At 45.8% G+C, this 72,089-nt stretch overlaps 2 protein-coding genes across 2 annotated transcripts; one reads left to right on the top strand and one right to left on the bottom strand.

The window, feature by feature from the left end:
* Positions 1-33,636: 33,636 nt before the first annotated feature.
* Positions 33,637-34,752, bottom strand: LOC123441724 (deoxyuridine 5'-triphosphate nucleotidohydrolase-like). Its single transcript, XM_045117997.1, has 5 exons — positions 34,643-34,752; positions 34,468-34,559; positions 34,140-34,379; positions 33,898-33,989; positions 33,637-33,762 (listed from the first exon to the last, which is right to left on the bottom strand). Exons 1-5 carry the CDS (start codon positions 34,750-34,752, stop codon positions 33,637-33,639), a joined length of 660 nt encoding a protein of 219 aa, XP_044973932.1.
* Positions 34,753-36,203: 1,451 nt separating this feature from the next.
* LOC123443714 (vesicle transport v-SNARE 11-like) lies at positions 36,204-43,217 on the top strand. Its single transcript, XM_045120212.1, has 5 exons — positions 36,204-36,453; positions 36,554-36,612; positions 36,810-36,998; positions 39,687-39,857; positions 42,827-43,217. Exons 1-5 carry the CDS (start codon positions 36,360-36,362, stop codon positions 42,977-42,979), a joined length of 666 nt encoding a protein of 221 aa, XP_044976147.1. The 5' UTR covers positions 36,204-36,359; the 3' UTR covers positions 42,980-43,217.
* Positions 43,218-72,089: the final 28,872 nt, after the last annotated feature.

The raw sequence follows: 72,089 nt of genomic DNA, 5'->3' as shown, positions 1-72,089 counted from the left end.
TCCTCATACTATGGTCATCTCCGGGAGTGGTTCCGGCTATTGTCACTCCGGGGTTCCTAGGTCATAACACATAGTAGGTGACTACAACTTGCAAGATAGGATCTAAAACACACATATATTGGCGACAACATAATAGGTTCAGATCTGAAATCATGGCACTCGGGCCCTAGTGACAAGCATTAAGCATGGCAAAGTAGTAGCAACATCAATCTCAGAACATAGTGGATACTAGGGATCAATCCCCGTCAAAACTAACTCGATTACATGATAGATCTCATCCAACTCATCATCGTCCAGCAAGCCTACGATGAGATTACTCACGAACGGTGAAGAGCATCATGGAATTGGCGATGAAGGAAGGTTGATGATGACGATGGCGAGGATCTCCCCTCTCCGGAGCCCAAAAGGGACTCCAGATCTGCCCTCCAGAGGAAGAACAGGAGGTAGCGGCGCCTCCGTATCGTAAAACGCGATGAACTCTTCTCCTTGATTTTTTTCCGGACGAAAGAGGTTATATAGAGCTGGAATTGGGGGCGGCGGAGCTCCGAGGGGCTCACAAGCCTGCCAGCCCCGGCCAGGGGGGCCTGGTGGGCTTGTGAGCTCCTGGCTCCGTCCCTCCAGTTGATTCTTGCGCCAGTATTTTTTATATATTCCATAAAAAATCCTCGTAGATTTCCAGGTCATTCCGAGAACTTTTATTTCTGCGCAAAAACAACACCATGGCAATTCTGCTGAAAACAGCGTCAGTCCGGGTTAGTTCCATTCAAATCATGCAAATTAGAGACCAAAACAAGGGCAAAAGAGTTCGGAAAAGTAGATATGACGCAGACGTATCAACTCCCCCAAGCTTAAATCCTTGCTTGTCCTCAAGCAATTCAGTTGACAAACTGAAAGAGACAAAAGAAAAACTTTGACGAACTCTGTTTGATCTTGTTGTTACAACTATGTCTAACTCATATCCAGAATTTCAGCAAGATCACAAGTAAACCACATAAGCAAATGACATCTAGGTCTCACGGTAAACTCATATCAATGGCATAATCAACTAGCGAGCAAATAATAATAAGTCTCAAACGTCAACACTTCAATCAAAACAATCATGAAGCAGTACGAAGAGATGGTATCTCACTAGCTCTTTCTGAGACCGCAAAACATAAATGCAGAGCACCTTCAAAGACCAAGGGCTGACTAAACATTGTAATTCATGGCAAAGAAGATCCAGTCACAGTCATACTCAACACAGTTAAAAGCAAAGCATAAAAATGACAGAGGTGCTCTCTAATTGGTGCTTTTTCAAGAGGAGGATGACTCAACAGGAAAATAAATAGACACGCCCTTCGCAGAGGGAAGCATTGATTTGCAGAGGTGCCACAGCTCAAGCTTTGAAAACAGAGATAATAATTTTGGGTGGCATGCTTTCATTGTCAACGCAATGACTAAGAGTTCTCACCATCTTCCATCCTACACATGCTATAGGCGGTTCCCAAACAGAAAAGTGAAGTTTTGACTCCCCCACCACCAATCGATCACACTCCACGACTAGCCGAATACTCGGGTGCCGTCCATACCAACATCAATCCAGGGGGGTTTTGTTTGCAATTATCTTTTCGATTTGAGCATGGAACTGGGCATTACAATTACCGGCCCCTTTCTCGTGAATGGTAGTGAATAAACACATATCGAGGATAAAATGCCTAGCATGGAAGATACTGATAGCCCCTTGTCACCACATGAGCGGTTTGGGCATGCAAAACAGATTATTTCTTGAAGATTTAGAGAGTGGCACATGCAAATTTACTTGGAACGGCAGGTAGATACCGCATATAGGTAGGTATGGTGGACTCATATGGAACAACTTTTGGTTTAGGGAAGTGGATGCACAAGCAGTATTCCCGTTTAGTACAAGTGAAGGCTAGCAAAAGACTGGGAAGCGACCAACTAGAGAGCGACAACAGTCATCAAAATGCATTGAGATTAACCAACATTGAGTGCAAGCATGAGTAGGACATAAATCACCATGAACATGAATATCATAGAGGCTATGTTGATTTTGTTTTAACTACATGCGTGAACATGCGCCAAGTCAAGCCACTTGAATCATTCCAAGGAGTATACCATCCTATCATACTACATCATAGTCATCTCAACATTCATGTGGGCATCCAAGACAAACCATTATAAGCTCCTAGCTAAGTAAGCATGGCATGAGCAACTATCATCTCTAAGTTGTCATTGCAAACATGTTTCTCTCACAACAAAGCTGAATCAGGCACAATGAGCTAGTCATATTTACAAAAACAAAATAGATCGAGTTCGTACCAACTTTTCCAGGCTTAGTCACTTCATCATATATCGTCATTATTGCCTTTCACTTGCACGACCAAATGATGTGAACAATAATAAGGGTGCTCGTGCATTGGACTAAAGCTGGAATCTACAGGCAAACACAAACGAGAAGACAAAGTAATATGGCTCTTTAACAGATAAGCACATATGCATGCGTGAGCCACTAAACATTGTAACCATGATCTTCTACCCTGACCCAAAGAAAAAGGAAACTATTTACACGGGAAAGCTCCCAACAAGCAAAAGAAGGACTGAAAGTGCATGCTATGCCCCTAATCGACTTTTGGTGTTAATGACAACACATACATAGGAAACTAATCCTATTTGTTGAGTGTATCTCAGGATGGCAAGCACTTTAGTAGATTGAGAATTATGTGTCAAAGGTGGTATGAGAAGATCGGTATTTATATTTCAAGAAGGCTCGGGATTAAGAAAAGATGATGTAGACTATCCTTTTGAGTTTACTATTATTGAGTATAGGGATCCCGCACTATTAAGAGGGGATCACAGGTTTTGCGACAAACTTGCTCATACCACCTCTTCACTATCCTACCCAATACCACATATTCTCCACTCTGTTCCTATCTCAAAACAGGTCTATTGCCTCGAACTTCCCGGTCCCTCCGGACGTCCGAGGGCCGGACGACCAGCAGGCTTCGGAAATCCGGAGCCCTCCACGAGAAGTATTTGAGTCATATAACTCGGATTTCCGGCTCCCTCCGGACATCCGAGGGCCGGACGTCCGACCAGCTTCGAAAATCCGGAGCCCGGCACCAGAAGAACATGAGTTCTATAACTCGGATTTCCGGCTCCCTCCGGACGTCCGAGGGCCGGACGTCAGTCCCCTTTCGGAAATCCGGAACCTCCCACCAGAAGAAGTTGAGTCGAATAACTCGGATTTCCGGTCTTCTCCGGACGTCCTGTCGCTTTTCAATTCACAGTGTTTCCTGTCATATCTACAGCCCTCGGACGACCGACCCCTGTCGGACGTCCGACCCCTTGTGGACGCCCGGACATCCGGAAACTGTCGGACGTCCGGACCTTGTGTGACTTAAAGTGTCCCCAACGGCTGTTTTACACTCCCCACTATATATACCCTTCTCCCACCTCGTGAGAGGGTGTTCAACATAGCTAGAATACATCCAAGAACACCTTTCTTCTCACTCACTCTTGTCTACACCAAATCTTAGATCCCAAGAGCATTTGTGAGTCCCTTTGAGTGTTGTTCCAATCAAAAGATAGATCGTCTCCTTCTCCTCCTTCCCACCAAAGTGATTTGTGATTTGAGAAAGTTTTGAGCAATCCCCGTGATCTTGTTACTCTTGGAGGTTGGAGACTCCTAGGTGGTAGGAGTCTTCGGAGAGGAATCAAACCATTGTGATTTCCCCCGGAAAGTTTGTGAAGGTTTGGAAGCCACCTCAAGGCTTACCACTAGTGGTTGAGAAACGCCTTCGTGGAGTTATCTCAAAGGGAGAATAGGGTGAGCCTTCGTGGCATTGGTGTGCCTTCGTGGTAACATCCGCCCCTCTAACGGTGACGTAGCTTCCCTCCAAGGAAGTGAACATCGGGATACATCCTTGTCTCTCTTGGAGTTTCGGTTATTCCTAACCCTAACTCTCTACTTGTGTTAATCCTTATTACGTACTTGTATTTGATTATTGTTTACCGCTTGTCTTACTTCACTCTAAATAGCTTACTCCTTGTCGTAGCAATTATTAGGCCTACACTCATATTCCGCACTTTTGCCTAAAATTGCTAAGTAATTATTAAAATTTGGAATTGTACCTATTCACCCCCCCCCCTCTAGGTCCATCTCGATCCTTTTCAATTGGTATCAAAGCCTCGTGCTCTATTCTTGTGGCTTAACCGCCCTAGAGCGAGATGGACGAGGTTCCAGCTACGGTAGCTCCAGTGCAGAGGGACGGGACTTCCACGGAAGTCAAGTCTTTCACCTCTGCGGACCTGGAACGGGCCCTTTCCAAGCAAAAAGAGGAGCATGATGCTTCTCTTGAGGCCATGGTCCAAATGAGACTCGAATCACTAACCACGGGGACAACCACGTCCCCGAGGGCCTCAGGGCCACATGTGCACGGTACTTCATTTGGCCAACAACCTCTGGAAAGGAACCAAACCAGTGTTCCATGGCTTTATGCTAGATCTCAAATTGAGAAACCTAAGTACAATCCTGGAGGAAAACCTGCCTTGCTTGATGACAATTCTGATTTTGCCTTGTGGAGAGATGGTATGCAGAATCATCTTAGGTACGCCGATGATGAGATGTTGGACATCCTTGAGCATGGGTACAATCCTGTAGATCCAAGGTGCCTCACTCCTAGAGAAACTTATGACAAGCATCTCAATGACACTGCGATCATGTGCATAAGAAAAGGAATGAATGACAAGCAACGGAGACCTTACATTCACATCACAAGTGCCAAGGAACTGTGGGATAGCATTATAAGGACCAAGACCGGCACCTCCACTCTTCGGCTTGCTCAATATGAAATTGCCAAGGGGCAATTACAGAATTTCTGTATGGAAAAGGGTGAATCTCCTGAGCAACTACTAGAACGGCTCATGACTCTCACCGCAGACATTGAGTCTTGTGACTGTGACAAGACGCAAGATGGTTTCAATCTGACCAAGAGATTTCTCGTGGACAAGTTACTTCATGCTCTTGCTCCATATCACCATCAAATGGTATGGGACATGAGGCAGCACCATGGGTTCAAAGAAATGACTCCAGATGACATCATATCCACTTTCCAATTATTTGAAGAGTCAAAGGAAAATGCAACAAAGCACCTTGCCATGCATGGCACTTCAACATCAAAGATCAATCTTGCTTTGAAAGCCAAGCATGAATGTGACAAAGAAGAAAGTGAAGAAGAAGAGGGTGATGATGACTGCGAAGATGGTGATGATGTTGACTCTGATGAAAGCCTATCTTATGAGGACATTGCTCTCTTTGTAAAGATGTTCAGTGCAGGAAAATTCAAGGGAAGATTCCCAAAGAAGAAGGTAAGGAAATGCTACAACTGTGAGGAAACCAACCACTTCTCCAATGACTGCCCTTATGAGAAGAGAGAAGACAAACCAAGGTTTCCAAAGACCTTTGTAAAGAAGAAGTTGCCAAACCCTATGAACTCCAAGTTCAAGAGGACAGATGGAAGAGCAATGGTTGCACAAGAAGAATCAGATCCAGAAGATGTTGGTGGAGTTGCCGGAGTAGCTCAGGATACACAAAACACCTTGAGGCTAGTCAACAAAAGTGGTGATGTTGTTCACTACAACTATATGAAGGACTACAAGGGCAACGCTCACAAGTGTTTGATGGCAAAGACTGCCATGGGAGATGAGGAAGACCAAAGTTCCCATGATAAGGTTAAGGTAACTCCACGGTTAAACTCTTTCAGTCTAGCTTCTACTCCATCTGATGAGTATCTTGATGCGGAAGATCACTATGAGGATACTGACTTAGATCATCCCATGTTTGCTAAAATAAACAAATTTATGTGCTCTCTTAAAGGAAAGAAGCTCACTATGTTTCGCATACTTATGGAAATGGTGAGTAAGCACACCAATACAATCAAGGAACTCGAAACCCTCGTCATTGAGGAGAAGGAAAGAAATGAAATCCTTGAGCAAAAAGTCATGTATGAGGAAGCACAAAATGATGCATTATGCTCAAAAGTAGGTGAAAACCTTAATAAACATGCTAATGATCTTGCCTCCTTGAAAAAGGCTGACTCTGTGTGCAAAGAATTACTAAATGATAAAAACCGACTAGTGAACTCTCATGCTTCCCTTTCTAAGGACTGTGAGCGTCTATCCTTGTCTCTCAAAGACAAGGAAGAGAAACTCACTGTTCTTACAAAGAGCTTTGAGGCACTTAAGGTTACTTATCTTGACACTTTAGCTAAGGCCTACTCCTCACCTATCATTAATGTTGATACCTGCACTACTAACTCTAGTAGTGAACTGACATCTATCCTTGAGGAAAACTGTTCGCTAAAGGCACAGCTAGACAGAGGTCTCATGACATGTGCACAAGGACAAAAGACTCTCAATGAGATCTTAAGTCTACACAATGGAGGCTTCGCCAAGGAAGGGCTTGGGTTCAACCCAAGCACCGCCAAGAAAAGTGCATCTCCTCTCAAGTGTACCACTCCGCTTAAAGAAATATTTGTACGAGAGGGACACAAGGAGAAAGGTAAGGTTGTGAGTGGGTCGGCCACTAGGGGTTCGCCTACTCACAACAAGACAACCGAATTCATGCCTCCATCCTATGTGCTACGCAAATCAAAGGAAGGAGAGGTTTATGCTAAATTCGTTGGTCCCCGTAATGCATTCTGATTCTATGCTATTTGGGTCCCTAAGACTCTTGTAACTAATGTGAAAGGCCCCATGACGAAATGGGTACCTCAAACCAAGTCTTAATTCGTTACAGGTTGTTTTCTCCGGAGGAGCCAAATTGGTGATCGACAGTGGATGCACTAATCATATGACCGGAGATAGTAACTTGCTCTATGACTTCATGCAAGCCATTCGACCATACATGAGCATTGTATTTGGTGGAGGGTCGAAAGGGCAGGTAATTGGGTTGGGCAAGGTGGCAATCACTAATGACATGTCTATTGCAAATGTCATGCTTGTCCAATCTCTTCAATATCATTTACTTTTAGTTCGCCAATTGGCTTCCGTCGGTTATGACACATTATTTGGACTAACGGATGTGAAAGTCTTTAAGAGAGACACTCTCGAAGTGGCCTTTGTTGGAGAGTTGGATGGCAACCTTTACACGGTTGATTTCTCGAAAGAGAGCACCTTCCATACAACTTGTCTAACGGCCAAGGCCGACATGGGATGGCTGTGGCATCGTCGGCTCACCCATGTTGGCATGAAAAATCTTCAAAATCTCTTAAACGGCAATCACATCCTTGGACTAACAAATGTATCTTTTAAGAAAGATCGTGTGTGCAGTGCATGCATAGCTGGGAAACAACATCAATCAAAACATCCACCCAAGAACATTGTATCCACTTCGAGGTCGTTAGAGCTCCTTCATGTGGATCTGTTTGGGCCTCCTTCATGGGCAAGTCTTGGAGGGAAAAAGTATGGCCTAGTCATTGTTGATGATTACTCAAGATATACATGGGTGTTCTGTCTCAAGTCCAAGGACGAGACGAAGATCACCTTCATTGATTTTGCCAAACAAGCCCAGCGGAAGTTTGACAAGGACATCAAGGCAGTAAGAAGTGATAATGGCTCTGAGTTCAAGAACTACACCCTAGAAGAATTTCTTAGTGATGAGGGAATTGAACATCAGTACTCCGCACCTTACACCCCTCAGCAAAATGGTGTGGCAGAGAGGAAGAACCGGACACTTGTGGAAATGGCAAGGTCCATGTTAGACGAATACAAGTCACCACATAGTTTTTGGGCTGAGGCCATCAACACAGCATGTCATGCATCAAACCGGCTCTTCCTTCGATCAATATTGGAGAAGACTCCATATGAGCTCCTAACTGGGAACAAGCCCAATGTTAAGTACTTTCGTGTGTTTGGATGCAAGTGTTTCATCCTCAACAAACGGGAACGGTTAGGAAAATTTCAATCCAAAACAACTGAAGGGATTTTTGTTGGCTATGGGTCAAACTCTCACGCCTACAGAGTCTACAACAAATCCACTCGATGTGTTATAGAAACCTGTGACGTGACGTTTGATGAATTTAACCGCTCCCATGGGGAGCAAGTTGATCTAAGTGATGCAGGTGAAGAAGACTCCCCACAAGATATCTTAAACATGGGTGTAGGTGCACTTCTTCCCATGGAACAAAGACCCCATGATGATGATGAAGATGATGAGAGTATTTCTCATCCTCAAGACAGTTCACTGCCCGTACCTCCACAAGATACTAGCACACACATCATGCCAGTTGTTGAGGATCAAGTGGGAGAACATGTCTCTCACTCTGATCACACTCAAGAACAAGTTGATCTTCAAGAGCTAGAGCAAAGTATGGGTATGTTTGATGATGAACCTTAACAGGTGCAACGCGAAGAGGAATATCTTCCTCCGCACATAAATGATCCATATGTTGAGGACGTTGATGATGGAAACGAAGTCGAACCTCGTGAAACCCTGACCTCCATCATGCCACGTGTGGCCAGTCGTGTTGATATTGATCAAATCCTCACCGACGTGTCGGAAGGTAGAGTGACTCGTAAACAATTAACAAACTTTTGTGCTCACTTTTCGTTTGTCTCTAGTACCGTGCCACACAGGGTTCAGGATGCATTGTGTGATAATGTCTGGCTCCTTGCTATGCAAGAGGAGTTAAACAGTTTTACACGCAACGAAGTATGGTCATTGGTAGAATGACCAACTGAGGAACATAATGTCATTGGAACTAAATGGATTTTCAAGAACAAGGAAGATGAGAATGGGACTGTCCTACGCAACAAGGCAAGGTTAGTAGCACAGGGGTACTCCCAAGTTGAAGGTTTGGACTTTCGTGAAACTTTCGCCCCTGTTGCTCGTCTTGAGTCCATTCGCATTTTATTGGCCTATGCTGCTTTCAATAGTTTTACTTTGCATCAAATGGATGTGAAAAGTGCTTTTCTTAACGGTCCTCTACAAGAAGAAGTATATGTATCACAACCACCTGGGTTTGTTGATCCTCACCACAAAGACCATGTATACAAACTTCACAAGGCTCTGTATGGCGTCAAATAAGCACCCCGTGCTTGGTACGATCATCTTAAGAAGTTCCTACTCGATGATGGCTTTGTGGTGGGGGTGATCGATCCCACTTTTTTTACTAAGAGGGGAAATGGTGATTTGATCTTATGCCAAATCTATGTAGATGACATCATTTTTGGTTCTCCTAACATCCATTTATGCAAGAAGTTTGCGGCTTCCATGACCAAGACCTTTGAGATGTCACTCAACACGGACTTGAAGTTCTTTCTTGGTTTTCAAATACAACAATTTCAAGAAGGGATTTTCTTGTCTCAAACTAAGTACCTCAAGGACATTATTGAAAAATTTCATATGACAAATGCTAAACCAATGAAGACACCCATGGCCACAGATGTAGTTCTAAATGAAGACACAAACGGTATTCCTTTTGATCCATCTACTTACCGCTCCATGATTGGTTCGCTACTTTATCTCTGCGCATCTAGACCGGACATCCTGTTAAGTGTAGGCATATGTGCTAGATTTCAAGCTTCCCTTAGGGAAAGCCATCATACGGCGGTTAAGCATATTCTTGGATACCTTGTTCACACCCCAAAGTTAGGCTTATGGTACCCTAAGGATGCAAAGTTCGATCTTATTGGGTACTCCGATCCGGATTGGGCCAGTGACAAAGTGGGACGGAAATCCACTTCCGGTGCATGTCAGTTTCTTGGACGCTCCTTGGTAAGTTGGTCCTCAAAAAAGCAGAACTGTGTTTCTCTCTCCACGGCCGAGGCCGGATATATTGCAGCCGCAAGCTGTGCAACCCAACTGCTATGGATGAGGCAAACACTAAAGGATTATGGTATCACGTATCGACACGTTCCTCTTCTCTGTGATAATGAAAGTGCCATAAAGATCTTCGAGAACCCCATTGATCACCCTCGCACAAAACATATTGATATTAGGTATCATTTCTTGAGAGACCATGTGCAAAAGGGTGACATTGATATTACCCATGTGGGTACCGACATGCAGCTAGCCGACATTTTCACCAAGCCACTTAGCGTAGCTAGGTTCTGTCAACTTAGGCGTGAACTTGGTATCTTGGAGCTTGACAACATAACTTGAAACCTTGCACACATACACACACTAAAATTATGTTTGTGTCTTGATGTGAGCATGCATTTAGGGGGAGTGTGTCTTAATTTTTCTGTTTTTGAGCTTACAAAGTACGCATAAATCAATTTATGTCCACAAGTAGTATATGTAACGCTTGTAGGCAACTATGTTCGTACTTTTTGTGAGAAACCATGAAAATCATCATCTCATCATCAAAAATTCCAGTATCAGCCTCTGCCTCCTCCTCTTTCTCGGTCGTCCGACGTGTCTCGGACGTCCGGTGGCAAATCTCCTTCCGGTCGTCCGACCAGTGTCGGTCGTCCGACGGCACAATCCTCTCCGGACGTCCGACGCCTGTCGGACGTCCCACGCATCGGGGCCTATAAATAGCTAGGCGCAGGGCTGGGCTTTGCCCTAGCCCTCACGCGCCCCTTTTCCCCCTGCCGCCGCCGCCAGCCCGAGGAGCACTTGCCAGCGCTGCCTCTCCCGAGATCTGCCCGATCTCCTCCGAGGATCCTTCTCTTCTTCCTCTTCTTCCTCCGCGGGAACCGTCTACAGGTACTCCTCCGTTCCCCTCGCGTTTGGTCCCCTCTCTCCCAAGTCTACATGTTGGTTCATGTGGTTTGACCATGTTCGTTCCTTATTTGGGATTTCCATCCGTGTAGGATATTGTGCACCATGCCCAGACCAAGCACGCCGCACGGAAGAACGTTGCTGGCTCATCCTCTCGCGCCCCTACTAGCACGGGGTCGGACTCGGATGGGCCACGTCGTCCCTTCAAACGGACTGCCCGGCGTTCTCCGGCCCAGCGTTCTCCGTCTCCGCAGCTCCCCTCGTCGTTTGATGGTGATGACCCTGACTTCGAGGATGAGATCGTCGCCGAGGACCTTGCTGACCAGCCCGCCGATCGGAGGTCCAAGCCAAAGCCCGGGACTCGCAGGGCGTCCTACATGCCACCACCTCCTCCTGCTCAGCCCGCAGGTGAAGAACGTCGCATCTCACTAGAACCCCCTGCTACTTTAGGTCGTGCAATCACGAACTTCACCACACTTGGCGCGGCTTCATACCTCACTTTCTGCCGCAACATTGATCAATACATTGTCGTACGTGACTCTACGGACTCACGTTTCCGCACACACGTCCAGGCGGACATTTTTACTACACTCATAGTTCCTAAGGGTTTATTTGTTCATCTCTATATAGATCTTGAGCATATTCGCATGCACCCGGCGAAATACCCGGGTGCCATTGAGCTTATTGAGGCATCGGGGCTTGCCGCCCCGTTTGCCTTTCATCGCGACTTTAATGCTGCTGCCATTCACTAGTTCTATGCCACATGCTTCTTTGCTTCAAACCACACTGTTAGCTGGATCACCTCTGACGTTCGCTTCAGAGCTTCTTATGATACATTTGTTACCGCACTTGGTTTCCCCAACTCCGGCTTCAAAATACATAGGGATGATCCTAACCATGCGCCTAAGTCCATTGAGGCGTGTGGGTATCTTCTCAAACCACTAAGTGAGCTTGATGCAGATGAACGCAGGAAGGATCTTAACCAGGTATCCATCTGGCGCTCACCTTACTTCATCATCTTTCAGTGTCTTATCCGCACCCTCTATCCCAAGATGGGTGATAAGGGCTCGTGCAGTGGCTACTGTCTTGACATCATGTCTCACTTATACGAGCACCCTAGGAGTAAAATTAATGTGCCTCACTTTCTATGGCATGAGATTCGGCTTGCTAGCTTTCAATACAAGCGAGCCTTTCCTCATGCCCCCTTCATCCAGGCTCTTATTAATCATGTTGCTGATTTCTCTGTTGCTGTCACTCACACACATCGCAAGTGGGTCATTCCCGCTCACATGGCAGATAACTATGCTCCCAAGAAAGCCCCATCCACCACATCCACTCGCCGCACTACTGCCCGGTCAGCCACCCCCTCATCTAGCTCCGCTCCTCTCGGTCGCATTGCCAAGTTCCTTGGCAAGGCACATTCTGCTATGATGAAGGCCATCTCTTTCCAGTGTGGTCAAACCCATGATGTGGTTTCTCGCTTAGTCTCCTCCAAGAATGCCCTCAAGTCTCGTCTCAGAGCCACGGGCACTCTTGATGTGAGTGATGATGAGGCCCCTCCTGCTGCTCCTCCTTCTGACTTTGGCTTCCCATCTGGTCCTGAGTGGGCTGATTTCCTTGACGAGGTTGGTGGCAGTGGTTTGCCTAACGATGAGGATGATGTTGATGGTGATGCTGATGAGCTCTGAGCATGGTTGATGCTGTTGGTGCCTCCCTTTTTGGTACTTGGTGCCAAAGTGGGAGTAATGTATCGTAGTTTTTTTTGTCTTTGGAGATTTAATGTAATGGATAAACTCATGTATGGGTACTTATGAATGATTGTGATTGCTATGGATTGCTATGATATCATCATAGACTATTATGTTTTGCTCCACTACTTCTATGATGATCTATTGTCTTTCTATGATGATCTACTATCTTTACATGATGATCCATTATATGTTCGATAAACACATTAAAAGGGAGCTCCGATATTTTATCATGCACATACTAAGGGGGAGCTCCGTACTAAAATATCTCCTAGGATATAATGTATGTTAAATCTTTTGAGACCCATGTATATGTTGTCATCAACTACCAAAAAGGGGGAGATTGAAAGTGCATGTTATGCCCCTAATCGACTTTTGGTGTTAATGACAACACATACATAGACACTAATCCTATTTGTTGAGTGTATCTCAGGATGGCAAGCACTTTAGTAGATTGAGAATTATGTGTCAAAGGTGGTCTCAGAAGATCGGTATTTATATTTCAAGAAGGCTCAGGATTAAGAAAAGATGATGTAGACTATCCTTTTGAGTTTACTGTTATTGAGTATAGGGATCCCGCACTATTAAGAGAGGATCACAGGTTTTGCGACGAACTTGCTCATACCACATCTTCACTATCCTACCCAATACCACATATTCTCCACTCTGTTCCTATCTCAAAACAGGTCTATTGCCTCGGACTTCCGGGTCCCTCCGGATGTCCGTGGGCCGGACGACCGGCAGGCTTCGGAAATCCGGAGCCCTCCACCAGAAGTATTTGAGTCATATAACTCGGATTTCCGGCTCCCTCCGGACATCCGAGGGCCGGACGTCCGACCAGCTCCGGAAATCCGGAGCCCTGCACCAGAAGAACATGAGTTCTATAACTCGGATTTTCGGCTCCCTCCAGACGTCCGAGGGCCGGACGTCCGTCCCCTTTCAAAAATCCGGAACCTCCCACCAGAAGAAGTTGAGTCGAATAACTCGGATTTCCGGTCTTCTCCGGACGTCCGGTCGCTGTTCAATTCACAGTGTTTCCTGTCATATCTACATCCCTCGGACAACCGACCCTTGTCGGACGTCCGACCCCTTGCGGACGCCCGGACATCCGGAAACTGTGGGACGTCCGGACCTTGTGTGACTTAAAGTGTCCCCAACGGCTGTTTTACACTCCCCACTATATATACCCTTCTCCCACCTCGTGAGAGGGTGTTCAACACAGCTAGAATACATCCAAGAACACCTTTCTTCTCACTCACTCTTGTCCACACCAAATCTTAGATCCCAAGAGCATTTGTCAGTCCCTTTGAGTGTTGTTCCAATCAAAAGATAGATCGTCTCCTTCTCCTCCTTCCCACCAAAGTGATTTGTGATTTGAGCAAGTTTTGAGCAATCCCCGTGATCTTGTTACTCTTGGAGGTTGGAGACTCCTAGGTGGTAGGAGTCTTCGGAGAGGAATCAAACCATTATGATTTCCCCCGGAAAGTTTGTGAAGGTTTGGAAGCCACCTCAAGGCTTACCACTAGTGGTTGAGAAACGCCTTCGTGGAGTTATCTCAAAGGGAGAATAGGGTGAGCCTTCGTGGCGTTGGTGTGCCTTCGTGGTAACATCCGCCCCTCTAATGGTGACGTAGCTTCCCTCCAAGGAAGTGAATATCGGGATACATCCTTGTCTCTCTTGGAGTTTCGGTTATTCCTAACCCTAACTCTCTACTTGTGTTAATCCTTATTACGTACTTGTATTTGATTATTGTTTACCGCTTGTCTTACTTCACTCTAAATAGCTTACTCCTTGTCGTAGCAATTATTAGGCCTACACTCATATTCCGCACTTTTGCCTAAAATTGCTAAGTAATTATTAAAATTTGGAATTGTACCTATTCACCCCCCCTCTAGGTCCATCTCGATCCTTTTCAAGGACAAGAAAATCTTTTTGGGTTTTCTCAAACTAGACAGACACACGAAAAGAAAACGAGAAAAAGAAAATAAACTAGCATGGATGATACAGTGGCAAAGTGTGAACACCGACGAACAAAGTGAAAGCATAAGCAAGAATGTAAAGTCGGTGAGAAACACGTACTCCCCCAAGCTTAGGCTTTTGGCCTAAGTTGGTCTACTCCCATGGATGGTCCGGGCAATATACGAAATCATAATGGGGGTTCTACGGGAGCACTGCAGCCACTGCCTGATTAGCTGCCTCTCAGAGACGAGCAACCTTTGCCTCCCTCTCATACTCCTCCGCCTCTCCTCTGGTTATGTAATATCTCTATTTTACCTGAAAGTCAAAGAAGGCAGTAGCAGGAAGGGTAATATGGAAAACACGCTCCCAGTTAAATATTAAACGGTATAGGAGGTATTCATCATCCCTCTCAAGGAACTGGTAGCGTGTCAAAGCGACGCGATCAAGGAAAGTTTTATGGAGCAGGGGATCTCCTTCGCGGATGCGTACTCCAAGGAAATTCGCTATGCGAGTGGCATAGATCCCACCAAAGAAATCCCCTTCATTAGCGTTATTATTCAGCCTCCTTGCTATTATAGCTCCCATGTTGAAACTTCTATCACCCATTACTTCGCTCTTAAGAATACTAAGGTCTGGTGCGCAGAGATGACAATGATCAATCTTGCCATTAATGCATCTGCCTATGAAGAGGGCAAAGTAATGCAAGGCAGGAAAATGAATGCTCCCCATGGTAGCCTGCGAAATATCTCTAGTTTCTCCCACGGTTATACTAGAGAAAAAAATCTCTAACCGAAGATTTAGGAGGATCATTGAGACTACCCCAAATAGGTATCTTGCAAATTCTATTGAAATCCTCTAAATCCATGATGTACGAATTGTCATAGAGATCAAACAGTACAGATGTATCACGGCCAACTGAAAATTTGAATCTACGAACAAAAGAGGCAGTGAGCGTAACATACTGTTCACATTTATCGGAGATGAATTCTTCGAGTCCGACATTGTGAACAAGTGTATCAAACTCGTCTTTGAAACCTGCCTCAATCATGAATTCATCAGAAGGCCATTCACATGGTTGTACCAGTGCGTTCCTCGGTTGGTAAGGATCGGGCTCCCGAATCGCAAGACGGGGACCTCTCTTGCTTGGGGAACCACCATGATAGTTTCTCCTGAACATCTTCCTTTTCTGAAATTTTCAGCGACCCAAAGGAAAAGTGAACAAGGCTCAACTAAACTCGTAGCAACTACTCCCACGAGTGCCTAGAGGCCATATTACGCATCAAAACTACCTGGGACCAGCTAAAATTAGCATGCAAAGCTCAAGAACATGGTCACCAAGGCAGCAAAAATACGCAAAGTATAAGGCACTAGAGCAAAAACTAATTGGACCAATGGAGGAGTCACTTACCAAGGAGTAATTTCCCCAAAACAGTTCGGAGAATGGTGCTTTGAGCAAAGAGATCGAAAATCCCAGCAAGAGGAGCAAGAACACGGGTTTGAGTTGCGAAATGAATTTTTCTGGAGGTGGGAGAAGTGGATAAGAGCTGGAATGAGTGGAGGGGGTGCATGTGGGCCCCACAAGCCTGCCAGCCCCGGCCAAGGGGGGTGGTCGGGCCTCCTGGGCTTGTGACCCACTCGCGCATCCCCCAGACTAGCTCTTCGTCTCAGTATTTTTCAAAAATTCCAGAAAAAATCATACTTGATTTTCAGTACGTACGGAGAACTTTTATTTTCAGGGTACTTTTCTACGGGACGCTAAAACAGAAAACAGGGAAAACTAAACTAAATCTATCATTTTTCTTCTAAGCAACCGAAGGTGAAAGCTTGGGACAGAGGTTTGTGACTTCTCGATTCATCCATCTCATGGTCATCGAAAGAAATCCGTCAATGAGGTTGATCAAGTCTCCTCGACAAATCTTTTCGAATCGCAAAAGAGAACGGAGAATTTTCGAATAGTCTGGGTCACCTCAATGGGGATGTGTATTTCCCCAACAAGCAAATCATACTTCATCTTAACAGGAGGTATAGGGCATTCAAAGCTCCCAATAAGAATCAATGAAGTTTTTTCGATAGCATTGATGCAATGTACTCGATATTGTTTCTTCTGAAAGTGCACCGTATGCTCATTACCGTTGACATGGAAAGTGACATTGCCTTTGTTGCAATCTATAACAGCCCCCTGCAGTGTTTAAAAAGGGTCTTCGGAGGATGACCGCCATGGCATCGTCCTCGGGAATATCCAAAATAACATAGTCCATTAAGATAGTAACGTTAGCAACCACAACAGGCACATCCTCGCAAATGCCGATAGGGAAAGCAGTTGATTTGTCGGCCATTTGGAGAGAGATTTCAGTGGGTGTCAACTTATCCAGTTCAAGTCTACGATAAAGAGAGAGAGGCATAACACTAACACCGGCTTCAAGGTCGCATAAAGCAGTTCTAACATAGTTGCCTTTAATGGAGCAAGGTATAGTGGGCACACCGGGATCACCTAGTTTCTTGGGAGTTCCACCCTTGAAGGTATAGTTAGCAAGCATGGTGGAAATCTCAACCCCTCTTATTAGCCACAATATCCTTCATGTACTTAGCATACGGAGACATTTTGAGCATATCTGTCAAACGCATTTGCAGAAAGACAGGTCTGATCATTTCAACAAATCGCTCAAAATCCTCATCATCCTTTTTCTTGGATGGTTTGGGAGGAAAGGGCATAGGTTTCTGAACCCATGGTTCCCTTTATTTACCATGCTTCCTAGAAGCAAAGTCATTCTTATCGTATCTTCTATTCTTAGGTTGTGGGTTATCAAGATCAACAGGTTCAATCTCCACATCCTTATCGTTGCTAGGTTGAGCATCAACATGAACATCACTATTGATATTATCATTAGGCTCATGTTCATCGCCAGATTGTGTTTCGGCATCAGAAACAGAGACATCGTTTGGACTCTCAGGTGTAGCAGCAAACAGGGTTGCTAGCGTGCAGGTTCCTATCATCTTTCTTCTTCTTTCTAGGATGACTAGGTGCATCGATGCTAACTCCTTGAGAATCTTGTTCAATTCTCTTCGGATGACCCGCAGGATACAAAGGTTCCTGAGTCATTCTACTGTCTCTAGTAACGACTCTGACAGAATTGTCATTCAACTCATTGAGCAAGTCATTCTGAGCTTTAAGTACTTGTTCTACTTGAGTAGTAACCATAGAGGCATGTTTACTCAGAAGCTTAAGATCATTGACGTTTTTGTCCACACAAGCACTTAAATAACTAAGCATACGAGCATTATGTTCCAATTGTGTGCTAACATAATCGTTGAAACTCTGTTGTTTGGCAACAAAGTTATCAAATTCATCCAGGCATAGGCTAGCAGGTTTATCAAAAGTAATATCACTCTCATCAAACCTACGTAGATAATTTACTTCTACTACCTGTATCGGGTTATCGAGACCATGGATCTCTTCGATAGGTGGTAGATTTTTGACATCTTCAGATTTAATGCCTTTCTCTTTCATAGATTTCTTAGCTTCTTTCATATCTTCGGGACTGGGGAATAGAATACCTCTTTTCTTCGGAGTTGGCTTAGGAGGTGGTTCAGGAATAGTCCAAGCGTACTCATTGCACAAGATGTTATTCAATAGGATCTCAGCTTGTTCTATGGTTCGTTCCCTAAAAACACAACCGGCGCAACTATCTAGGTGGTCTTTAGAAGCATCGGTAAGTCCATTATAGAAGATATCAAGTATTTTATTCTTCTCAAGAGGGTGATCAGGCAAAGCATTCAGTAGCTGGATGAGCCTCCCCCAAGCTTGTGGGAGACTCTCTTCTTCAGCTTGAGCAAAGTTGTATATTGCCTGCAAGGTAGCTTGCTTCTTATGGGCAGGAAAATATTTTTCAGAGAAGTAGTAGACCATATCCTGGGGGCTACGCACACAACCAGGAGCAAGAGAAGTGAACCAAGTCTTAGCATCATCCTTTAGTGAGAAAGGAAACAGCTTGAGGATATAGTAGTGGCGGATCTTTTCCTCACTAGTGAATAGGGTGGCTATATCGTGCAGTTTGGTAAGATGGGCTACAACTGTTTCAGACTCATAACCGTGAAAAGTATCTAATTCGACCAGAGTGATTAACTTAGGGTCGACAGAGAATTCATAATCCTTATCGGTCACAAAGATAGGCGAAGTAGCAAACTTCGGGTCATATTTCATCCTAGCGTTCAGACATTTTTCTTTCCACTTGAGCAGTAATTTCTCAACATCATAGCTATCCTTACACGCAAGAAAATCCTCACCTATCTCTCCCTCCATAACATAACACTCAGGCATATCAGGAAATTCATTTCTAGGAGAGCTAGTTCTAGTAGGAAAAATAGCAAGTTCTACTTCAATAGTATCAGCAGTTTCAGAAGTATCATCACATATAGCAGCAACTCTAGCAATTTGTGCATCAAGGAATGCACCTACTGGCAAAGCAGTATCAAGCATAGCATCATCATAAGCATCATGGGTAACAGAAGTAGCATCATCAAGCACAGGCGACATATCAAGATTTCTAGCAGGAGGTGGTGTCGCAAACTTACTCATAACTGAAGGTGAATCAAGTGCAGAGCTAGATGGCAGTTCCTTATCTGTCCTCGTAGTGGAGGGCAAGACTTTAGTTCCTGGATCTATCGGATTCCTCATAGTGACCAGCGGACGTAAATCCCAAGTGACTCAGAGAATATAGCTGTGCTTCCCCGGCAACGGCCCCAGAAAAAGGTCTTGATAACCCACAAGTATAGGGGATCGCAACAGTTTTCGAGGGTAGAGTATTCAACCCAAATTTATTGATTCGACTCAAGGGGAAGTGAAAGAATATTCTCAAGTATTAGCAGTTGAGTTGTCAATTCAACCACACCTGAAAGATTTAGTGTCTGCAGCAAAGTATTAGTAGCAAGGTAGTATGATAGCAGCAGTAGCAACAATAACCAGTAACAGCAAAGTAACAGCAGTAGCAACAGAGTAACAGTAGCAGCAGTGACAGCAATAGTGGAAAAGTAACGTAGCACGGACCAGTAGGAAAAACTCCTAGGCATTGGATCAGTGCTGGATGATTATGCCGGATGTGATTCATCATGTAACAGCTATAACACAGAGAGATAAGTAACTAGCTCTCGTTTGTCAATCTAATGTAGGCATGTATTCCGTATGTAGTCATACATGCTTAGGGAAAAGAACTTGCATGCCATCTATTGTCCATCCCTTCCGTGGCAGCGGGGTCCTAATGGAAACTACGGGATATTAAGGTTCTCCTCTTAATAAAGAACCGGACCAACGCATTAACACGTGGTGAATACATGAACTCCTCATACTATGGTTATCTCCGGGAGTGGTTCCGGCTATTGTCACTCCGGGGTTGTCGGGTCATAACGCATAGTAGGTGACTACAACTTGCAAGATAGGATCTAAAACACACATATATTGGCGACAACATAATAGGTTCAGATCTGAAATCATGGCACTCGGGCCCTAGTGACAAGCATTAAGCATGGCAAAGTAGTAGCAACATCAATCTCAGAACATAGTGGATACTAGGGATCAATCCCCGTCAAAACTAACTCGATTACATGATAGATCTCATCCAACTCATCATCGTCCAGCAAGCCTACGATGAGATTACTCACGAACGGTGAAGAGCATCATGGAATTGGCGATGAAGGAAGGTTGATGATGATGATGGCGAGGATCTCCCCTCTCCGGAGCCCAAAACGGACTCCAGATCTGCCCTCCAGAGGAAGAACAGGAGGTAGCGGCGCCTCCGTATCGTAAAACGCGATGAACTCTTCTCCTTGATTTTTTTCCGGACGAAAGAGGTTATATAGAGCTGGAATTGGGGGCGGCGGAGCTCCGAGGGGCTCACAAGCCTGCCAGCCCCGGCCAGGGGGGGGGGCTGGTGGGCTTGTGAGCTCTTGGCTCCGTCCCTCCAGTTGATTCTTGCGCCAGTATTTTTTATATATTCCATAAAAATTACTCATAGATTTCCAGGTCATTCCGAGAACTTTTATTTCTGCGCAAAAACAACACCATGGCAATTCTGCTGAAAACAGCGTCAGTCCGGGTTAGTTCCATTCAAATCATGCAAATTAGAGACCAAAACAAGCACAAAAGAGTTCGGAAAAGTAGATACGACGGAGATGTATCATCGTCCGTTCGGCGCTAGATCGGAATGTATCGTGGAACGACGGTGATTTGAATTACGAAGCTGTACCACTACATCAACCGCGTTTCTTAATGCTTCCCTCTTAGAGATCTACAAGGGTATGTGGATCCAATCTCCCTCTCGTAGATGAACATCACCATGATAGGTCTTCGTGTGCGTAGGAATTTTTTTGTTTCCCATGCAACGTTCCCCAACAGTGGCATCATGAGCTAGGTTCATGTGTAGATGTAATCTCGAGTAGAACACAAAAGTTTTTGTGGGTGTTGATGTTCGATTTGCTGCCCTCCTTAGTCTTTTCTCGATTCGGCCGTATTGTTGGATTGAAGCAGTCGTGACAGACATTACTCGTACACTTACGAGAGACTGGTTTCATCGACCAACATGCAACTCGTTGCATAAAGATGACTGGCGGGTGCCTGTTTCTTCAACTTTAGTTGAATTGGATTTGACCGAGGCGGTCCTTGGAGAGAGGTTAAATAGCAATTTGCACATCTCTGTTGTCATTTTTGCATAAGTAAGATGTGATCATACTAGATACCCATAGCAGCCACGTAAAACATGCAACAACAAATTAGAGGACGTCTAACTTGTTTTTGGAGGGTATGCTTGTGATGTGATATGGCCAAAGACATGATGTGATATATTGGATGTATGAGATGATCATGTTGTAATATTTAATATCGACTTGCACGTCGATGCTACGGCAACGGGCAGGAGCCATAGGGTTGTCTTTAAACTAACGTTTGTGTTTGCAGATGCGTTTACTATATTGCTAGGTTGTAGCTTTAGTAGTAATAGCATAGCTAGCACGACAACATTGATGGCGGCACAATGATGGAGATCATGATGATGGAGATCATGATGTGGTGCCGGTGACAAGAAGATCATGTCGGTGCTTTGGTGATGGAGATCAAGAAGCACAAGATCATGGCCATATCATGTCACTTATGAATTGCATGTCTTGTTAATCCTTTTATGCACCTTATCTTGCTTAGAACGGCGGTAGCATTATAAGGTGATCCCTCACTAAAATTTCAAGATAAAATTGTGTTCTCCCCGACTGTGCAACGTTGCGACAGTTCGTCGTTTCGAGACACCACATGATGATCGGGTGTGATAGACTCAGTGTTCACATACAACGGGTGCAAAACTGTTGCACACGCAGAACACTCGGGTTAAACTTGACGAGCCTAGCATGTGCAGACATGGCCTTGGAACACAAGAGACCGAAAGGTCGAGCATGAATCGTATACTTGATATGATTAGCATAGAGATGTTTACCACTGAAACTATACTCAACTCACGTGATGATCGGACTTGAGTTAGTGGATTTGGATGATGCGCCACTCAAATGACTAAGAGGGATGTATATTTTGAGTGGGAGTTCTTAAGTAATATGATTAATTGAACTAATTATCATGAACATAGTCAAAAGGTCTTTGTGAATTATGTTGTAGCTTGCGCTGTAGCTCTACTGTTTTTATATGTTCCTAGAGAAATTTAGTTGAAAGATGATAGTAGCAACTTTGCAGACTCAGTCCATAAACTAAGGATTGTCCTCATTTCTGCGTAGAAGGCTTATGTCCTTAATGCACCACTCGGTGTGCTGCACGTCGAGCGTCGTGTGTGGATGTTGCGAACATCTGACATACACGTTTTTGATGACTACGTGATAGTTCAGTGCGTAATACTTAACGACTTAGAAGCAAGGCGCCGAAGACGTTTTGAACGTCATGGAACATAACAGATGTTCCAAGAGGTTGAACCCAAGAAAAGGAGAAAAGCTCAATCATTGAGCATGTGCTCATATTAGCTGAGTGCAACAGTCGCTTGAATCAAGTGGGAGTTAATCTTCCAGATGAGATAGTGATGGTTCTCCAAAGTCACTGCCACAAAGCTACTGGAGCTTTGTGATGAACTATAACGTATCAAGGATAGATATGATAATCCTTGAAAGATTCGCAATGTTTGACACTGCGAAAGTAGAAATCAAGTAGGAGAATCAATTGTTGATGGTTAGTAAAACCACTAGTTTCAAGAAGGGCAAGGGCTAGAAGGGATACTTCATGAAACGACAAACCAATTGCTGCTCTAATGAAGAAACCCAAGGTTGAACCCAAACACGAGACTAAGTGCTTCTGTTATGAGGGGAACGGTCACTAAGGCGGAACTACCCTAGAGACTTGGTAGATAAGAAGGCTGGCGAAGTCGACAGAAGTATATTTGATATACATGATATTGATGTGTACTTTACTAGTACTACTAGTAGCATGAGGGTATTAGATACCGGTTCGGTTGCTAAGTGATTAGTAACTCCAAATAAAAGATATGGAATAAATGGAGACTGGCTAAAGGCGAGGTGACGATATGTGTTGGAAGTGTTTCCAAGGTTGATGTGATCAAACATCGCACACTCCCTCTACCATCGGGATTGGTGTTAGACCGAAATAATTGTTATTTGGTGTTTGCGTTGAGCATAAACATGATTAGATCGTGTATATTGCAATACGATTATTCATTTAAAGAGAATAATGGTTATTCTATTTGCTTGAATAAATACCTTCAATGGTTTATCGAATCTCGATTGTAGTGATACACATGTTCATAATATTGATGCCAAAATATACAAAGTAGTAATGATAGTACCACTTACTTGTGGCACTGCCACTTGAGTCATGTTGGTGTAAAATGCATAAAGAAGCTCCATGTTGATGGATCCTTGTACTCACTCATTTTTGAAATGTTTGAGGCGTGCAAACCATACCTATTGGTATAAACGCATGAAGAAACTCCATGCAGATGGATTGTTTGGACTCACTTGATTTTGAATCACTTGAGACATGCAAATCTAACCAAATGGGCAAGATCACTGAAGGCCTTGTTTTCCAGTGAGATGGAACAAGAAAGTAACTTGTTGGAAGTAATACATTTTTTGATGTGTACAGTCCAATGAGTGCTGAGGCACGCAGTGGATATCGTTATGTTCTTACTTCACTGACGATTTGAATAGATACAGGAGTATTTACTTGATGAATCACAAGTCTGAAACGTTGAAAAGTTCAAAGCTGTTTCAGAGTGAAGATCGCCGTGACAAGAGGATAAACTGTCTACGATATGATCATAGAGATGAATATCCGAGTTGCGAGTTTTGGTACACAGTTAAGACAATGTGGGAATTGTTTCGCAATTCATGCCACCTAGAACACCATAGCGTGATGGTGTGTCCAAACGTTGTAGCCGTGCCCTATTGGATATAGCACATACTATGATGTCTCTTATCAAAATACCACCATCGTTTTGGTTTAGGCATTAGAGAAAACCGCATTCACTTTGAATAGGGCACCGTGTATTTCCGTTGAGATGACATGGTATGAACTATGGTTTGGAGAAACCTGAGCTGTCGTCTCTTGAAAGTTTGGGGCTACGACGCTTATGTGAAAAAGTTTCAGTCTGATAAGCTCGAACCCAAAGCGGATAAATGCATCCTCATAGGATATCCAAAACAGTTGGGTACATCTCCTATCTCAGATTCGGAAGCAAAGTGTTTGTTTCTAGAAACGGGTCCTTTCTCGAGGAAAGGTTTCTCTCGAAAGAATTGAGTGGGACGGTGGTGGAACTTGATGAGGTTAATTGAACCGTCACTTCAACCAGTGTGTAGCAGGGCGTAGGAAGTTGTTCATGTGGCGCCTACACCAATTGAAGTAGAAACTGATGATGGTGATCATTAAGCTTTGGATCAAGTTACTACAAACCTCGTAGGTCGACAAGGTTGCGTACTACTATAGAGTGGTACGGTAACCCTGTCTTGGAGGTCATGTTGTTCAACAACATTGAACCTACGAGCTATGGAGAAGCGATGGTGGGCTCGGATTCCGACAAAATGGGTGGAGGCCATGAAATCCGAGAGAGGATCCATGTATGAAAACAAAGTGTAGACTTTGGAAGAACTACTTGATGGTCGTAAGACTATTAAGTAAAGATGGATCTTTAAAAGAAAGACACACGATGATGGTGAAAAGTCACCATTAAGAAAAGCTCGACTTATTGCAAAGATGTTTCCGACAAGTTCAAAGAGTTGACTATGATGAGACTTTCTCACTCATAGCGATGCTAAAAGTCCATTGGAATTATGTTAGCTATTGCTGCATTATTTATGAAATATTGCATAGGATGTCAAAACATTGTTTCCTCGATGGTTTCCTTGAGGAAAGGTTGTATGTGATACAACCAGAAGATTTTGTCAATCCTAAGGATGCTAACAAGTATGCAAGCTCCACGATCCTTCTATGGACTGGTGCAAGAATCTCAGAGTTGGAATATACCCTTTGATGAGATGATCAAAGCTTTTGGGTTTATACAAGGTTTATGAGAAACTTGTATTTCCAAAGAAGTGAGTGGGAGCACTATAGAATTTATAATAAGTATATGTGGTTGACATATTGATGATCAGAAGTAATGTAGAATTTCTATAAAGCATAAAGGGTTGTTTGAAAGGAGTTTTTCAAAGGAAAACCTGGATAGAGGTACTTGAACATTGAGCGTCAAGATCTATAGAGATGGATCAAAACGCTTAATAGAACTTTCAATGAAATGCATGCCTTGAGAAGTTTTTGAAGGAGTTCAAAATAGATCAGCAAAGAAGGAGTTCTTGGCTGTGTTGTAAGGTGTGAATTTGAGTAAGACTCAAAAGCCCGACCACGGCAGAAGAAAGAGAAATGACGAAGGTCGTCCCTTATGCCTTAGTCGTAGACTCTGAAGTATGCCATGTTGTGTATCGCACGTGATGTGTGCCTTGCCATGAATCTGTCAAGGGGTACAAAGAGTGATCCAAGTTTGGATCAATGAGCAGCGGTCAAAGATATCCTTAGTAACTAGTGGACTAAGGAAATTTTTCTCGATTATGGAGGTGATTAAAGAGTTCGTTGTAAAGGGTTACGTCGATGCAAGCTTTGACACTAATCCAAATAACTCTGAGTGTTAAAATGGATTCGTATAGTAGAGTAGATATTTGGAATATTACCGAATAGCACGTAGTAGCATCGTCTATAAGATGACATAAAGATTTGTAAAGCACACACGGATCTGAAAGGCCCAGAACCGTTGACTAAACCCTCTCTCACAAGCAAGACATGATCGAACCCCATAACTATATGGGTGTTCGATTCATTACAATCACATAGTGATGTGAACTAGATTATTGACTCCAGTGCAAGTGGGAGACTGTTGGAAATATGCCCTAGAGGCAATAATAAATTAGTTATTATTATATTTCCTTGTTCATAATAATCGTTTATAATTGTATTGATTGGAAACACAAATACATGTGTGGATACATAGACAAAACACTGCCCCTAGTGAGCCTCTAGTTGACTAGCTCGTTGATCAAAGATGGTTAAGGTTTACTAACCATAAACAAGTGTTGTCACTTGATAACGGGATCACATCATTAGGAGAATGATGTGATGGACAAGACCCAAACTATAAATGTAGCATATGATCGTGTCAGTTTATTGTTACTGTTTTCTGCATGTCAATGTATCTGTTCGTATGACCATGAGATCATGCAACTCCCGGACATCGGAGGAATACCTTGTGGGTTATAAAACATCACAACGTAACTGGGTGACTATAAAGTTGCTCTACAGGTATCTCCGAAGGTGTCTGTTCGGTTGGCATGGATCAAGACTGGGATTTGTCACTCCGCGTGACGGAGAGGTATCTCGGGGCCCACTCGGTAATACAACATCACAATAAGCCTTGCAAGCAATGTGACTAATGAGTTAGTTACGGGATCTTGTATTACGAAATGAGTAAAGAGACTTGCCGGCAACGAGATTGAACTAGGTATAGAGGTACCGACGATCGAATCTCGGGCAAGTAACATACCGAAGGACAAAGGGAATAGTATACGGGATTATATGAATCCTTGACATAGAGGTTCAACCGATAGAGATCTTCGTAGAATATGTAGGATCCAATATGGACATCCAGTTCCCGCTATTGTATATTGACCGAGGAGTGTCTCGGGTCATGTCTGCATAGTTCTCGAACCCGCAGGGTCTACACACTTAAGGTTCGATGACGTTTTAGTATAGTTGAGTTATATGTGTTGGTGACCGAAGGTTGTTCGGAGTCCGAGATGAGATCACGGACGTCATGAGGGTCCCGGAATGGTCCGGAAACAAAGATTGATATATAGGATGGTTTCATTTGTTCACCTGAAAGATTTCAGGCATTACCGGCAGTGTACCGGGAGTGACGAATGGGTTCCGCGTATTCACCTGGAGGGGCCCACCCACCCGGGAGTGAGCCCAGTAACCCTAGGGTGGCGCATCAGCCCTTAGTGGGCTGGTGAGGCCAGCCCAAGAGGGCTATGGCGCCACAAGGAGAAAAAAAACCAAAGGAAAAGAAAAAACAAGGGAAGAGGGAGGTGGGAAGGAAGGAGTGGACTCCTTCCTCCAAACCGAATTGGGGTGGGAGTCCACCTCCTCCCATTGGCCGGCGCCCTTGGGGCTCCCTTGAGCCCCAAGGCTATCCCCTCCCATCCTCCTATATATATTGGTGGTTTTAGGGCTTTTGAGACACAACTTTCCCATGTGCAACTCAAACCTATACCACGTAGTTCTTCCTGTAGATCGGATTTCTGCAGAGCTCAGGCGGAGCCCTGCATGAGTAGATCATCACCACCACCGGCACACCATCACGCTGCAGGAGAACTCATCTACTTCCCCGTCTCTCTTGATGGACCAAGAAGGCGGAGATCGTCATCGAGCTGTACGTGTGCTGAACGCGGAGGAGTCGTCCATTCGGCGCTAGATCGGAACGGATCGTGGGACGACGGTGATTTAAATCACGAAGTTGTACCACTACATCAACCGCATTTCTTAACGCTTCCCGCTTAGCGATCTACAAGGGTATGTGGATCCAATCTCCCTCTCATAGATGAACATCACCATGATAGGTCTTCGTGTGAGTAGGAAATTTTTTGTTTCCCATGCAACGTTCCCCAACAATATCTTGCGCATTGGGATTCCGGTGATACTTTGGGTTCTTCTCAGAGTTGAGGTTTTCCTCTAAGGAATCCGACGAGATCGCGAGTTTCGTGGTCGAGGATTACTATGCGGCCTGTGGTAATTTGTGATGGATTAATTGGAGCACCTCTGTAGGGTTAAATCTTTCGGGAAGCCGTGCCCACGGTTATGTGGCAAATATGGATATTTTGTTAACATCCGGTTCTAGATAACTTAAAGTAACTTAACTAAAACCTACCAACTGTGTGCGTAACTATGACTGTTTATTTCAGAGTTCCTTCTCTGATCGAAAACACGGTGGGGTTATGAATGACGTAAGTAGGTGTTCAGGATCACTTAGTGATCATTCTTAGATCTCGACCGTCTTACGTAGACCACCATAACTTATCTTTCTGTTCTTCACAATTTAGCCATAATAAATGCTTAAGCTGCTGAAAACTCAAACACTTACCCCAACCTCACCTTAACTTAGTTGGACTTGATACCAAGGTCATGAGATTGCTGAGTCCCTGTGGCTCACAGGTTATTACAACCACCCACAGGTACAAGTACCCTAGATGCAGATGTTCCTGAGGATACCCAGCTGAAGTGGGAGTTCGACGAGGACAGTGGCAGGCTATACGTGACGTATCCCGAGGATTAGAGGCACTTGGTCGTGATCGTGGGCCTAACAAGTCGGGATAGCATTAGCTTTTGTCGTTTATCTTGCCCGTAGTCAGACCCTGTTTTCCATTTGAATAACGCATGACTGTGTGACTCTGTAATTTGGCTTGTGGGTGAGTGTAAGCCAAATCTTATTACTCTTTCATCTATTATGTAATGCGATGTTTATCCTGCTTGCAAAACGTTTAGATGCGACTCTTTCCCTTTTTGAGGCCTCGCCCTCAAATAAGAAAAGTGTCGTATCTTAGTCCTTACAGTGGCGCCTCAACATGCCTCGTAGGGAGATGAATTTCCCCGATGCGATGACGTTGGAGTGGGCGCATAACCTAGCACCTCGTCCACGGGTTGTCACCGAAGAGGACCGTCGCCGGATCCGGAGGCGGGAGCACCGCCTCAACATTGCTGAGATGAATGAGCATGCCATGGCGGAGTGGTGCCGACAGTTCCCGCAGGACGTCCTCGACGAGCGCGAATTCTTCGCGCAAATGAGGACAGAGAGGGCGGAGAGGAGGGCGCAGCAAGCCGCCTATCATGAAGATAGGCGTACGCGGAAGCAAGTCGCACTCTTTTAGATGGGAGCTGAAGGAATCGTTGACTTGGTCCTTCAGCGATGAACGCTGGGCTGATGCCTTCATCACGACGAAGAAATTGGGCACCGATGCGCCGGAGTCCGATGACGATGACGAATAGTCTTCTATCTATCTAGATTATTTATGCTATGCTATATATTGTTTTTATCGGGTTTTTATCATTTTCCATCTATGCTATGTATCGTTTATAAAAACTAGTTTAATACCCGTGCGTTGCCATGGGAGAAAAAAAACATAACTATTGAATAATTGTTCCAGTTCACAAATTTATTGACATGATGGTAGGTGGTCGTCATGGATAAATTGATTTTCTCCCGCTTCTTTCCCCACGACAATTATCGTTTTCTTCGCAACCATAGACTACTTGCAAGAAGACAAAGTAATATCTCAACTTCTTCATGTCTCTTCTTACTGTCATTTTGGATCTTGTGCTTCTACAAATATAATATATTTATTGATATTATTTCTTGTGTTTCTACAAATATACTATATTTATTGATTTAAAATAATATTTATTTTGTATCTCTCATTTTTTGATGGGCTACGAGTATCATATTCATCAACCAAAATGACATACTAAGTGCGGATTGCCAGAAAGAATCTCTATGTGTGAACTATTTTGCTGCTTGCAAACAGGCGGCAAAGCATTTTCATTTTGTCGGAGTATTGTTACTAATCGGTGTGGTCTATGTATTCACACATGTATTACGGTTTTCGGTTAATACAATTATAGCATGAACAATAGACAATTATCATGAACAAGGAAATATAATAATAGCTAATTTATTATTGCCTCTAAGGCATATTTCTAACAAAATGATGTTAAATTAAAATTCTATGCTTTAATTTTCACATCATCTAATGCAACATGTTGAATGAAGGATAATCTAGTAGGCCACCCTATAACTACTTTTTTATGCAACTCCATCTATGATATGTCATCGCTTTGCTCACCATTGCCTATATAAAATAAATTGTCAAGATAGTAACTATAAAATGCAGCATTTCCTTCTCCATTGCTCCAACTATTCACCGCTCGCCTCCACGGCTCCACCACCCTCACTATATTGCACAAATGTAAGTGCAGCCAAAAATATCTATAGTAAAATTATAAACATAGAATATATTTTCATTTACACAACCACAACTATTGCAAAATGATTAACGTCAAATTCTATGCATCATTTTCATATCATATAATACAACATGTTAAATGAAGGTTAATATAGACAAGACTCAGCACGCAGCCGACATTTATTGTGAACAAATTAAAATAATTTCACTTTACAATTTTTTTCATAATCCATACACATGTCCATGATCTTACTGTAGACTTGTTCGGAATAGATCGTGTGTATGCTACCCATGCTTGATGCCCGGTCCAAAAAATCAGTGTTAAGTCTCACAAAGCATACATAATGTAAAACTCAGATGGTCAAAATACTTCATTTCTTCCATAAAGAACTTCATTTATGAAATCATGAAGTGCTGGTAACTTCATAGCTCAACAATCGCCATAGGAGTATATGGCGTCAGGCACTTGCAGATTTGTAGTTACCGGATGAGCAAAACTTCATGCTACATGAATTAAACTCCAAAGTAGAGTATTATCATGCTCAATAGGAGGACACAATCCTGCAAGATTTCAAAGGATGAAGTCATGTGAATGGACCATCTATATAGAATATGAAGCATTAACCGTCAACATATCAATTTAGTATACCACAAAAAGATACACATCCACCAGTATGGGCTCATGTATCAGGAAGTTATATATCCTAAACTTTTACAGTATATGTTGACTATTAGGCATGAACAGACATTAGAAATGCAAAATTTAATTACTACAAAACAAAGAGCTCCAAATTAGATTACATGGTCTTCTGTAGAGAAAAATAAAATGCTAAACCAAACTTCCCTAGAACAGCAAGAGGTCCATGTAGTCAGCCTAAATAGTTGATCATTTGTACCATTATAAGGATAATACTTGATGCAAACTGAATATGCTAAGATGTTTGATGCTAAAGACAGAAGGATTTTATCAAACATAAGTTAGGTCCCTTTCACCATCATTGTCAATGTGATGTCGATCCATTAATGCCATAAGAGCACTATCATCCATAACTATTATTACCATAACACCACGTAGTGACATCATGCTGGTGTTGTCGGCTTTTCCTATTTCCATGGCCAGATGTTATCTCTTTACATCCATCGTCATCCCTTGTTCTCCCTCGCTCATAAGCAGGCTTTTCCACCAATAGTAGAATACCTAAGGTGGTGTAAAATCTAGGACAACAAGCTCCAACGATGTTCATATCGTCAAACAAACGTTAGTGGAATTTGGGTGGAGCAAATGTTTTCTGGGAATCATGTGCTAACTTAATTGTGTTTCGAAGATTTTATATTGCTTATGTCTCTCCCATCTATCTCCGATAAAAATTAGGATTAGATCGGCACTTCCACAAATACCCATTCTCTCTACCTATCTGTATTTCTCTCCCGGCCAAATCAAGAAGCAACTACCAACAAATGTTCTCACGCTCCTTCCTCTCATCTCCCTCATGCCCCCTTCCTTTAGACGAACAAAAAAAAATATGAGACGCACCTTTCGTCCATACAAGTTTACCTCTCACATCTAAGAACATACGTTGCCAAACAAGCATCAATAGACATGAAATATATTCCTATTTGTGTGTAACATCCATGCTTAGTTTTGACTAACTATTGCAATATAAAAGAAAAACGATCTTATCCATCAATGCACCGCTAATATATTTTTAAGAATAACGTAATCATGCTCTTCATTACAAGTCATACAAATAAAACTTTTTGGCTGAGAGCTTTATGAAACTTTGAAGGGTATTATGTACACAACATTGATGAAGCAATATAATCCAGAAATGTGTATATCATTTCACATGACATGGTCTTTTGCTCCAATAAGAAATAGAACCAAGACATCATTGGAGGAAGGCTAAGAGAAATAGAATCAGCAAATTCATTTTTTATAGTGCAATACAAACACAATCTCGATGACATTCATATCAATGTAGGAAGGCTCCATGGCTTGGTGTTCCAATCAAAATTAAGACAGATTTATCCTACAACGTCGGCCATTTCCAATCAATCAACGGAGCAATTTGTGTTGTGCATATATTCCATTGCATCTTAGAGTGTAAAAAACAACATACCTGATGATTGTAAAGGGGAACTTGCCTCCAACATTGCCGTAGCTAACATGCTTGCTAGCGTAGGACCATCGTACATGAGCAATATAGCTACTCGGCTTCTGACGAGAAGAAGATGCAACCTGAAGCTCGAGTGTGGGGCAGAGGATCCATCCAGAAGCATGGGAGGCCATGCCAGCCGACGGCTGTATACAATTCGAGGCTATGTGAATTCACTTAAGGATTGGGTTCGATTCTCCTGGCAGCTATATACTCCTACATGTAATGGTCAAACCTGTCATTGTTTAGATATAATAGATATGCAACTATACATGTTCTCTCCTCGCATCTAGACATGTAATGGTCAAATAAATAAGTAAGATTTTGAGCTTCTCAACATTACCGAGGAAAGTGGAAGATCCTTTTTGCTTGAAATTTTTGGAGTAGCAACGGAGGAACTTCTTATATTGCATATATATATGCTATATGTGAACAATGGTAGATAATCTCCCTGTATATACTGTATCCCCTGGGAACAATATCCATGTACAGTCATATAAGAAACAAATCCGGCAGAATATAAGTGGAAGGAGTTTGATGCAGGCGGGCTCTCTGATCAATACTGAGATCATACATGTCTAGGCGTCTAGCTAACAGATTACATACATGGATCAAGTGAGACGACTACATGGATCACCCAACCAGATTACAACTACATGGATCAACCCATCTTTAGTAGGCAAAGATTAAGTACCATGTCTAGGAATTGATGGCTACAAAAATATCACAAAATTGATGCTTACATGTCTTTAACCAAACCTGTTCTTATGGCCAAATTGTACATGTGACACCACACCACCGTCTTGCATAATGGAGGGTTGTCAGCCAGATCATGTGAATAAAAGGAAATTTAAGAAATTCGCAATGCACAAGCAGATTAGTGATTAGTCAATTACCATTCCGTTTTGCTTCAACGCTGCATGCTTGCTTGCTCCTACACCGCTCTCCATGTCGTGAAGTAGCACCAATACCAGCAGTACAAACACAACCAATGCGTGATGTTATATGCCTTGTTGCGCAGTCCAGCAGCCCTGCACGCGAACACCAGCGACCGTGCATGCATCGGCCTAACTCCACCTTCCATGTGTGGGTGCAGCGCGCCCAGCGCCAATGGTAGTGGAGTTATCGCCCACCCTGCTGGCATGGCGCACCATCAACAAAGGGTGTGAATCATGGTCGGAATCAGGAAGCCACACATCTCGCGACTTGCCCATCATCTATGAGAGTCGGGAGGGAACCAATCGAAAAAACTAAGAGCTGACCTTTCACACTACTCGCGGCGAGTAGGGGCCAAGGCCGTGTGACCTCCTCGTTGGCCCAATGTCGACGATGCGCATGACGCCCTTGGCTGGGACACTTGCCCCCTAACACCCCTCGTCAAGAACCTGAAAAACAGATAAAGTATATTCTTCAACTCTGGTCTACAACAAGTTCCTTTCACCAAAGACGTTAAGAGCTGACCATACATGTGGTATGCATCCAACAATGCAATCAAGCTCTATCTTGCTGTCTCTACAACAAGAAAGAAGATACGACTCATGGAATTCAATTTCTCGAAGACGCCGAGGAGGAGAGGGTCGTCAGCGCCGAGGTTGGGCTTCTCGGGCACGTACTCCACCTTGACCTGCAATACACCATGGTATTAGGCACCGCTCGAGCAGATTACGAGGCAGCGGAAGCGGAACTCGCCTGAGGGCGGGGGTCGGGATCGGGGCGGGCGCTCTCCTCGGAGAGCTCACCGGCTCCCGCGGCCCTTCACTTCCAATCCCTGCAACGGCGGCGGAGGTGGGACGTACCAAGTGAGTGCCGCGTTGCTGAGCGCAAGCAGCCATGGATCAGTTTCAAAGCAATCTGATGATGGAAGTTTACCAGTTTTAAGGCAATTTGATATGGAAGATTAATCAATTTCATGATAGAGACAGAATAATGGCATACTCAGAAGAATGTCGAGCAGAGCACCTCGTCCCTCCGTGATCGATCAAGAGGGCGCCCTTTTCCTACCAGTCTGGTGCCGTTTTTCCTGATCCCCACGAAGGGTGGCGTCAAGGTGCTTCACCTCAGCGACCTCGGGCGTTGCAATCACGTGGACGATCATCTGCACGACGCGGTCGCCGGGCCTCACCGCAAAGTCCGCCTCCGAGAGGTTGAATAGCGCGATGCCCCCCCGGGCCCGATAGTTGGCGTCGATCACCCCGATGCCCACGTCGATGGAGTGCTTCAGCGCCAGGCCCGACCTCAATGCTGTAAACAAGACGAACGAGGTAAGCATTTAGTCAAACACCAGATGAGTGGCCGAGAAACTAAGATCCCCTGGGAGAAGAAGACTCACCGATGTGCGCGTAGGTGCCCTCCGGGATGGAGATGCTCAGGTCGGTGGCCGCCAGTGCCTTGCCCCTCGTCGGCACCACCATCTCCACCGTGGTGGGATCAGGCAGATAAACCGTTCAGGGTCGAGAGGCCGGAGGTGAGAGCAGTACATGGCGATGTAGGGAGTGTGTGCGTACCTGGAGAGGTCGTAGCCGGCGGTGAAGTCGGAGCCGACGGCGAGTGCGGAGCCGCGGGACGGCAGGATGACCTTGTCGGAGAGCTTCTTGACCTTGAGCAGGGGCGCCATCCTGACATCCCGCACCTTCTTCTCCCTTTGCAGCGCCGCCTTGAGGCCCTAGTCCCTCACCGCGTACCACGGGACCGACCTCCCATTCCCATCCCCCTGCCTCCTCTTGCCGGTCTTCCTCACTCGGGAGGTAGAATGAGGACGACGACAGTGGTGGATGGCCTAAGAGGGCGACCTGCTGCGCGTGGCAGCGGCGGGCGGTGGTGGATGGCCGGAGACGGCGACCAGCTACGCGTGGCGGCGGCAGATGGTCGGAGAGGACGACGAACCACGCGTGGCGGCGGCGGATGGACGAAGATGACGACGAACCGCGTGTGGCGGCGGCGGATGGACGGAGATGACGATGAACCGCGTGTGGCGGCGGCGGTGGATGGACGGAGAGGGCGACCGACGACGCGGTGGATGGACGGAGAGGGCGACCGGCGACGCGGTGGATGGCCGAAGAGGACGATGAACCGCACGCGTGATGGCGGCGGATGGATGGAGAGGACGATGAACCGCGCGTGGCGGCGGCGGGCGGCGGCGGACGGCGGCGGATGGATGGAGACGGCGACCGGCTACGCGTGGCGGCGGCGGATGGATGGAGACGGCGACCGGCTACGCGTGGCGGCGGCGGATGGCCGGGAGATTAGTGGATCGGGGAGAGGTGGGCGGCAGTTTATTCTCTACTTTTTTTAGCGACAATACGTGGGAGCGTGGGCTTGTTTTTCTTGGCTTCACGTGCGAGCGTGCGGGATCGAGCTGCGTGCGATCAAGGGGGTGAGGAGGTCGAACCATCCGTGTGGTTGAACCATCACGACGTTCGATCCTGCTTTAATAGTAGAGACTATGCTACGTATTGTTATGTATCGTTTAAAAAGAAGGTATGATCGAAAATGCATGTTGCAAGTGTTGAAATTTTTGTGCATATGTTAGAGTGCCCCGCGCGCGTCAAATTTTACGGCTTTCATTGAAGTCAACTACTAAAATTTGCTATTTAGGCGTTGTATATTTATTTTTGTGGGTGCGTTTTGGAGATGCTCTAAGAGTAACTCTAGCAGACCCCGCATTCGTCCGGTCCGCAAAACGTGTTTGCAGTTCGTGTAAAAACGTCTATACGGACCGGCGCGCACAGACGTAGATGCAGACCCCACATAACGGACCCGTAAAAGAGCATATTCGCGGAATATGCTTTGATGGGGAAGCGCGGACTGAAATGTCCCCCACCAACCGTTTTCGTTCATATGCGGGGCACCGCATCGGCGAAGTGGAAACCCACGAATACGCGGGTTGGGGCCGAGATATTGCCATGTCCCGTAAAAATATTTACGGATCGGGGCAGGATGCGGAACTCTGACCCGCATTTTGATTGTTATTTTCCGGGTCTATGTGGGATGCGGGTTGTGCTAGAGTTGGTCTAAACGGCGCAGCGAGCGCCGTGTGACACGTGCGGTCTATGTGTTCAACGAAAATGCGCTTTCGATTTTCATTTACGTGACCGGTTTCTCCTCTCGTCCTCCCCATTTCCCCTTCCTCGTTCCTTCGTCTCGACTCTTCTTCCTCTAGCCTGATCGGAACGAGGAAGACTTTGAGGGGTTTTGGCGGGCCGGCGATCAGGCTCATCGACCATGACCGATGTATTCCAGGGCTACGAGCGGCAGTACTGCGAGATCTCGGCCTCCCTCTCCCGGAAATGCACCGCCGCCGCCTCCCAGGAGGGAGGTATGTTGTGTCCTAGAATCGTCTTCCGATCTTATTTTCCCAAATACTTCTCGCCTCGAATTTTCTAACGTTTTCTGGTTGTCTTTTGTACCGTGCGTAGAGAAACTGAAGCAGAAGGCCTCGGAGATCAAATCCGGCATCGATGGCGCCGAGGCATTGGTACCCTTCTTTCCTGTAACCAAACATATCTCAGTCCAAACAAGATTCCCGAGGAATTCAATTGATTTATGATATCTCAAGGGAGGGGTTTGTTTTTTGCAACGATCAGGAAACTATTTACTGTATGAATCTAAAAGATAAGTGATTGCGTAATTGTACATGTTGAGAAATGTCTGGATGCGGGTTTCCTTTTCTAGATAAGGAAGATGGATCTTGAAGCAAGGAACCTCCAGCCGAGCTCGAGGGCCGGGCAACTGGCGAAACTGAGAGAGTACAAGTCGGATCTTAACAATCTGAAGGGAACGTTGAAGAGAATCACTGCTGGTAATGGCCAACAAGGGGCGAGAGAGGAGTTGCTGGAGTCAGGAACGGCAGATACGTTGGTGGTATGTTACTTATTCTTAATTCATGAGTGGTTTCTTATTTGGAGGTGAGTCAAGTACTTTGATGCATTGTTACCCACATTTTACTGATTGTTGATGTCAGAAATGGAAACGCTGATACATGTTTGGTTGATGCTAATTTAATGTAATTTTCGACCAAAGTATAGCCCCAGACTACCAATCTAGGAGTATTAGATAACTCAATCTACAGCTAAACCAGGTTGGTCGGTGACAAAAAAAAATGGAGGTTTCTTTTTCTTTAATCCCCTATCAGATAATTGTGCATGGGCAAAATATTCTTCTAAATGCGCCTATGCACATATATTATACAAGTAGCATTCGATAATTTGGACATCAACATTCAAGAGTCATACACACATCGAAAAATCCCGCCACTCCTCACATTTTTTTTGAAACAGAGGCGAAAGATTTGCCTCGTCAATTAATTAAGCGGAAGAGAATTGCCCAGTTAATTAACAGAAAACCAGGCGAAAGCTGATACAAACCCACCACATGTGGACTACTCACAGAGCATGTAACTCCATACGCACGTGATCATCCGGACAACCAAAATCCAACACACAACGACCACCAAACCCCACACTGCTACATCGCAAAGGAACCCTCTCGCTGAAGACCACGAGCACCACCAGAATCCACCGAGCCATCAAGCAGCTGCGGACTCCTTTCCTGTGACGTCGCTCTTCTTTGTTTTGTTCCTGAGAGCCTCCTCCACATTCGTTGTTATGGTTGCTAGGGTTTGAGCGGGAGAGAGAGAGATGCGAGGGCGCGAGAGAGCCGACCGTGGGGGTCCTTTCCCACGGCCGGGCAAGAGGGAAAAGGGTTTTCCTTCTTAATTCTTGCCTGATTAGATTGATACATCTCCTCTCCATATATAGAGAGGTTTACTTGACTCCCAAGTAAGGCTTACTTGACCCCTAAGCAAACCCTAAGACTAACGGGCCCAGGCCCATCACGTACTCTAACACTACACCCCACCTGGACATGCAGCTCGTCCTCGAGCTGCAACCTAACGATGATTCGACCCCACACAACCCTAACGCTAAAAAACAAGCCTTTTACATCTCGGCCTATTGTATTGACCTGAAATAAGCTAACCCGAATGAGACTCCGACTCTTTATTTTTGACTCCGAACGGTAAGGCGAGAATCCTCCGCGCGCCGAACTTGTGCGTTTGCAGCCCCCTGGATCCCAAGGACACCATCGGGACCAAGGGAGCCCTCGTGGCGGAATGCAGTGGTGCTACGCGGTGCGCTCCTGTCGGTGACACCATGTCTTCTCCCCGCCGGCTGACTGTCGATGTCGTAGACTTGGAGGTCGTCGCCCGTGGGTAAACAGCATGCCCGCCGTCCGTGGGAAAAACAGCATGCCCGCCGCCCGTGGGGGAAACCGCATGCCCAAGATCCCCCACGCAACGGACGAGATCGATGTCCGTTGCACCGTGAAGCGCAACTTGGAGGAGCTGCAGCTGCAAATCACGCATCTCCCGCACATGCCGACGCGCTAGGAGGCCGCGCGCAGCAGCCTGTAGCCTCACTGCCGCCGACACGTGGTGGGTAGCGATCCAAGCCGGAAGCGGTGCCGGCGACGGCTGGAACTTGATCTGTTGGATGGGATTGTCCTGGGATGGCGGTGGCGCTGCTGGGAACGAGGTCGTCGCAGTCCCGTCGTAGGGCATCCCATGCTGGAACGTGATGACCGGCGCCGTGGTCGCAGCCGAGGGCGGCGGCGACGGCCGTGCGGGGGTCGGCGCCGGTGCTGTGACCATGGAGGACCCCCCGTGGAATGGCGCACCGTCGGGACCGGCGAAGCGGGAGGGCCCGCCGTACTGTTGGGGTGGCGCCGGTGGCGACTGGATGTGCGGCGGCGCCCAGGCCGCCGTATAGATCGGCCCGGAGACGGGGAGCGGCAGCGGCGGCTGCAGCAGCCTGGCGTCGAGTGGCGGCGATCACAACAGCAGCGTCGGCTGCCGCAGCCCGGCGATCGCGGCGGAGGCCGCCTGGTGCGGCGGCTGCCACGGCAGCCGCGCCGGCCCGTAGGCGGCGATTGATGGCGCGGCCGGCGACGGTCCGTAGGGACCGGCCAGGAAGAGGCATATCCCTTGGACGGCGGTGGTGAGATCGCGGATTGCTCCGGCGATCTCCTCCATGGTGAGGGCGACAGGAAGCGGCGGCGACGGGGTGAACATGATCTAGCCTGAGAAATCTGATACCAGATGTTATGGTTGCTAGGGTTTGAGCGGGAGAGAGAGAGCTGCGAGGGCGTGAGAGAGCCGGCCGTGGGGGTCCTTTCCCACGGCCGGGCAAGAGGGAAAAGGGTTTTCCTTCTTAATTCTTGCCTGATTAGATTGATACATCTCCTCTCCATATATAGAGAGGTTTACTTGACTCCCAAGTAAGGCTTACTTGACTCCTAAGAACCCTAAGACTAACGGGTCCAGGCCCATCACGTACTCTAACATGAATGCAGCCAACTAAGATATCAAGCTTGCTTCATTCATGCTTTTTTATGAAGTACGAGGTTACTGTGCTTCCGCCTGCATCTTCATCTTTAGTTACTAACCTTGCATTATTTCACATTTTGGTATTAACAGTTCATCCCTCAACATTGTCTATCAGTAGTTTTCTGTCCCAATCAAGTCCAATGATGTATTGATATTGCATCTTGCAGGTATCTGCTGATCAAAGGTCAAGATTGCTCAGGACAACGGAAAGGCAAAATCAGACAACTGATAGGATCAGAGATAGCCATAGAACTATGCTGGAGACAGAAGAGCTTGGAGTCTCCATCATGCATGACTTGCATCAGCAACGCCAGTCTCTTTTGCATGCTAATGATACGGCAAGTAACATTTCTGTTGATTCTCCCTATTTGTCAACTGCTTTGTTCCTGCGAATCATTCATTTTTCCATCACAAAATATTTGTAGACCCCAAAATAATGCATAGTTTATGCAGGTTACTAAATGCAAATCACGTTGAATAACTTATCATGCGTTGCCTCTATACCTTGATTGTATTGTACTCCTGCTGTCTCAAAATTTAAGACGTTTTTTGACGCATGTCAAAAGAACGTCGTACATTTTGAGACAGAGGGAGTATATTACAAGGAGTACCATTTTCGTCTATAGTCAGTTTACAAGCAAATATCTCTGTAGAAAGACTTTTTATACATTCCACTTCGAGGAGTACTGGACGCTTCTTGCCGGCTATCAGGAAGTCATCGCAAGTGCGTGGAATTCAGTGGAGGAGGCAGACCTGTTCCGGCGCTTCATGCGACGCATGCAGGCTACTGCGCACAAGCTCACCAGCAGGAGTGTGCGCTCGGTTGGTAACGTGCGCGACCAACTCGCCATCTCCCGCGAGCTGCTCCTCTGTTTTGACGCCACGCAGGAGCACATGACACTCTCGCCAAATCAAGCTCTCTTGGGTCTCACATCCCTCGAGCGTCTGACAACGTGCGCGTATCAGGTCCCTCAAGGATGGCGACGCGAACACGTCGTTGTATCACCGTCAGTGCACTTATCGCAAGCAGAAGAACATGTTTCGTTGCCTCACGGTCGATGGCGTCGTGCTCTCTGACCCTGGGGACATGGCAGCGGCGACTTTCGCACACTTTGACACCCTGCTTGGGACTGACGTACCACGGGACTGCACCATCAACCTATCGCAGCTCATCCAGCCCTCGAACCTGGACAACCTCGACACACCTTTCAGCGAGGAGATTTGGCAAGCAATCAAACGCTTGCCGTCGCGCAAGGTGCCAGACCCCGATGGCTTCACCGCGGAGTTCCTCCGTTCCTGCTGGCCCATCATCAAGCCGGACCTCTTATGCGTCTTCGAGCAAGTGTACGCGCTGAGCGGACGTGGTTTTAGCTGCCTTAACCAGGCGCTAATCATGCTCCTCCCCAAGCGCGCCGATGCAAGCTGCCTTGGTGATTACATGCCCATAAGTCTCATCCATCTTGTCGCCAAGATCCTCGCAAAATTGCTGTCGCTCCGCCTCGCACCCAAGCTCAACAAGCTTGTCTGCAGCATCCTAAACCCTAAATGCCTTCATCCCCGGCCGAAACCTCCACGATAATTTCGTCATGGTGCACCAATCAGCGCGACTCCTGCACCAACTTGGTGCCCCCCGCGTGCTGCTCAAGCTCGACTTGACGCATACTTTCGACTGTCTCGTGGCCGTTCCTGTTCGAGGAATTGCGGTGCCATGGTTGTTGCGCCAACCGCTTTCTAGACTGGCTCACCCTCCTCTTGTCGTCGGCCAGCACCAAGGTTCTATTGAACGGCACCCTGGACCCCAAGATTTGGCACCGATGTGGTCTAAGATTTGGCACCGATGTGGTTTGCGCCAAGGAGACCCCGTGTCCCCGCAGCTTTTCGTCTTGGTTGTTGACAAGCTGGGCCGGCTCTTCCATCGCGCGATCGAGCTACGCGTTCTACAACAGCTCCACCCTCGCCGTGTCATACCGGTGATTTCCCTATACGCTGATGACGTGATCCTACTCTGCCACCCCCTCGCCTGGCGATATCACGGCGGTGAGGGAAATCCTGCGCCTTTTTGGGTGCGCCTCCGGCCTGCACGTGAACTTCCAGAAGAGTGATGCGGCCCCGATCTGTTGTGCCATGGAGGATGTGGCACATGCCGTCCAACACCTCGGGTGCCCCATTGTGGACTTCCCAATCACATACCTGGGCATCCCGCTTACGCTGCGTCGTCCTACTGCCGCTCAGCTTCAGCCCGTCGTTGACAAGGTCGCCGGGAAGTTACCTTCATGGAAGGCATGGCTCATGAACAAGGCTGGTCGCTTGGCTTTTGTCAAAGCCATCCTGAGCGCGATCCACATCCACCAGCTCCTTGTGCTCGCGCCGACCAAAAAGACCCTAAAGCTTTTGGTGAGGATTGAGAGGGGTTTCCTTTGGGCTGGCCACGCCGAGGCCAATGGGGGCAACTGCCACGTCAACTTGCGGCGCATTGTCGCCCAATCCCGCTTCGCGGCCTTGGTTTACACAACCTCGAGCACACTGGACTTGCCCTGCGCACGCGTTGGCTCTAGCTCAGCCGCGTCGATGACGAGAGGGCCTGGAGCGGCCTGGACCTGCAGTTCTCGCGTGAGGAATGTGCGTTCTTCTTTGCGTCCACAACCACGATGGTCGGTAATGGACAACGTGCCTTGTACTGGGAGGACCGATGATTCAACGGCTGCGCCGTCTCGGAGATTGTGCCTCTCCTATACGCTTGCATCCCCAAACGGCGCCGCAAATCTAGAACTGTTGCTGGTGTTCGGTCTTCATGTGATTGCAAAGTCTTTTGCGTTTTCTCAAAAAAAAAAAACCCTGTTTATTTACTAGGCTAGAACCAGAACCTACCTTACTTTACTAGTTAATTACATCTACTGGTTATTTACAGTATATATGTTGCTTGAATTTAACTGATTATTTGTTTTGTATTCTTGTTATGTATGAACTTGATTCTGTAGTGGTATCAACCATAACAATCAAACACCTACAGTACACATGTTTGTAAGATCACCCAACTGTCATGATACAAAATGTAAGTCGTATTATATATATTTTTCAACCTTAAACCATAGGATAACTTGTTATTACATATCAACTGCCATGTTACAAATTTGATGTTCAAACGAATACTCTAGTGTCATTGTTCATAGTCTATTATCGTTATCCAGCACTTGAATAATTTCGCCAACTGGATTATATCATATTCTACCAGTGTATGACATTTAGTGAGCTGCTAGTGTCTTGTGTTTTCTAACCTGCTTATTTGCAATCTTGATTGGCTTTTCAGTTGCATGACGTGGACGATAACATTGGCAAGAGCAGAAAGATCATGGGGGCTATGGTGAGAAGAATGGATAGGAACAAGTGGGTTATCGGCTTCCTGATAGCCCTTCTTGTTTTAGCGATCCTAGTAGTCCTGTATTTCAAGTTTGTGCACTGAGTGATTCCTTGCCATTACCATATGACTGCATTTTTCTATGCCAACTGCCTTTACATTTTATTTTTGTTTCACATTTTCCATGCCATTTTTTTGTTTGGTTTTGCAGAACCATTTAATGTGGCCGTGTTTGTTGTTTTTCCTATAAAAAATGTTGAGATGATTTGGCATGTTGTAGATAAAACATATGTTTATGACGGATATACACAATTCGCGAGCAGTTTGGATTTTGGATTTTAAATAGTTACATTGTCAGAACTCAGAGGGTGAATAAAGAAAGTTGAGTAACGGAGTTGAAATTTTATATTTCTCTCCCACAAAGAAAAATATGTTTGTCAAGTGTAGTTTGGTTCAAAATTTCCACAATCCCCTTTTGAGAATATAACATGTTACGAAGATGGACTATGAGCTGTTTGCAACTTCGTATGGTGATCCACTCTTCACTCAATCTCTTAGGCTGGTTGTAATGGGTAGTATCATATACTAGTATCATGCATATGATACTAGTCTATGATATCACATCCGTAATGCAGGAGTATCATACGTTAGTATCATAGAGTAGTTCATTTATTGTCATGCAAGACATATAGTAGCACATCATTTAATATGATATGGTATCATGATATGATACTTAACTCCCTCTTTCTTCATGCAATTCTATGCCACTTCATTGAGATTGTCTAGTTGCCATGCATGATACTACATATGATACTCCTATTACGAGCAGCCTTACAGGTGGCGGGAACATCATGTTTTGGAATGCTTCCCATGTAGCATCTCTAATAGCAGCCCTATTTGGGGCACGAGACGTTTCTAGGTCATAAGAGGGCAAAAATCGCCCTCCAACAGCTGCACAATCCTTTTCTTTAATAAAAGTAAAATAAAATTGGACAACCAAGAAGGAGACTGTGTAGCATATTTGGGGCACCTTGGCAGCTACCGCAAAAACGCGAGGGTGCTTCCTAAGGCATCTTTGCAATTGCTTTTCTCCCTTCCGTAGCCAGAAACCCTCGGATCTGCCACGACCCGGCTGTTGCGGTCGCGATAAAGAAGGCCAAGGTGACCACGATCGTGAGAAGGCTACTATCGTGGCCGCGGTGGGTGCCCTGCCATCGGCACTACCATCTCCTCCTCCTTCGTCCTTGCCGGTAGCCGAGCACGAAGAGGCGTTGACACCCACGACCATGATCATCGACACCCACAATGTGCTCGACGATATGTTTGAGGGGTAAAAAAAATTCTTCTTTATTTGTTTTGATTAATGCTTGTAGTTGATGAATGCAAGATGCAATGATAGAAGCATGTATTGATGTGGTGTATGTTCAATTTGTTAGGAAAGCAACTTATCTATATTGAAGGCCCAAGAAACACATATATATTACACATGACTTGAGGTGCAAGGAAAGTAAACATAGACTAATAAGGACTTCTAGACTAATATTAATAGACTAACAAGGACTCCTAGACTAATACTAATACTTCCTAACACATCCCCTTAAATGCAAAGCGTATGCAATAGCATTGCATTTGATGAAGTGTAATACTAAAAAACAATGATAATCCAAATCAATCCGATGAAAGAGACTAGGCAGCATATTATACGTCAACACTTCACCTCACGTGTGGCTCCCTCAGCCCTAAACATGGATCGAAAGTGGGCTGCAATTTAATTGCGACAGCCGGGTCTTGAACTCGAGACCTCTTGGCTCTGATACCATGTTAGGAAAGCAACTTATCTATATTGAAGGCCCAAGGAGCATGACTTGAGGTGCATGGAAAGTAAACATAAACTAATAATGACTTCTAGACTAATACTAATAGACTAATAAGGACTCCTAGACTAATACTAATACTTCCTAACGCAATTGTATACATGTAGTGATGTGTTTTATGTTCAATTTTATACGTGTTGTGTTGGCGATGAGGCATTTTCGAGATATACAAAAGTTGCAGACGAAGAATTTACCTCTCAAGAATATGCTTCTCAAGAATTTGAAGAAACCTCATATGATGATGAGGAGCTTTGGTTGGATGATGAAGAGGAAGAGGGTTTCTCGATTCTATTCCAAAGGGTAGAACCGCAAACTAGACAACTTGTGAAGACAAATTGCTATGCACGATGTGCAAGAAAATTTTAGTATGCGGTGACAATGGCACGAAGTTGGTGCGTCGCCGGGCAGCTTCCTTCTCAGCTAGCCCATGGGATTCCTCGAGAACGTATTGCACGAGGGGATCATTTTCCTTGAAGATATCGAGCATATCGTCGACCATCTTCGGACATGTGTACTGCAGTGGATGGAGAGCTTCCTAGAGCACACGCCGGTTCGCCGGTGATGGTGCACACCCATTTATAAGCCAGTCACCTGTCCACTGTACCATCACGTAGATGGAGAGGGGCGGGAAGTCTGCCTTTGGCAGGAAATAACGCGGCGGGAAGCTTTGGTGCAGCGTGAAAACATGCAGAAACACGGATGCTCGCCATTACTAGCGTCGAGAGACGAGCCTCAGGCGGACTGGCGACACACCATTATAGAGAGGTCGATCTTATCAAATAACAATATCACAAATCGTTAGAGCATCTCCAACAGCTCATCTAAAGCGTTTTCTATACGCGTTTAGACGACGAAGGAGCAAAAAAGGGCCTTCCAACAGCTCGTGTATATGACCGTGTAAATTTACACATCGTCCAAATCGCACTCGAGGATGTCCAACCCTGAAGGATGTGAACCCGTCGTTCATATCCCAACAAAACATGAAGTTCCTCCTTCGCGCCGAGAGGAGGAAGAGGCGCGCGACGCCGCCGTGCCGCCCCACCGCCGCAACACTCCTGCTCGAGGGATGGGAGGGCGGATGCCGCCGCCGCTGGTGCCGCGCTCTGGGGGATGAGAGGGCGGATGTGTATGTGAATGTCTAAATGTGTATATGAATGACTGAATGTGTATCTACTCGAATAGTTTTAATTGGTAGTTATAAAATAATATTAAAATATAGGAGAGAAAATATAGACATTGTATATATAGACGTTCTGGTATAAAACTGAACGTGTATATGAGAAAATATTTTTAAACCATTGTCTGTATGGACATACAGACATCCAAATATATTAAAAGAGTAGACACAGTTCGATATACTAACTGTTTGGGATTTAACGCACATGGTTACACCATAAGAGCATCTCCAATAGCCGCGCTGGAAAAAACACATTTTTTGGGCGGGCACACTCAATTCGGACGCTTCAGCGGAGGCGGAAAAAAACCCGCGCGCTGCATAAGAGGTTCAATGCACGGGATGAAACGACATGCACGCCGCTCATTTCGTGCGCCCGCTCCCGCGCGCTGCACACTCGAGCGCCCGCGAAGCACCTTCTCATACCTCCCGCTTTCCCTCCGCCCGGGTCCCGTCCGCCCCGCCGCCGGCGGATCCGCCCAATGGACGGCCACGCCGACATCACCCTCACCCGCCGTACGCGCGTGCCCCCGCCGGCGCAAATCCTAGCGCGGGGAGCTCTGGCTTCGCCTCTGCTGGTGCTCCTCCAACCACGGGTCTCGCACGCGGCCTTCTCATGGCGCCACGGACGACCTCGGCGGCGCGCCGGTGCCCGCCCTGAAGCCACGTGCCCCCTCCTCGAAACTCCCAAATGCGGCAGTGACGAAGAAGGGCAAGATCTCCGGGAAGAAGAACAAGGCAGCGGATGGCTCCTCTAGACGGAGGAAGAAGAAACTTGCAGGTCATACGAAGGATGCGGCGGCGATGGAAGCGCCGGCGAGCTCGCTTTCCGCGTCGGCGGGCGTTGCGCACAATGTGTTCGATGAAATGCCTGCAAGGTAAAATTTCGCTCGTTTTTTTCGATGTTGTTTTTTGATGAATGGATACATATGAATAGCTTATTTGGCTTGTTGTACATACTTTGTAGTTTGAATGATGATATATATATGTCAACTATGGGTGTTGGCTTCAACAATTCTCATTGGTCTCAAACCAATGAGGTGCATTTCGATGATCATGAATTTGAGGTGGACGAGGATGGTGAGGGTATCGTCGGTGCACCGAAAGGAAGAGCAGGCAACTACACCATGACGAAGACGTCTTTCTATGCAATATATGGTTGCAAGTGTCTAGGGATGCCACCGATGGAGGGGACCAAAGTAGAGATATATATTGGATCCGGATGAAGGAGCATTTTGATTTGCACAACAAAGGTGGAATTGACCGCACAGAAAGATCTCTCTGTTCCTGGTGGTCGACAATCAACAGAGATTGTTAAAAGTGGGTGGCCGCACTTAAGGCGGTTGGCACGTTAAACCCAAGTGGCACTAATGATAGAGAAAGGGTAAGTGTCATTTCTTTCATGATTCTTCCATGTTCATGCTTCTTCTTTGTTCATGTTTTTTTGGTGTTTCGAGTGCTAACTTGTTCTTTTGTTTGTAGCTGATTATCGCACAAAACTTATTTCAAGGAGAGGAGAAGAAGACCAAGAAAGGAAATATGAAGAAAGGGAGGCCATTTACCTTGCCCCATTGCTATGAGGTGTTGAAGGATGATGAGAAATGGAAGCCCCGTGAAGGTGTCAATGAAGAGACCAACAAACACAAGAGAAGTATTGATTTGGATGATGATGAGGCGAGGCATCAAGTGATGACGGCAAGAGAAGCTCTACACCAAACTTGGTTGCCTACTCCAAGCCAAAAATACCAAATGGAGGCAAGAAAGACGCAAAAGAAAAGAAGAAGAGGAAAGACGATGATGAGCTAACAATTGCTATTGAAGCTATTGTGAACGCAAGGAAGGAAGCTAACGAGGTTAGGAAGATGGCAAGGAACCAAGATGTGGCGACTGATGTTAGGAGGTTGGCGGTCGAGGAGAGGATGGTCGCGACTGGGGAGAGGAAGGTGGCACTGAAGGAGAAGAAATTGGCCATGGAAGAGCGAACTAGATTGTTGGAATGGGAGAAATCATTGATCTTCATGGACACATCTACCCTTGATGAGAAGCAAAAGGAGTACGTCAATCTTGCTCGTGAAGAAGTGTTGGTACAAAAAAGAGGTATGCGTGGCATGGGTGGCATGGATGGCTTCGGAGCTACCATTGGAGGCATGGGAGGCATGGGAGCACCTCCAACCATGTATGCCATGGGAAGCATGGGAGGCATGGGAGGCATGGGTGCCATTGGAGGCATGAGTGGCTTCAGAGGCATGAGTTTTGTGTCTCTCATGGGAGGCATGGGAGCACCTCCGGGTGACATGGGAGGCACGGGAGGCATGGGAGCACCTCTGGTGACATGTGAGGCATGGGAGGACCTTCGGGTGACATGGGTGGACGCATGTCTTCCGGTGTGTCTCATGCACGTTCACATGATGCCGTTGAAGATCTTGCAAACACCTTCCGAGCTCCCCATGTTGATGCAGCGTGCGACGGTGAAGAAGAGGAGGAAGAAACATCATCAGATGAGGAAGAAGAATCGGAGGAAGAGGAGGACGAAGATGAGGGGGATGAGGCATGATTGTTGATGTGCAACTTGTTTGTGTGAATTTTTATGTCATGAGCTAGGTTGGATGATTTTGAACTTGGTTGGATGATGAGATGTGATGTGTCATGTCTTCGAACTTTTTATGTCATGATGAAATTGGTTGGGTGATTTAAACTATGCTATGCTTTGTTTTGATGTTTGAAATATCACCAAAATTACCAAAAATGAATATGTTGCAAGCGTCGGATGCTCGCGCGTGCTGTAGTTTAGTGCGCCTGCTTGTGCGGCTCGCGAACGCTTTATTTTGCGGCGGCCGCTCGAGCCAGCGCTCTCCGGCGCGCTAACAAAGGCTATTTCGGCGCTGAAAAATTCTTTTAGCGCGCGCGGCGGTTGCGCGGCTGTTGGAGATGCTCTAACTTTTGTATGTGTAATAAGAGAAGTTAACACAAACTGCTGATTAGTCAAACCCGTGTGTAAGTATGTACACATAGTTTATTATACCGTTCTGTGTGTGCTAAAGTTCACTTTTACAAACGATTACCAAAAAAAAAGCATGTACAAAAGCATCACATGCATTTTCATTCTAATGGACACACAATTCTATTTTTGCACTGTTTGGGATGTTGTTATGGCACACGGTGTCATTCTATCGTGTGCGATTTTGGAGGCTTAATAAAGGTCAGATGTAGTAGTATGTGCCTCTACGTCTGATATTATACTCCTGAATTTGGTATTACTAGGCTGGGTCCATGCTAAGTCAATATACATCTTCTTGATGGTGTCAACATATATGACATTGAGGCTGCTGCCTCCATCCATAAGGCCTGAGGTCAGATGAATGTTTCTAACAACAGGGTGGAGGACTAAGGCCATCATGCCATCATGGCAAACACTGGTTGGATGGTCTCGTCAATCAAATGCGATTAGTATTTCCGACCATGGGTTTTACTTTGGTTCCGCAGACTCCGTGACATATACAACAAAGAGTGCACACTTCCTCTTCTTCGTGGTGACATGGGTTGCATCGATCATGTTTATGTCTTTCACCTCCACAGGGGACTGCTTTTGGTCGGCATTGCTCAACCAGAGCTGGTCTCTATCCCCGTTATTATTGTTACGGGGTTGTATCTTGCCCTGGTTCTCGCGCGCAACCTTCTCGCTTGTTTATTAACCTAGCAATTCCAGTTGTTTGAGTGGTTGATTTCTCTGGATTTTTGTTGATGGCGCAGGGTTGATCCAATATCTTATCCAACTGCGAGCCTGTCACACCTTGTGTTTTGTATCATATCACCATATTAATAAACCTTAAAAATTTGGACCAACAAAACCTTTTTGTGTGCATATGATGCTAGATTGATTTGCGAGTTGCTTGTTTGCTTGTATATGCTTTAATTTACAAAACCCCACCCACTCTCAAAATTCATCGCCTTGATCGAAAATATTTTCCCCATGATCATGCGATGTGGATAGGACATAAAACTATTTTTTATAATATCATTTTGACCAAAAAACATTTATTTGATCGAGGTTTTCAAATCCCCCTAAACTAAGGTTTGTACTACAAGTCCTCAAATTATGGTAAACACTTTGCCCCAAATATTTTATTTGGAACCTATTATCTATAAGACTTCCCAAAACCACAAAAATATTATTTTAAAAGTATTTTTTGTATTTTATTTGAATGCCTTTTTCTGAGGTCGGAAATGGTCTTTTATAAGGAAAAACTATTTTAATGTTTCAAAAATATTTGAGAAAATTTAGGGAAACTGAGTGGACATATATTTTTCATATATATGAGTTTAAATACATGGTCATGTTTAAAATATTGGATGAAACCCTTCAAAATCATTTCTAGACATTTCAAGTATTTGAAATATTTCTATAAGAAATATTTTCAAATAAATACAGGAACATTCCACCAATTCACTTATGCCTCATGTAATGATCTTGCCAAATTTCATCTCAATACAAGTAATTTTGGTAGACAAAAGTGCCCCAAAACCCTCTTTGTGCATATTCAAATTTGATCAACTTTACATTGCCATCTGTCACCATTTGATCACAAACTTTGTGGACATGTTCTAATCCCGTAATGATGCAACTACACCAAGTGGTGCATCAAGGAGAACATATTAGCCAAGCTAGATCTAAACAAGTCCATTTGTGCCTATTTCTAGGGTTTTCAAAAGCTACATTGGCCACTTTCTCCAATAGAGCTGAAAATTTGTGGGAAAGGCTATTTAGCACTCCCACTCACTGTTGTGTAATCTCATGTCAAGTAGAAAAACCTAGCTAGCCCAAAACCTTGTCAAACACCTTTTGGGAATTATTGAAGCTCAATGATTGAGGCCCCAAATAAGCTGCCCTTGAGGTGAAAACTTCACAGAGCTCCACCAGCTCCCACCCCACCTCCAGTAACAATTACAAACACCCAAATCTATGATTGTGTGTGGGGGGGGGGTGGAAAACCCACTTGCACCACCTGGACATCCCTTTCTACCACTCTCTACCCTCCCTCTTTCCTGTCAAACACTAGAGCATCCAATGCCCCACTCCACTTTGTTTATTCCTCCCACGACCAATGGACACGGGCAGGTGCACCACAACACATCCAGACGCGCCCATGCCAACTAAAAGTGCACTCTGGAGCACGCAACCGCGCTTCAGAGGTATGAACTCGCGTCCCCGACCACCTCGAGCCTCCCTCCTTGCACCAGTCGAGGCGCCTCGGCATCCGCGAGACAGCACCCTGTCGCCCCCTCATCTCTCCCTCCCTCCTGAGGCCTCCCTCGCACACAAGCCATGACCACCCAAGATCTCCAATGGGTGTGCGCACACGTGCGAGCGTCAAATGCCCCTGGCTCCTCCCCCCTTTTCTCTTGGTCGTAGTCCAGCTCCAGCAATGCCTTGGACACGGCCCGAGGAGCTCTCCTGGCCTCTGGCAATGCCAACAACCTTGCCGGCTCAGGTTTCACGATGCACTGTAGCCCCCTATAAAGAGCTCGCTGACTCCTCGCTCATTGTGTTGGTTTCCCTCCAAACTTAAAGGGTGATGTAGCACACCGACGTCAAGTATTTTACTTAGTTATGAAACCAAGGTATCAATCTAGTAGGAATATCCACAAGAGTATGTAAGCGTTACATGCACACAAGTGAGAAATCCTCGCAACCCAACACGTGTAGGGGTTGTCAATCCCTCATGGGTAAAATAAAACGGTAAAAGGATAGATTGATAGATGCAAATAAAATAATGGTAAATAAAACGCAACAAGATATTTTTTGGGTTTTTGATAATATAGATCTAAAAATAAAAGAGAAAATAAAATGGAAACGCGAATAGCAAAATGGATTGTGCAAATAGATGATGTAAAATAGACCCGGGGCTGTAGGTTTCACTAGTGGCTTCTCTCGAGAAAATAGCAAACGATGGGTAGACAAATTACTATTGGGCAATTGATAGAAGAGAAAAAATTATGAAGATATCCAAGACAATGATCATGTATATAGGCATCCCGTCCAAGACAAGTAGATCGAATCTTGCTTGCTTTTACTACTATTACTCCACACATCGACCGCTATCCAACATGCATATAGCGTATTAAGTCCATGGAGAAACGGACTAATGCTTTAAGAATGATGGCATGATGTAGACAAGATCTATTCATGTAGGAATAGACCCCATCATTTTATCCTTCATAACAACGATACATGCGTGTCATGTCTCTTTCTACCATTGAGATTGAGCATCGCAAGATCGAACCCATTACAAAGCACCTCTTCCCATTGCAAGATAAAAAAGATCAAGTTGGCCAAACAAAATCCAAATATCGGAGAAGAAATATGAGGCTATAATAATCAAGCATGGATATAATTTCATTGATCTGATCATAAACTCACACTTCATCAGATCCCAACAAACACACCACAAAAGATAGAGCTACATCAAATATATCTCCAAGAGACCATTGTATTGAGAAGAAAAACGAGAGAGAAATCCATCTAGCTACTGCCTACGGACCCGTAGGTCTGATATGACCTACTCACGCATCTTCGGAGGAGCACCGATGAGGATGATGAACCACTCAGTGATAGTGTTCCCTTCCAGAATGGGCTCTAGATTGGATGTCGTGGCTTCTAGAAATTGCGGCGGCTCAAATGACTTTTCGTATTCCCTTCTAGGGTTTCTAGAATATTGGGGTATTTATAGAGCTCAAAGGCGGTGGAGGAGGTGCCCGAGGCCCCCACCACCCACCACGGCACGCTAGGGTCCCAAGGCGCGCCGTGGTGCCTAGTGGGCCGCTTGGGCCTCCCGTGGTGAGCATCCTTGGTCCTTAATTTTCCTTCTGGTCCAAAAAAATCTCCAAAATGTTTCGTGGCATTTGGACTTCATATGATATTGATTTTCTATGAAGGAAAAAACAAGCAAAAAAGAGCAACTGGCACTGGGCACTATGTCAGTAGGCTAGTCCCAAAATTGATATAAAGTTACTACAAATGATTATAAAACATCCAAGAATGATAATATAACAACATGGAATAATTAAAAATTATAGATACATTGGAGACGTATCAACATCCCCATGCTTGATTCCTTCTAGTCCTCGAGTAGGTAAATGATAAAAACAATATTTTTGATGTGGTATGATGCCTAACATGTTCATCATATTCTTTTCTTTGTAGCATGCAAATATGGACTTGTAGATGATTCAAAGCAATAGTCTATAATTTTACATGAAAACTTCAATACTCAAGCATATCAATAAGCAATCAAGTCTTTCAAAATATCAACGCTAAAGAACGCTATCCCTAGCTCATAATGCTCCATCATGATCCATTCATGCAACATATCCAATTATTATCTACATACAATGCTCAGTACGATAATAGTGTTCCTCATGTCGGTGTCAAAATCGGCACATCTCGGGTAGGGGGTCCCGAACTGTGGACCTTTGATCGATGGGTTGCAGGAGAGAGGGGGAGACAATGGTTACCCAGGTTCAGGCCCTCTTGAGGAGGTAAAACCCTATGTCCTGCTCGATTATATTGATGTGGATGATGATTACAGAGCCTACCTCGATATCGTGTATACTAAACCCTAGGTGGAATAATCCTTCTACAGGGACAAGGACCCCCAGTTTATATACTCACCGGGGGGCCTATGGTTACATGCAACCGACCTAGTCTACTTTACTTGATCGCCATGCCAGTCTTCGGGGTTCTCATTCTTGAATACGAGTCGATCGTACTGCCCGGCACATCATAGGCAGAGCCCATGAGGCCGACCTCTTCGTAGTAAGCCGACTACCCGAGGACCCCTTAAGCCCGGACATCCTCAGTAGCCCCCAAACTAGCCTTCAACGCTGATGTGTAGGGTCTTCGGATGATTACGCCCAAAGTGTTCGACTTGCAAGGTGAGTTCCTTCGTCTCCTTCGAGCAAGAAATGATGGTCTTGGTCTTCGGTTGTCTCACGATTACCGAAGCATCATGAGGCCCATGGATTTTAATTCTACACAAAGATTAACAATATTTCTCGATTCTTGCATGCTTTTGTAGAGGAAAACACCTCTGGCAATCCTTGACGGAACCGCTCCTTATAGTAAGCAGGGGTAGCTCCCTTTATAAATAGATCAAAATCCGCCTTGAGGCCCCATGGCATATCAGCCTCGCAAAGAAACCCTAGAGTTTTTAATACTCCTGGAATCATGGTTGGTTCCTCTTTGCGCCCCCTTAGTCCCCATCCAGGGGACTCGACTAGTTGCTCTGTCTCCCTCCGCCGCATGTGTGAGCTCGAAGCGCACGAATATCTCCCCAATTGGATCTCGCACCCACTCGCGCTAGTGTGACCTCCATTGATGGGAAGGCCTTTGCGGAGAACTTCCCTTCCCCGCACGGGGGAGAGCTAGTTTGCCTCATTCCCTTCCTGTCGTGAGGGGTGAGATTCCCCATTCAACCCTTCTTAAGGAGTTTATTGGAATTTTACGGGCTGCGGCTCTACAATCTCACTCCCGGTTCCATCCTCCATATCTCAGGCTTCATGGCCTTATGCGAGATGTTCTTGGGTTGCGAACCCCACTTTGATCTCTAGAGAAGGTATTTCTGTGTCGTTCCTCGAACTAGAGGAACAACAATCCGAGAAGTGGGCGGAGCTGAAGTGTGGCGTATAGCCTCCACAGGATACCCAATTGGGACACCGAAGAAGGAACTCGACGAGTGGTTTTATATTGAGGACGTTCACCTATTCGATCCAGTTCGGAGGGGCCTTCCCGAATACTTCACAGATTCTTTGACGAAGCATTTTAGCTAGAGGCCGAAGAGTCTCTCCCACGAGGAGAGTTCCGAAGTAAAACATCTATCCGCTAAGGTCAAGGTGCTTGCTCATTGCAGACTAACCATCATTGATGTAATGCCCGCGGTGATTACCCGGTGCGTCCAGCCCGAGTAAGTGGATTCAAAAGTTATGCAATCTTTAAATTAAAAACCATGCTTGGGGGCAAATAATTCCTGGGTATTTATAAAATTGAAACCAATATTTTTCCAATCATTTTAGTGCCTCAAACTAATTAAAACTAGGGCCAAAATGATTATTAAATGTCGTGTCGCGTTTTACTATAATTAAATAAATTCTAAACTTCCCCAAAATTAATTGTGGCATGTTATAAAATTACCATAAAAATTGTGAGGCAAGTCCTGTATTTTTATAAAGTAATTGTAGGCGCTATAAATAAAATTGAATAAAAAGTAAAAGTAAAAGTAAAATAATAATAATAATAAAGTAAAATAAAAACCCCTAACCCACTAGCCGGCCCACGTGGGCCTCGGCCTACCTCGCCATCACAACCAGCCCAGCCAACCCCACCGGCCCAACCGGCCCCTCTACCATGGGGGGTATATAAACCCTTCCAAACCCTAAATTTCCCTCAGCCCCTCCCCACTCCCCACCAACCCTCGCAGCCACCAGCCCCGTCCATGTTTCTTTCCCCTCGCCCGGCCAGCTCGGGGCTGGGCCGCGCCGCCCCGCCGGCGCCCCGCCGCCGGCTCCCTCCACTACCGGCCGGCTCCCTGTCGGTCCCATCTCCGCCGTCAGCCACCTCCACACCGAGCCTCTACCTCCCTCTACACGGCAGTAAGGTCCTCTCCTCCCCTTCCCATCTCCTCCCCTTAGCTCCGGTGACCCGATCCACTCCGGCCTACCCTCGCACCCACGCCGCCCCTCCGGGGGCCCCCACCTCCACTTTTCGCTCCGTGCCAGCACCTGCAACCCCTTGCACCGTTGCGCGCTGGCCGCGCCCCGCTCGTTACCTGCTCCCGTGGCTGCACGCCACCAGCAACCCCTCGTCCACCGCGGGCCCCACCCCACCAACAGCTCGCTGCTCGCCTCGCCGCCGACCACTTCTGCCGGCGCCTCGCCCCGTCGCCGCCCTTCTGGCCGATGGCTTCGGCCAACCCCGGCCACCTCCCTATTAAACCTAGGGTGGTAACCCCCCTCTAGGATAGATTAGTTCGGGGTAGAACCCCCCAAGTGGATGACAACAGGGGCCCACGCCCGTGTTAACAGAACGGTGGTAAATAATATGAAATAATAATAATAAAATATAATAGTCAAATAATTAGTTAAGTTGATTAATTAATCAATTAGTGAATTAATTAATTAGGTAATTAATTAGTTAATATGATGATTAAGATTAAATAGTTTTATTATTGAAACTGTTAAGTAGTCTGATTTAATCTTTTGATTTAGACCGTATGACATGTGGGTCCCACCCCACTTATTAATCTGATTAATTACTAATTAAATTAATTAAAAACTATGTCAATGACATGTAGAACCGACTGGTTAGTTTGACCCGTCAACAGGGGTGTTGACTGATGATGTCATGCTGACATCCTGCTGATGTCATAATCCTGATTTTTTTTTAAATTTAAATAATCTGTTTTATTTTCTGGATATTATTAAAACTTTAAGAATTAATATAAAATAATACGTAAGTCAGATGAAAATAATTTGTACATGAAAGTTGATCAGAAAAACAAGACAAACCTGGATACGCTATTCGTTCGTGTGTCACATGTCCCTAGCATAGCGAACATGGAACTTTTCCATCTGCTTCGAGTGATTGGTAGTAGCCTCACACCCGGGAAATTTCATATGATATTTTCCCGATCCATCTATGATGGATGATACTGCGTTAGCACATACCTAGCACTGCATTTTGTCATGGCATGCATCGTGTTGCACCTGTTGCTGTTATTTATTGTTTCTCCCCCCTCTTTTTACTCGTAGACACCGAGACTAATGCTGCTGCCGGGTACGACTACCCTCTTGACGACCAGCCCTTTGCCATAGAGCAACAAGGCAAGCAAACCCCCCTTGATCATTCCTATATCGCCTATTTATTAAATCCTCATGCTTGCATTAGAATTTTGCTACTGTTGTAGATAGCTCCTATTCTGATGCATAGCCTGTTACTGATGAATTGCTACCTTACTGTACCGCAATCTAAACTGTTTAGTATAGGTGGAGCAGTCATCCCCTTTGACCCCTTAGTACATTTGCCCCTGCTTTTTCGTCAAGTCTCGATCACATGATCGACAAGCCATGAACCGACACAACACTTACACCCCCTTAGTTGTACGACGCTACAAAGCTACTATCGAGTACCGAGGGTGACACCTCGTTACGTACTTCGAAGTTAGCGTTGTAGTGTAGTTGACCGGCGGTGGTTCTCGTAGGGTGATTCCTCGTTCACCACTTCCAATAATGACTCTGTCGTACAACCCTTCAAGCGTGGTCCACCGAGGGTGATTCGTCCTTGACCACCTTGAGGTTACATCATTCAGAATCCATTGAGGGTGATACCTCGGATCCCTCTGATGTTATAGCCGCACGATTACTTGACCTTGTTACCGAGAACATTGATGGATGGTGTGTTGCGGGTGGATTCCCGCGTGGATGTGTCGATGAGTTAATAAAAATGCTAAGGATTTGGGTATTTGATCTGGGTTGGTCAAAGACCTTTTCGCACTAACCGGCTACGCATGAGAAGTTATGGGTACTCGACGTCGTGGTATCAACCGAAGCTCTTCACACGCCAGTAATGGAGCGGCACGCGCCCGACTGGTCTGGATTATCACCGTTCTTGTATAAGAGGTGCCAGGACTGACATCGGTCGCCCTCACATCGTGTAGGAGCGCAAAGGGTGATGGGTCCATGACCCCCGCTTTGGATTTAGACCGGCGGGCTGGCCTCTCTGTTGAGTCTATGTGGGGCTGTGACGTGTTGATGTTCCGAGGCTGGGCATGACCCAAGAAAGTGCGTCCGGCCAGAGTTTATCGAGTGTGACAAGAAACTTGGTGCACCCCTATAGGGAAGAAATTAACTATTCGGATAGCCGTGTCCACGGTTACATGACGACTTGGAGTTGTGCCCCGATCTTATACAACTACAACTATTACTTATTTAACTGTAATGTTTTCTCCAGGCTTGCTTCCTCGCAGGGAGTCGAGGAAGAATCTGTGGGCGTGACTTTATTTAATATTGCTGCAACAATATGACTATTAATTGCATTACCTGCTCTATTCTTGTCTATTGCTACAAGACCGTGAAGATGCTAGTCTTCGATAGGACTAGGCCTTCTCTCTTTATTCTCGCATTGCTGCAGTCAGTTCACATAAACCCCTTTCTTGATACTGATGCATACTTAGCATAGTTCTGATGTCAATCTTGCGAGTACTTTGGATGAGTACTCACTGTTGCTTTGCTCCCGCTTCCCCCTTGATCTGTTGCGGCGACCAGATGATGGATCCCAGGAGATGGTGTTTCCCGCCGTCGATGACTGCTACCCCGACGGTGCCTACTACTACATGGAGGCCGCTGAAGACCAGGAGTAGTTTAGGAGGTTCCCACGTAGGAAGCCTCGCCTCGTTCGATCTCTGTATCTTTTGTGCTATCCTTCTCTAAAGCATTATCATGTTTCATATCTGTACTCAGATATTTGTTGCTTCTACTGACTCATGTGTTTATCGAGCTTCTGTATTCTAGCCCTCGAGGCCCCCTGCTTGTAATATGAAGCTTGTATGTTTTTATTTGTGTCTAGAGTTGTGTTGTGATATCTCCCCGTGAGTCCTTGAGCTTGGTTGTACGCATTTACGTGTATGATTAGTGTACGATCAAATCGATGGCATCACAAGTTGGTATCAGAGCCTACTGCCTGTAGGTTTCCCTCTTTCCAACTCCTTGGACGAAGTCGAGTCTAGTACTTGAAAAACTTACTAACTTTGATGTTGTGTCTTACAGGCCCACATCTCAATCGGGTGGTATTAGTATCTTTTGCCCCTTTTCTATACTCTGGGTTCTACTCTCTCTTCTCTTTTGGGTTAAACATTTTGCTAACTCTAACATTAGGTTCTCGTAATCACATCGACCTGGAGACCTGGATTATCTGCTATTGTTGTTCTCACAATATGTTACACACACTGTCATTTGACATCCTTGAATCTTCCTTTTCAGATGCGTCCTGCAAGGCAGGTCGTACGCGTGACTATGGCTATTGATGCGACTGGGTTCCCGGCCATCCTGGTCGACCTCTTGACCAGGCTGGGATATCGCTCGTACCCCGAGTACACGGTGTACGAGGATTTCCGCGAGTTCAACCAGTACCAGTCCCAGGCGGAGGTTCACATCTTCAATCGGACGGACACCTCCACCAACGAGCTCCACACCTTCTGTGGTGTTGGGTTGTCGATCAATATGGCTGTCCATGATGCGGCATATATCACTATCACCCGCCTCCGTGGACCATACACTTGCCTGGAGGAGACTTCTTTCACATACATCCTGTATACTCCTGCTGGGGATGAGACTAGATCTAATCTCACTGCCTATAGTGCTCGCGTTCGGGAGCGCAACGACCGATCGTACATCGCTGTCTGTACCCCCTACATGAGGCGCCGCTACGACTCACAGGTTTTGGTGCAGTACACTGAGGCGCTGGATCATGCCTTCCGAGCTCAGACTGTGAAGTTGTATGCCACGCGTACCCATCTTTACGATGCGTTGACACAACTGCAGCCAGCAGTCAACGCGAGGGTCCACCCTGTGTTCATCCTCCAACCGTGCAGGACCGAGCTACCACCAGGTCTTGAGTGGCCTGCTGTTTGAGAACTTACCCCTGCACTTGGATCTCCGCTCCCCGAGTCAATGTGGTACGAGCACATGAGTTGCCACGGGATGCAGAATCCCGCTCCTAGGTTCTCCTATGAGTGTCACCGTCAGCTACCTAGATTTAGCCGTTTTCTCCGACGTTGATGTAGCATTATGGCTATGTCTCGTTGTTGTATCCCTCCATCGCGTGCCGGCGTGCCGCCTAGTGAGTCCAGGTTATCGTCTAATGCATCCAGGTTATTGCCAAAATTCGAATTTGTAATCGATGGTGTGTAATCGAACTTATGAATGGGTCTGTATGTCGAAGTTAACTACTATGAAGTATATATTGCATTTCCCTTTCGTCATGCTTGATTACTTCATGAATGACTACAATGCCTTTGCAATTACCTTATGCTAAACTACCCCTTTAAATATTTAGCAGGATGGTTAGACCAGCTGGCCGCCCGCGTGGCCCCGCCAACGTTGCACCACCCCTGCCTCCTGAATATATGGCGGCGATGATCCAACAGTTTGAACTGAACCGGCAATTTATGCAAGGGCTCATGGACTAGTTCCAAAGGCCGAACATGAATCAGCAGCAAGGCGTGGCACTACAAGACTTCTGCCGCCTCAACCCTGCGATCTACCGCAGCTCAACTCACCCCCTTGATGCTGATGACTGGCTCCGTGATATTGCTTATGAGATGGAGTCTGCCAGTGTGCCCCTGGCGAGCTATGCCAACTTTGCAGCCTACTTTTTGAAGGGTCCTACTACTCAATGGTGGAACAGTCATAGGCGCTCTCAGCTTGCTAGAACTGTCATCACTTGGATGGAGTTCAAGGCTGCCTTCCATGATCGCTACATTCCTCACAGAATCATGGATCGGAAGAAGCGTGAGTTCCACAACCTTGTCTAGGGAACCAAAACCGTGGATGCTTATCAACGGGAGTTTCTGGACTTGTCCCGCTATGCCTAAGAAGACATTACGACTAATGCACGGAGACAGGAGAAATTATGTGAGGGCCTCCACCCTGACATCAAGCTGGCGCTCCTTGTTCACGACTATACTGATTTCGCCACCCTGGTGAACAAGGCCATTCAGGTTGAGACTGGCCTGCAGGAATACGAGGATAGAATCAAGCGCAACCGTGACACGGGTTCATCTTCGGACCCATGTGCACAGAAGCAGAAGATCTGGATTCCCCACAACATGTACCATGTACCTGCTCCTGCTCCGAGGCCGTCCTATGCCGCACCTCGTCTCCCTCCTCCACCACCTAGACAGTTGTGGCTTCCAGCTCAACCTCCTTGATTTCCTCCTTCCCGTCCCGAGGACGGGCTGTGCTTCAAGTGTGGCCGTCCAGGTCACCGTGGTAGAGACTGCAGGCAGAATCCGAATCAGCTGACACTTCCATACACTGGCAGTGGCAACAACAAGAACCGCAACAACAATACCAAGCCTGCTTATGTTCATGGTCAGGCCAACAACATTGATGTGGGTCAAGCTCAAGACCAGCCTGCTACCGTGATGGGTAGACTTCTCGTTAACTCAATACCTGCTTGTGTATTGTTTGATACAGGAGCATCCCATTCCTTCATGTCGGAAAGTTTTGCATTCATGCATGGCGTTAAGTATGAAGGGATGAACATCCCGATAGTGGCGAACACCCCCGCGGGCCAATGTCGACCCCCCATGGTCTGCCCCAATGTCCCTATTGAAATTGAAGGATTGGAATTACTTGCCGCTCCAATGTTATTGAGTTCTTCCAACATTGACCTCATACAGGGAATGGACTGGTTGAAAGCTCATACGACTTCAATCGTTTGTGCCACCAAAATCGTCCACGTCCTACACCCTTCAAATGAATTAATAAGCTATCATGCTCATCTCATCCGAGATGCTCAGGCACGGCTATATGCCTTGAATGCATTAAATGCGTCGCCACTTGAAGGGATCGAAAACATTCCTGTTGTTCGGGAATTCCAAGATGTCTTTCCAGAAGAACTTCCGGGGATTCCCCTTGCTCGAGCTATCGAGTTTGTCATCGACTTGGTATCCGGTACCACTCCTATCAACAAGCGTCCTTATAAAATGCCACCACATGAACTTCTTGAACTCAAGCAAGAAATTGACAATTCGCTTCATCTGGATTTCATTCGTTCGAGTTCCTCTCCTTGGGGAGCACCTTCTCTCTTTGTTAAGAAGAAGGATGGGACAAATCGTTTGGTTCAGGACTACCGTCCTATCAATCAGGCCACTATTCAAAACAAATATCCTCTTCCTTGGATAAATGATCTATATGATCAACTTGTTGGCTCGTCAGTCTTCTCTAAGCTCGACTTGAGGTTGGGATACCACCAGATCCGTGTTCGCAAGGAGGATATCCCAAAGACCGCCTTTGTTACTCGCTATGGATCATGCGAGTACACTGTCATGTCATTCGGCTTAACCAATGCACCGGCAACCCTCTCCCGACTGATGAATTATATATTCATGGACTACCTCGACAAATTCGTCATGGTATATGTGGATGATATTCTGGTATATTTGAAGAATAAAGAAGAACAAGCTGAACATCTCCGTCTCGTACTGGATAAGCTTCGGGAGCATAAAATTTATGCGAAGTATTCCAAATGTGAGTTCTGGGTGGACGAAGTGAGGTACCTTGGTCATGTGATCTCCAAGGATGGTATTGCGGTCAACCCCGAACAAGTTCAAGCTATTCTTGACTGGACTCCCCCGAAGAATGTCAAGCAAGTCAGAAGTTTTCTCGGACTCGCCAGCTATTGCCGTCGATTCGTCGAGAAATTCTCCAAGATTGTAAAGCCCTTAACCAATTTGCTTCACAAAGGTGTTAAATTTGAGTGGACTAATAAATGTCAGGAAAGTTTCCACGCACTCAAGGACAAACTAACATCCGCTCTGGTACTTGCTCCTCCGGATACAAAAGGGATTTCATTATATATTGCGATGCTTCTCGTCAAGGGATAGGCTTTATCGTGATGCAAGATCGCAAAGTGATTGGTTATGGCTCACGTCAACTGCATGCTCATGAAGAGAACTATCCAGTTCATGATCTCGAACTTGCGCAGTTGTACATTCACTGAACGAATGGCGACAGTACCTTCTCGGTAATCGTTGTGAGATCTACACCGACCACCAAAGTCTGAAGTATCTATTCACTCAGTCGGATCTGAATCTACATCAACAGAGATGGATGGAGTGTATAGCAGATTTTGACTGTGGTATATCATATACCCCCGGCAAAGCTAACTTAATGGCTGATGCCTTGAGTCGCAAGTCATACTGCAACCACCTGCAGGTTCATAAGGTTCATGACCGTCTTGAAGAGGAATTTCGTAAGCTGAACCTCCGTATTGTTCCTCAGGGTTATCTTGGTCCCCCTCCTAAAGAATTTCCCCCATTGAACCTCCGTGTGGTTAATCAGGGTTCCCTCAGTAACCTGGTTGCTGAACCAGATCTTGTCTCCATCCTGAAGACTATTCAATCTATGACGATGAAGTCGATAAGATTAAGAGCTACCTTACAAAAGCTAAACCCTCTTTTTTCACTGTTGCTGAAGATGGCGCCTTGTACTTCAAAGGTCACCTATTCGTCCCAAGTAAAAAGGAAAATCTCATAATGACCGAAAAGGTGATGAAAGAAGTTCATGATACCCTGTTGTCTATACATCCGGGTAGTACCAAGATGTACCAAGACATCTGTCAAAGATTCTGGTGGCCAAATATGAAACAAGACATTGCACGCTATGTTGTAGAGTGTGATATTTGCTGGCGAATCAAAGCAGAACATCAAAAGCCTGCTGGAACTTTGCAACCTATCTCTATTCATGAATGGAAATGGGACCATGTTGAAATGGACTTTCTCACTGGTTTTCCCAGATCTCAGAAAGGTAATGATGCTATTCTTGTCGTCATTGACCGGATGTCCAAATTTGCACATTTTTTGGCCGGCAAAGAAACAATTAATGCTAGCCAACTGGCAGATCTTTATATGTCCAGGAATGTTTCACTTCACGGTATTCCGTTGGTAATCAGCTCAGACCGTGGCAGCTTGTTCACTTCAAAATTCTGGGAAAGTTTTCAGAAGGCTATGGGGACTCATCTCTCCTTCAGCACCGCATTTCACCCTCAATCCCAGGGACAAGTTGAACGAGTCAACCAAATTCTCGAGGACATGCTTCGACCTTGTGTCATTTCTTTCGGTAAGAAATGTGAGGAATCTCTCCCGTATGCGAGTTCTCCTACAACAATAGCTATCAAGCTAGTCTGAAGATGGCCCCTTTCAAAGTGTTGTATGGATGAAGGTGTCTAACTCCTCTGAATTGGTCAAAAACTGGGGAACGATCACCCTTCGGTTCGGGGATTATCCAACATGCTAAAGATCAAGTCCACATTATTCATGAGAATCTAAAGGCTGCCGAGTCTCGTCAGAAAAGTTAGTATGACTGTCATCATCAAGATATGGTCTATCAACCTGGCGAAAAGGCTTATCTTCGTGTCACACCAACAAGAGGTGCACACCGTTTTGGGATCAAGGGCAAGTTAGCTCCTCGCTATATTTGTCCATTCACTATTCTCGAAAGGCGTGGAAAATTAGCTTATCAATTGGAACTGCCCGCGAAGCTTTCTCAGGTTCACGATGTCTTCCATGTGTCTCAGCTCCTTCGGTGCTTCAAAGATCCTATTCGAGCAGTGGATCATGATATGCTTGAGCTGCAACAAGACCTCTCTTATAAAGAGCATCCGGTCCGCATTCTCGATCAGGCTGAACGTCAGACTCGTCGAAATGTCACCAAGTTCCTTAAAGTGCAGTGGTCAAATCATTCTGAAGAGGAAGCCACTTGGGAATGCGAGGATCATCTTCGTGATGAATACCCCGAGCTTTTTTCCTTGTACTTATTAATTCTCGGGACAATAATTTTTGTTAGTAGGGGAGAGTTGTGACATCCCCGGAGTATGATATAGTAATCATTGTAATTAATATAGAGTGATGGCTGAGATTAAGCTAGTGCGTTTGCTAATCTATCATGATCAGAATTGGAATAGAACTCCAATTCAAAACCTTTTTGCGATTCAAATTCATTTCAAAAATGGATTTAAAAGTTTTGCAATCTTTAAATTAAAAATCATGCTTTGGTGGCAAATAATTCCTGGGTATTTATAAAATTGAAACCAATATTTTTCCAAGCATTTTAGTGCCTCAAAATAATTAAAACTGGGGCCGAAATGATTATTAAATGTCGTGTCGCATTTCACTATAATTAAAGAAATTCTAAACTTCTCCAAAATTAATTGTGGCATGTTATAAAATTACCATAAAAATTGTGAGGCCAGTCTAGTATTTTTATGAAGTAATTGTAGGCACTATAAATAAAATTGAATAAAAAGTAAAAGTAAAAGTAAAATAATACTAATAAAAAAACGAAAAAGAAAAGAAAAACCCTTAACCCCCTGGCCAGCCTAGTCAACCCAGCCAACCCCACTAGCCCAACCGCCCCCCTCTACCATGGGGGGTATATAAACCCCCCAAACCCTAAATTTCCCTGAACCCCTCCCCACACCCCATAAACCCCCGCAGCCACCAGCCCCCTCCCCCACGTTTCTTACCCCTTGCCTGACTAGCTCGGGGCTGGGCCGCGCCACCCCGTTGGCGCCCCGCCGTCGGGCGCCGTCGCCCCGCCGCCGACCGCCGTCGCCCCCGCCGGCGGCTCCCTCCACTGACGACCGCCTCCCCCGTTGGTCCCATCTCCACCGCCGGCCACCTCCACATCGAGCCTCTGCCTCCCTCTACACGATAATGAGGCCCTCTCCTCCCCTTACCCTCTACTCCCCTCAGCTTCGGCGACCGGATCCACTCCGACCACCCCTCACACACACGCTGCCCCTCCGACGACCCCCTCATCCCCTTTTTGCTCCGTGCCAGCACCTGCAACCCCGTGCACCGCTGTGCGTTGGCCGCTCCCCGCTTGCCTACCTGCTCCCGTGGCCGCATGCCATCAGCAACCCCTCGGCCACCGCGTGCCCCACCCCACCAACCGCTCGCTGCTCGCCTCTCCGGCGGCTACTACTTCCAGCGCGTGGCCTCGTCGCTGCGCTTCTGGCCGATGGCTTCAGCCTCGGTTGGCTTCGGCCGGCTCTGGCCACCTCCTTGTTAAACTAGGGGTGGTAACCCCCTCTGTGATAGATTAGTTCGGGGTAGAACCCCCCCAAGTGGATGGCAACACAGACCGACGCCCTTGTTAACATAACGGTAGTAAATAATATAAAATAATAAAAATAATTATTATAATAAATAAATAATTAGTTAGGTTAATTAATTAATCATTTAGTGAATTAATTAATTAGGTGATTAATTAGTTAATATGATGATTAAGATTAAATAGTTTTATTATTGAAACTGTTAAGTAGTGTGATTTTTTTTTTTGATTTAGGCAGTATGACAGGTGGCTCCCACCCCCCTTATTAATCTGATTAATTACTAATTAAATTAATTAAAACTGTGTCAATGACATGTAGAACCCACTGGTGAGTTTGACCAGTCAACACTGGTGTTGACTAATGATGTCATGCTCACATCCTCCTGATGTCATGATCTTGATTTTTTAAATTTAAATAATCTGTTTTAATTTCTGGATATTGTTAAAACTTTAAGAATCAATATAAAATAATCCGTAGGTCAGATGAAAATAATTTGTACATGAAAGTTGATCGGAAGAATGAAACGAACCCGCATACACTATCCGTTCGTTTGTCACGCGTACCTAGCATAGCGAACGTGGAACTTTTCCATCTGTTTCGCCTCACCGGTAGTAGCCACAAACCCGGGAAATATCATCTGATATTTTCCCGATCTGTCTATGACGGATGATATTGCGTTAGTGCATACCTAACCCTGCATTTTGCCATGTCATGCATCGTGTTGCGCCTGTTGCTATTATTTATTGTTTCTCCCCCCTCTTCTTACAGGTAGACCCTGAGACTGATGCTGCTGCCTGGTACGACTACTCTCTTGACGACCAGCCCTTTGCCGCATAGCAACAAGCAAGCAAACCCCCCTTGATCATTCCTATATCGCCTATTTCTTTCTCCCTATGATTGCATTAGAATTTTGCTACTATTGTAGATAGCTCCTATTATGATGCATAGCCTGTTTTTGATGAACTACTACCTTACTGTACCACAAGCTAAACTTTTTAGTATAGGTGGAGCAGTTATCCCCTTCGACCCCTTTGTCCAGTTGCCCCCGCCTTTTCATCAAGTCTCGATCATATGATCGACGAGCCATGAACCAACACAACACTTACACCCCCCTTAGTTGCACCACGCTGCAGAGCTACTATCGAGTACCGAGGGTGACACGTCGTTACGTACTCTGATGTTAGCGTTGTAGTGTAGTTGACCGACAGTGGTTCTTGGAGGGTGATTCCTCGTTCACCACTTCTGATAACGACTTTGTCGTACAACCCTTCAAATGTGGTCCACCGAGGGTGATTCCTCCCTGACCACCTTGATGGTTACATCGTTCGGAATCCATTGAGGGTGATACCTTGGATCCCTCTGATGTTATGGGCACACGGTTACTTGATCTTGTTACTAGGAACATTGATGGATGGTGTGTTGCGGGTGGATCGAGGATATGTCGATGAGTTAATTAAAATACTAAGGATTTGGGTATTTGATCTGGGTTGGTCGGAGACCTTTTCGCAATAACCGGCCCACGGGAGAAGTTATGGGTACTCGACGTCGTGGTATCACCGAAGCTCTTCAGACGTCAACAATGGAGCGGCGGCGCCCGATTGGTCTGGATTATCACCGTTCTTGTATAAGAGGTGCCAGAACTAACATCAGCCGCCCTTTCATCATGCAGGAGTGTAAAGGGTGATGGGCCCATGACCCTTGCATGTTTAGGATTTAGATCGCGGACTGGCTTCTCTGTTGAGTCTACGTGGGACTGCGACGTGTCGATGTTCCGAGGCCGGGCATGACCCAGGAAAGTGTGTTCGACCAGAGTTTATTGAGCGTGACGGGAAACTTGGTGCACCCATGCAGGGAAGAATTTAACTATTCGGATAGCCGTGTCCACGGTTGCAGGACGACTTGGAGTTGTGCCCCGATCTTATACAACTACAATTGTTACTTAATTAACTGGAATGTTTGCTCCGGAATTGCTTCCTCGCAGGGAGTCGAGGAAGAATCTCTAGGCGTGAGTTTATTTAATATTGATGCAACAATATGACTATTAATTGTGTTACCTGCTTTATTCTCATCTATTGCTGCGAGACCCGTGAAGATGGTAGTCTTCGATAGGACTAGGCCTTCTCTCTCTATTCTCGGATTGCTGCAACCAGTCCGCATAAATCTATTTCTTGATACTGATGCATACTTAGCATAGTTCTGATGTTAGTCTTGCGAGTACTTTCGATGAGTACTCACCGTTGCTTCGCTCCCCCTTTCCCCCTTGATCCGTTGCTGCAACCAGATGATGGAGCCCAGGAGATGGTGTTTCCCGCCACCGACGACTGCTACCCCGACGGTGCCTACTACTACATGTTGGTCGTTGAAGACTAGGAGTATTTTAGGAGGTTCCCAGACAGGAGGCTTCGCCTCGTTCGATCGCTTTATCTTTTGTGCTAGCCTTATCTAAGTCATTATCATGTTTCATGTCTTTACTCAGATATTTGTTGCTTCCGCTGACTCGTGTGTTTATCGAGCTTCCGTATTCTAGCCCTCGAGGCCCCTAGCTTGTAATATGAAGCATGTATGTTTTTATTTGTGTCTAGAGTTGTGTTGTTATATCTCCCCGTGAGTCCTTGAGCTTGGTCGTATGCATTTGCGTGTATGATTAGCGTACGATCAAATCGAGGGCGTCACGTCTGCCCACCTGCAGGTAAGTTATCGACTTTATAATATCCGAACAAAATTTCGGAGCCAGTAGCCCCCGAGCCTTAATTTGGTCGAGAAGGCTGAATTAAGGGTCGACAATAAGTTATTTTTCAATCTGCAGGCTTTGAAGCAGGAAAATGAGAGTTTATCCAAAGTTCTCCATCAGAGCCAGGCCAATTTAAAGGCGAGTAGGGCCGAGCTGGAAGATGTGAAGAAATTTACTAGAGAAGCCCATGGTAAGGGAGTTGATTTATAGTATGCTGAATTTGCTTAATATATACATACATATATATATATATATATATATATATATATATATTAATAGCCAAAAAAATTGCTATAGTAGGTGAATCAATAGGCTAAATGCAAAAAGATCTGGATGCCTCTCGAGAAGCTCAGCAATATGCTGAATTATAGCTTGAAGGCGGTCAGCGCGTACTGAGGCGATGCCATGAAGAAAACAACAATATCAAGGAAGAGAAAAAAAACAAGATAAGGAAGTTGAGAGTTTGAGAACTCAATTGGCACAAACTCGAGAAGAGAACCAGAAATTTAAAGGCGGCATGTTATGTAAGTAAAGCTCTAACCTGGAACTGATTGAAGTTTTATTGTGTTGATCATGAAAATTTGGTCCTCCTTTGGATTAGGTATTTTTAAGTGGGCGTCCTGAGGAGGAGGCCACTTCCTTTGGGGGGACCTATTGAAGGAACTGTCTATTGTGCACGAGCGTGCGCGGAAGGCTATATGGAGTATGATGTGAGCTTTATGGCTGAAGCAAATCCCTACGCAAGGGATGGCCGATCTTGCCGAGCAATTTATAGGAGCCCGCAATTGCTTCGAATTGTGGAAGACCTCAGCCTGCCGTGAAGGATCTTGGGAGGCATGGGTATGGTGAAGACTTGCTTTACCCGCCTAGATCCCAAGCACATGGCCCGAGTTGGACCAGTGCGACCAGATGGGAAGGAGATTCCTCCACATCTCGTGTACGATCAAGTGATGCCCACCGCGCGATTGTCGCAGGAGGACCACATGTTAGATGCTATAATAGATCAACTAGATCAATCACCAAGCGTGTAATCGCCTGTAATGATATTTGTGTGTTAAGGCACCCCCTCCATATTTTGAAATTCTCTCTTTAACCGGCCATCAGCTTCTACCTCCCTTGTTATAAACTAGGCAGTGTTTCGTACTTTGTATCCTGCAAAGGTAGGAATCAAATTTCCGATAACTAGGCAATCCGGCATGTGGTACTAACAAACAAAATTTATACATGTGGATTATGTTATATTACGACTAGGCGTAAGAAAAGTCTTCCAAAAAAATAGTTCCTTAATGGGTTCCTTTTTCTGGGGCCGCTACAAAGGTTGTAGTCGGTATGGGTGTTTATCCGCTCAACACGGCCAATGGTTTTATGATGCAAAATTTGCCAATTAGGTGGGCATCGTCCTAGCATATCAAGCTGAATCTCAAGAAGCGCTAGCTTTTGGCTTTACCCGTCTAAGGTACGTGTTCGGGTGAACCGGTTGTAACGATCACAGCGGTGCTCCCTTTACCCTCTAGCCGAATACATCAGAAACATAGAGAGTAAGCACAGGAGCAAGGCAACCCAGCATTGCTAAAATCCGAAGTCCAATTGATGCATACAATGGCAAGAATCGATGTTTTTATTTCAAGATGTATACATGAACAAGTAGGTATGGCAAATACATTGGACAACTTCTTTAAGAAGCTCCCAGGTGCTACTTGATCATTCCGTTTAACGCGGATGATTTGGTAAATGTTCGTGGGTGTTTGGTTAAGCCAAACATGCCGTGAGAACAACTAATTATCCCTATAGGAAAAAATAAAAAATGTGGGCGATACGGGAGAAAGAAAGTGACGATAAAGGAAGGATAATAGTGGTCTAGCCGTAAAAACGCCCAAAGCGAGATGCATTCTACGGGTTCGGCTCGAGGCGGTTGTCTTCGGATTTGTGCGCGCCATAAGCTCCTCTTGTTAAGATTTCATCGATTATAAAAGGGACCTCCCACTTAGGGTGAAGTTTATGCTTCTGCTTCTCGGTGAGGCATAGGATGAGTTATCCGACATTATATGCCTTTACCCGGACTTTCCTACTTTGATAGCGCCAAGCTTGTTGTTAATAGAAAGCTGATCGGGCCAGAGCGATGTCGCGCTCTCCTTGCAATGCGTCTAGGTCATCTTGTCAATCTAGCTCGGCTTCTTTTTCCTCGTACATACACACCAGAGGTTCGTCATCTATAATGTCACAGGGGAGGACTGCTTCAGCCCCGTACACCATAAAGAAGGGGGTGTACCCAGTGGATCGATTCAGAGTGGTGCGCAAGCCCCATAGCACGGAGTCGAGCTCCTCCACCCATTGACAATCGAAATCTTGAAGGGAGCGGACTAACATGTGTTTAATACCGCTCATAATGAGCCCATTGGCTCTTTCGACTTGTCCGTTGGTGTGCGGGTGGTATGCGAAAGCATAATCGATCTTTATGCCCAAGTTTGTGCACCAATCTTTTACCTCCTGGGCGGTGAAATTGGATCCATTGTCTGTTATTATGTTGTGCCGAACACCATAATGGTGTACGACACTGGAGATAAATTCGAGTACTGGTTTAGCCTTGACCGAGGTGGCCGGCTTTGCTTCGATCCATTTGGTAAATTGATCAACCATAACCAGGAGGTATTTCTTTTTCTTGGTCCCCCTTTAAGTAGGCCGACCATATCTAGACCCCAGACCATGAAGGGCCAAGTGATCGGAATTGTTCGAAGAGCTGTTGGGGGCACACGGATTTGGTTTGCAAATAATTGACACCCCGTACAACACTGAACGCGTGTGTGGGCGTCCTCTCGAGCCGTCGGCCAGAAGAAGCCAGCTCGAAAAGCCTTGCTGACCAGGGCCCATGCTGCTGCGTGGTGACCGCCCATACCGGTGTGTACCTCGGCCAAAAGATGCATGCCTTCCTCCTCAGGTATGCACCACTAGAGTACTCCTCTGGTGCTCATATAGCTCGCCTTCATGGACCTTATAAGCCTTTGATCGGCGAATGATACATCACGCGTCGGTTTGGTCGTAAGGAAACTCCTTGCGTAATAGATAAGCAAGGAAGGTTTCGGTCCATGGTGCAATTCTGGCCATGACCTCATGGGCCTAGGGCGTTTCTTTGATTGAAGACCCACCGGCGACTTGATCGTCATGCTCTGTCACTGGGGGTACCACCTGCTCTTCGCCGCCAACCCCTGTGCGGACCGTCTCGTCTTTCCATACTACGGATGGCTTGAACAACCGCTCCAGAAAGATGTTTCTAGGGACGAGGTCACGCTTTGCACCTAAGCAGGCGAGAACGTCCGCTGCTTGGTTGTTGTCTCTTCAGACATGGTGGAACTCTAAGACTTCAAATCGTGATGATATTTTGAGGAAGATGTTCTTATAAGCTGCCATTTTTGGATTCTTTGCATCGAATTCACCGTTGATTTGTGAAATGGCAAGATTAGAGTCTCCTCGTACTTCGAGCCGCTGAATGCCCATTGAGGCTGCCTTCCGAAGACCGTGTAACAGGGCTTCGTATTCGGCTGCGTTGTTTG

This window comes from Hordeum vulgare, chromosome 3H, assembly GCF_904849725.1.
Source record: "Hordeum vulgare subsp. vulgare chromosome 3H, MorexV3_pseudomolecules_assembly, whole genome shotgun sequence".
Taxonomy (NCBI): domain Eukaryota; kingdom Viridiplantae; phylum Streptophyta; class Magnoliopsida; order Poales; family Poaceae; genus Hordeum; species Hordeum vulgare.
The sequence above is the reverse complement of the archived record's forward strand: the minus strand, read 5'-3'. Positions and strand labels throughout refer to the sequence as shown.

Bases quoted from the DNA above. Each gene is read 5' to 3' on its own strand.
- LOC123443714 (XM_045120212.1), top strand. From the start codon at position 36,360: ATGACCGATGTATTCCAGGGCTACGAGCGGCAGTACTGCGAGATCTCG. The intron at 36,454-36,553 runs GTATGTTGTGTC...TACCGTGCGTAG, and splicing joins CGCCGCCTCCCAGGAGGGAG to AGAAACTGAAGCAGAAGGCC. The intron at 36,613-36,809 runs GTACCCTTCTTT...TTCCTTTTCTAG, and splicing joins TCGATGGCGCCGAGGCATTG to ATAAGGAAGATGGATCTTGA.
- LOC123441724 (XM_045117997.1), bottom strand. From the start codon at position 34,752: ATGGCGCCCCTGCTCAAGGTCAAGAAGCTCTCCGACAAGGTCATCCTG. The intron at 34,560-34,642 runs GTACGCACACAC...GCCTGATCCCAC, and splicing joins GCCGGCTACGACCTCTCCAG to CACGGTGGAGATGGTGGTGC. The intron at 33,763-33,897 runs GTGAAGGGCCGC...GGTGTATTGCAG, and splicing joins CGCCGTTGCAGGGATTGGAA to GTCAAGGTGGAGTACGTGCC.